At 41.0% G+C, this 62,408-nt stretch overlaps 1 long non-coding RNA gene across 1 annotated transcript; it reads left to right on the forward strand.

Moving 5' to 3' along the window:
- The first annotated feature begins 47,098 nt into the window (after window positions 1-47,098).
- LOC116643828 lies at window positions 47,099-57,817 on the forward strand. The gene is made up of 4 exons (XR_004301634.1): window positions 47,099-47,193; window positions 51,449-51,646; window positions 53,529-53,663; window positions 57,616-57,817. It is a non-coding gene; the product is annotated as an uncharacterized LOC116643828 (long non-coding RNA).
- Window positions 57,818-62,408: the final 4,591 nt, after the last annotated feature.

Here is a 62,408-nt window from a genome sequence, read left to right on the forward strand (position 1 = left end):
ACAGAACCCAGAAAGGCTGTGCTGCCTCATTGTAGGTAACAGCCAGGAAGTGGTGAAGCAGATCTTTTATGGGTTTCTCTCACTTCAAAGTCTGTTTTATTTTTTAATTAAAAATATATTTTTTAGAGATTTATTTATTTATTTTAGAGAAAGAGAGCACACAAGCAGGAGGAGGGGTGAGGGAGAGGGAGAGCCTCTCAAGCAGACTCCTAGTTGAGCGTGGAGCCTGATGAGGGGCTCGATCTCAGGACCGAGCCTAAAGCAAGAGTTGGGTGCTCAACTGACTGAGCCACCCAGGTGCCCCTATAGTCTGTGTTTTAAGATAATATTCTCATGCTGCTTTTCTGTGGAGCTCTGAGTCCTCCAGTTTCTAGCTACGAGAAGAAGATGTGCATGGTTTCTAAATTCATCATTCATCATTCATTCATTCTTCATGTGTTGAGATGTGCCTTTGAAAGTCAATGATTCAAGGCACCACCCCCAGCGACCACTCCCCCAGAGACCTGGGAGTCATATTTGATTCCTCTCTCTCCTCACATCCAGTCCATACCAAAACCAAGCAAGGGCTATTACTTACTTTGACAGACTGGGCTAATGATGGATGGTTGGCTTCCCACGCTTCCTAAAGTTAAATTTCGGCTTTGTAAGTGAGACCATCCCAGGGGTGAAGTCAGTGCTCTTCTGGTCATGGGTGGGAGGAAGCAGTCCCCCTCCTCACCCTCCGTCAAGCCCCCAGCCCTCTTCTGACCTGTCTGGCATTTTTCTGACCACCAAGCTTGCTGGCCTTTGGGAGAATGGATCAGCCTTCTAGTTACTGTCCTTGCAATGAGTGAAGGCAATTTGCTTGGCCCCTTGTACATGAGCAATAACAGACATGGTGGCTCATTACCTTTCCCTTTTATTTCCTGAAGATTTCTTCCATTAAGCATTCTGTTCTCCTGTCAAAATTCAAAGTATGCTCCAGCAGCCCTTGTGTAGCCAAATATACTCTGGGTCCATTCATTTAGCATATTGTCGTTTTCAGACTTTATGTCCTATCAGAGAAAGACACTCACAGAAATAAAACAAAAGAACAGAAGTCTCCAAATGAATGGGCTTACTTCATGGAGGAGAAAGTTGAAGTATTAAAATCGCTCATCAGATGTTCTGAAAAATCATTTCAGCTGCTCAAAAAAAAAAAAAAAAGAAACAAAATTTTATTTTGAAGGATGTGTTCCAAGAACTTCCCCTTTGATTTTTTTTTAAAACCATCTGTCATGTTTGTTTCATTCCAGCCTTGAAGTAAATAGATTTAGAGAGTATACGGCGGCCATTGAAACCTTCCGCAGAAGAACAGAAACAGCCTGCTCTGTCAGTGCCCTTCTGGTATACTTTAATCAAAAGGCTTTGAAATTAGAAAAAAAAAATCCATAGACATTTTGCTTGAGTTGGAATATGGTGTGCAGAACACAGAATGTTATTTTGACCTATTATGGAATGTCTTGAAAATTTTTCTTTTACTTTGGGGTAGCAAGGAGACTCTAACACAGAGTGACTTCTTATTGGCACCAGGGAATTTGTTTTCCCCTTTTATACTCTGGTTGAGCCTTTTAATGTGAGACTTCGTTTTCCAATAGAGGTGAACCTTCACCTTCCAATTGAGGTGAACCTTAGGAGTGCAGTTCTTCACTCAGAATGAAAAAGCTTGGCTTTTCAATTCATCTTGTCTACTTAACCTCATGATACAATTTTTACTTTCTTACTGATTCCACCATGAGGAGCTTGTTCTCCTCTATAAGAATCCCCAAGGTATTGGGATGCTTTTCTTGATGATTTCTTTTGACCTCGACACTTTCGTTCCTTAAATGCCACCTGGAAAGAAGACCCATGAACTGGGCATCGCTCCCTCCTATAAGATGGAATAATTATTCCCTGGAATGAAGGGGCTTTCATAGATCAATGCCTCAGAGCAGGAAAGACAACAAGAATGTGAGAAACTCATTATAATATAAAAATATTCTAAATAAATAAATGGCAAGTACTAACATGCTCAAAATAATAGTGTGGAAGTGACTGACAAAGTGCGAGCTTGTAAACTCAGATACATAGCTGTGCAAAAGCTCCATGATGATTAAAAATGATGATGCTTATAGACTATTTCCATGATAATTTGTTTAAAATAGATGGGCCAATTCTACCACTTATATGTGTTGATAGAATGAAAATTAGCATACGTTGTAAGATGTGAAGTCACCTGATTAATACTTAAAAATATCAGGGACTCATTAAAATGTAAATAAAATGTAAAACTTAATGTGACAACACTGAAATATTTACTGAAGAAATGATACGATGTTTGGGATTAGCCCCCAAATAATCTAGCCTGTGTGCTGGGGAGATGCTGAAGAGGATTCAGAAGAAACAAGATAGACTAAGCATGGCTAGTCATTGGGAATGGGTGAAAGGTACACAGGAGTGCAGTATATACTCACCCTACTTTGTATATATTTGGAATGTTCCAGAAGAAAATAAAAACATAAGGATTGGGGAAGAAATCAATGTGACAAATTGAGGGGTTTTTAGGTATTGGAGTGTTTCATCAGAGAGCTTGAGGTAGAAAAGCATAGTGTTTAGGCAGTTATAATTTATTTTACAACTTTCCCTTAAATATTGATAAATGACAAGGTCGAGACATTCAGGATGACGATGAGTGATTCTGATGCCTGGCTCAGATCGACAAACTCAGGAAGAAAAGAGAAAGATGCCGCAAGCAATTTTTTTTAAAAGGAATAATGTCTTGTAATTCAGATATTTTAATGATTGGTTTTCTCTAATAGAGGGGTAACCTCATTTCATGAATAACTTTAAACCTGTCCCAGGATCATGCACAGAGTGTAGTCTGCAATCAGCCTTAGTAACTGTCTGGGTATGGGGTGAATTATAACTTTAAAAATGTATACCTGATTGAACATTTCAGATTCATAGTTGTGCCTGGATGCCTTATGAACAAATAAATGTACCCAAACAGTGTGAAAAGCTGGAATACATGTCATTGTTTTTATTGATGAGTAAGAAGAGATGAATGAAAAAATAGATCTTTTTTTGCTACCCTCACTCCCCCACCCTTTTATTGTCTCTTGGAATGCCCTGTGCTTTGTTTACATCAGCAAATATATATAATTTAGAGATGCTTGACACAGCAAGTTCTCATTTTCAAGCTAAACTGAAGGGGATGGCTTATGTCACTGACAGATCCATGAGAGTTGGTTTTTCTAAAACAGTATTCTGTGAAGCCTTCAGATTTTTCAAAATGCTTTCAATTTGGTGATGTTGTTGGAAAAATATTTGCTTCCAAATCAGTGTGCAGCGTAAAACAGAAGGGCTCAGGCCTCACTGCTTTGCATTAGCAGGAATGAGGAATATTATTACTGTCTCAATGCCATAGTAATTCCTGCTGCTTTGGAAGCTGAGCTGTTCCCTGAGAAACTATTGCTAATGTTCTTACAGCACTTGAAAACACCAAACCTGTGTTGTCGTAGTGGACAGATTGATACTTCAAACTGCGACTTGTAATACTTTGGTGAATATCTTGATATTTTTGCATCACGTCTGAGGAAAGATTTGAAAACAGAAATTTGCATGTTTGTAATAATTCTGTTATGATCACAGCACAAGGGACCCTCACCCCACAGCCAGGCACATGTTACTGTTTCTGTAGGACCTCAGGGACCAGCCTATGTCCTTGGAAGTCTTTGCTATTTGGCACCAAACTGAAGCCAACTACAGTCTGTTTTCTTTTCTGAGAAGGAATATTTTGGAAGGATCAGATAAGAAGAACTTCTATGAGTAGTCTTCTGAACGACTCTCAGGACAAGGGTTAAAATCAGGTATTTTTACTTCAGATTGTATCACCCTTCCATGCTGAGCATCCTTGGAGAGGCTACCTGATTCTCAACCCCGGAGCAGGACCCTCAGGGTGGAATCAGTGGGAAGGGGATAGAACAGAGCATGGCCGCTCTCGGTCTGCATCAGTCTTCAGCAGTCAGCATGGGCTTCTTGAGGGCAACTGTTTTCAAAGGAAATATTTATATGACCTTAAAAATAAAACACTAAGACAAGAGAGAAATGACTCAGGGAGTTTTACTTAAGTTATATTTTAAAAGGATCCAATAGAATCTTTACTTTCTGCCTGGAGATAATTGTGGACCTGACTCATTTTCAGCAATTCAGGGAAAGTTGACTTGTGAATCTAAATGCTCAGACTGGACTCAAGATCTTTGGGTCTGGAAAATTTCTCTCAGTAATAAATGTTTGGGAAGAGGAGGTAGAAGATGTTATCCTAGTCTCCTCTGGGAAGTAGGTGAGACTTACCACTTGTACCTCCCCAGTTTCCTCTTTCTAGAACCCATGGCATCTCTTTCCCCTCCTTCCAACTGCTCCCAGGCTCTTTTCTTTTTCCTTCTTCTTTCCCTCCCTCCCCTTTTCTCACTCCCTCTTCCTGACTCCCTTTCTCATACCCAGTCACATTCTCTGTCTTCTTTTCAAAACCTGTTTCCTGATAAGGGTCTGAGAAAACTTCACACATAAACAAAAATGTTACCCCTCCTGGAAACAAATATATTTGAGTTATTTGAAAAGAAATCAAAAGTTCAAAAAAGGAAAAAAGAAATGAGGCCTTAGAGTTTGAGGCATCAGAAGTAACAGGTGTGGGAGGTATATTCTGGGGTAGAAGAATTGTCCAGGAGGCAACTGCCTCCCCATGAGACCGTAGGGTCTTAAACTGCTGTTGTCCATGGCTCCAACCTGGGAGATGCTTGTCAACGTGGCTCAGGAGGAAGGGCAGGCTAAAGGGAAAGTAGAAAACCAAAAAACCAGACTTGAGAAAATGTCCTCATATGCCTGGAAAGCCCTAATGTTTAATGTATCTTGTGTGTTGTTGTTGTTGTTGTTTTAATGAAGCAATTTACAACTAGATAGTGAAGAACAGGTGAAGTTTGAGTCCAAGTAGCTGCACAGCCCTTCCAAGTTTGCTTGGTCACGCCCTTTGGGATTTCCTACAGAAAAGCCCAGTGCTTAGAGTTTTAAACCTGTTGACAAATGCACCTCAGGGCCTGGTTAACACATCTGCCCAGCCTGTAATTTGGAAGGCAAAATTAGTCTTATTTACAAAGAGCCAAGAGCACATTTGGTATTCTGCAAAACACAGATGTAAAACCTGGAGTTTTCTCCCCAGCAAATTGGGGTATGACAACTCCTGATCCTCTGGTTGCCAGCACCGTGCCTTTGATCTGGTTTCTAAATCTGAAAAGGCTCCTTAACCAATTTGAGGCAGGCAACACTGTTAATTGAGAGCCACATCCATGCTCATGCTTGGGAAAGGCTTTAGAGGCAACTAATTTCAGAGAAAACTCAGAATTTGGAAATTGAAAAAGAGGGAGTTGGGTGGTTTCCATAGCAACTTTGCCATCTGCCTAGAGCATCATGGGGTGGCCTTTCCACACTTTTACAAGAAGAAACTTAGGTGTTCTTGTGGAAATTCCCAGGCTTTAGCTTTAATTCAGGCAAGACCCCAAATTCGGGTCTGGGTAGAGAAGGTAAAGTGGGAAGAGAGAAGGATGGGGCAAAGAGAAGGCAGACACGTGATCCACTGAGAATGAGAGGGCAGAAGAGCTTTATTTAGACTGAGAAAGTACCAGGTTGAAGCAGGAATGGAGATCTACAAAATTCCGCATTTAAATAGTGCCTTCCTTTAAAAGCTCAGAGTTCCAGTACCTGATTCACTATGACCTAAGGCAGAGTGGGAGTGTGCCAAGAGCATTGGACTTTTATCCTGAACATTCTCTATTTCTGATTCTGAAGGCTTCAGAAATGGCAAAAATGATGCTCAGGGGGAAAAGGAGGATTAGGAGGAGGATCAGGAGGAGGAACAGGACTTTGTCACTTACTAAAGTTTTCCTGGTGGCAGCAAGCTCTGCGCTAAGAACATGAAAATTCTGAAACCGGAGGACTGGGTGTGAGCAGGTGTTTCAGAAATTCCACCAAACTTGTTCTGTGGGTAAAGGGCAATTCTTATAAGTTTTGGGGTTTCTCTTCTCTGATTGTATTACCACTCATTTTGGAGCAATGTTTAGCCTAAGGGTTTGTGATGTGCAAACTTTGCAATTAAAATATATTTCTGCTTTTATTTTTCCTTCCATTTACCATGTGTTGAGATGCCTACAATCAGCATCTAGAAGTGTCTATTATGCTTACCTTAGACTCTCCAATATATTTTTCTTAAAAGACAGTGCAGGGTCATTAATGGGCTTGCTGGTTACCAGGCAGAAAACAAGCTCAAGCATTAGAATCAATTAATAAAGACTTCAAAACTTGTTTCTTTACACAGGCTAAGGGAAGGGAAGCTTTAGATTCTCCTTCCAAGAACTCCAAAAAGAATAAATCCCAAACTCTTATTACAAAAGAGATTATAATCAAAAAATAGTTACAAAAGAATTTATAATCAAAAGTCACATGTCAATCTTTCTCATTTACTTTCATCTTGATGAACCCTGTTCTGTTACAGGTGGTTAGTGTGATCCTCAGACATGGCGTGGGGCATTTCCCTCTTTAATCCCAAGCTTACCTCCTCCTATTATAATGGGCCCCTCCATGTCATAAGGTGATATTTCACAAGGGAAAACCACAGAAACTGTATGAAACAGGTGAGAACGTAAAACAGCATGGTGCTTGAAATCACCTACTTAAATTGTGGGATGGTAGTTATTGCAAACATCATCAATTTTTCTTCAAGGCAGAATGCTCTATAGTGAAGAAAAAAAAAAAGAGATTGCTCAACCACATTCCCACCTAGAGATTTTTTTGCATGAACCTGTGCTGGGATCCTGGGGACCCCCAAATGGAGTAAAGGAGTTTGAACCCCTGTTAATGTAAGTCAAAAAGCCTAATGGATATTGTATGCTTAGCAGAAATGAGATTGAATGAAAGTTATATACATACATTCATACATTCAGTGTCCTTGTTATTGTGATATGATCTAGTTCTTATTGATGGTTTTCTGGGCCTGTAATAACTAAAATATTGGAAAACAAGTTAATTTTTTTGCTTAAGAATTTTTTTGGAAGACTGTAACTTTAAAAACACAGGGTCAATAGAATAAAACATAACTAAAAAGGAAAATGTGAGTTTCTGTACTCTCATAGATCACTTTTTCATTCAAATTTTTGGCTGTGTAGTGCCCCAGCATTTATAGTTCTTTGATTTTATGTCAAAATATAAACACAAATATCAGATTAGATTCCCTAATTAAAGAGTTAAGATGGTTATCCAGTGACATTTGGAAGACAACTCAACCAACGAGCAGAGCCGGCAAACCAGCATGATTGCATAGCATGCAAATTTTAATCATCCAAATTTGCAATAGCATTATATAAAATATGAATGACTTTATGCACAGAAATAAAAATAATATGAATTCCAAAAAAGTTAAAAGCCTTAAGAAATGATTCTATAATTTCAAAGCTGGGGGAGCTGAGTGATTTATAAACTGTGTGATGTTATTGCCACCTGGTAACCTCACTTGAACTTGGGATACAGAGTCATTGACTCTTCCTTGTCATCTTATGTTTTTTACCTTCTTAGCAAGCTCTGTGAGTGATTCTGATGACGACAGATAGGGGGATTTTAACATTCACCATTATTATAATTTAAAATCTCCTGCCTAGAGCATGTCTGATTCATAGCTGGTGCTCAATAAATACTGTAAATGAATGAATAAGTTAACATTTTTCTTTAACTCTTATATGAGCATCAACTGAGCATTCATTAAATGGTGGTGGTAGATGCTAGTCTCAAAAAGTGCTGAAAAAAATAATATGGTAGTGAATTTAGATGTGATAAATACTATTATTGTGTATCTATGATTTTGATTGCATATGTATGAGGGGGGAGAGGGGAAAGGGGGATGTTTTAAAATTCGGTCTCAAAGCAAAAAGAAGCCACAAGGGTTGAATATTTTTGTATCTTTTATACTTATTCATACGAAAGCTCAATCTTGACAAGTGTGAGTTTTGATTCCGTGAGGTCTTCAGCCACACATTCTTTTCATAAAATGTATTTGGCATATAAAGTTGTTTAGAAGAGTCTAACTCCCCCAGGAGAGGATGTTTGGAACAGATGTTCGCTCTGTTGAACTTAAGGCAGTCATCCTTCCCTTTGTGTACCTTTGAACTGATGTGGAGTTTTGATCAAATTGCTGACTTGTACCCCAATTTCATGTGTGGGGTATTTGGTGATCTTTCATCATCACTTCTTCCTTGATATTGTTATGTAAGATACAACCATGTTGGCAAAGTAGGACTGCAAATTTGGCAGTTTCTAAAATCCAAGATTCTGTTTTTTAAGTGTATGGAGTAAATAGAAGAAAGAGGTCAGGCTTAAATGAAAAGCTTTTTCTTACATTGTTATTGAGCTCCCTGAGGATGCAGAAACAGACTCTGGTACTATTTTAAAACTAAACACTGAAACTTGGGTAGATGCATTTGGAAGACAAACATCATTATTAGAGATAGCAAGGCAGAGCATGGATCTCTCTTTACAGTTTAAATGGAAATTCAACTAGTTCCATTTTTCAAGAGCTATTTCTCAAGGAGGAGTGTGCAACCCATCTGCCATTTGTCTACCCTATTTTCTCTTACTCCTCTTTGGGTTGAGGTTTATAGGGTTTAAGGCCAGACTTGCAGACTTTCAAGATAACATTCAAGTTGGGAATTTGAGTCCCATGGAGATGGTATAGGAGGCCATTTAATCACCCATTTTGGGGGTGAAAATTGGGCAAAATGATTGATCCTAATTAGACCAAACTTTAGATTACTCATCTATGGGAACAGCTCTATTCAGTGTTTATAGAATGGTTTGAGATCTCTTCTGTGAGGCTGATTTAACTTATTAAGATAGTGTGTCTTCACAATGTGATAATTTTAAGTAATTTATTTAGGAATTTTAGTATTTAATTAGCAAACTATTAAGCTTAAAGGTGTCCTGTAAAAGGAGAGAGTATCCATAGCTCAGATTTTTCTTAATTCAACTACTTCAGGAGTCCAAGAAATATGTACTTACAAATCTGTTTAGCAAACAATATATGTGTGTATTTATTTAAATAGAACTTAGATTATAATAGTAAAACTCTTAAATATCACAGTCACATTAGAATTTTTGCAATGGGAACAGTGGTCAATTTTCATAATCCTCAATTCAGATGATTAGTTATCCACTTTCTGTGCTTGGCTATTTAGATTTTGTTTCATGCTGACTTTGTTGTCATCAGTGTGTTTGGATGATCATCAATTTTGCAGAGCTTAACCCTTCAAGATAAAAATCCTCTTGCCTCTCCCCTGGGTGGTTAAATGGGAAAATCTGCCAGGACTGATGAACAGCCCATCAACTATACATGGTGAGCCACAAAAAGACTATAGAAAAGATTATAAACATCTATAGTATTAGTTACAGGGACATTATCCATAAAGCATGTAATCCTATCCAAACCTTCCTATGACAGTTTCACAGTGTGCCAGAATTTTTAGGATATTTTCTATTTTCAATCCATGATCCCGTGTAATACATAGTCTTGGCATTTCTTATCACTGCCAACCATGCATTTCTCATTTTTAAAAAATGTTTGTTCCAAATTTCAATACTGTGCATCCTTTTTGCCTTAGACCAAATGCCTATCACACATTCTCATCATTTTAATTAAACTCGGGCCAATACAGGGCAAATGTTTGATTTTGACTCAGAAGGTGCATGCAAATCATAAATTCTATACGATTCAGAATGGAAATACTTCCTGTAGCCTTCTTGCAGTTTGTGGAATGAAACAGCCTGCCAGATTTGTGATTGCACATCCTCGGAGAAGACCTGCTGATTCAAAAATAGAAAAATAAACCCATGTCCTCCTGATAAGTAAGCATCATGTGTCTGTAGTTGTAAGATCATCAGTCTAAAGAAGGAAAAGGCTGGGCCTGGAATGAGGCAGTCCTCAATTTTAACCCAGCATCAGGTGAGCAAAAAGCTAACTGGCCACACACGTGAGAACCACTGGGCCCTGGGAAATCATATATGAGATCGGCAATCAGAAGCTCCGGAGTTCCTTTGACTTCCAGCACTCTCTACGTGGACTAGGACAAGGAAATTATTCCTTTTCCTGGCTTATAAAGTGGAGGAAACACTAAGCAACCATGCCTATTACACATTTTTTCACAGCTTGTATGGTCAATTAGAGCCTTCAAAAAGGCAGTTCTATAATCACTGAATTCATTTTCATGAATCACGATTTTATGTAAACATTGATAACTGGAAGCTCAACAAAGAGAAACCCATTAATAAAGAGTGTCATCAAAATAGGTGCCTTAAAATCCCTTTTGGTCTGTTTGTTGCCACAGTGAGTTACAGCAGTAATATAAAAGTAGTCTTTTTTTTGTGGGGAAAAAGTTTCTGCACACATGAATTTGGGATATACTTGTCTGTTAGGCACATCCTAAAATTCAGATCCTTACAAGCAAAGTGATTGGGCTTTCTAGACTTTATCATTATGCCTTGGAGGAGGGGTGTGTAAGATCTGTGGGGACCTGAGTTTGTAGCATGGGCTATAAATGTTAGAGCAAGGAAGAGGTAGGTGCTGCTAGTGTTCATGGAGTAAACCCTTAGGGTGATTACAGGTTAAACAGAAATGAGGAGAAGACTCGCCCTTGAGTTTACTTGAGCTTCCTTCTCACCCCATCACCTCCATCAGAGGTACTCTGACCAGTACTTCTGAATAAGTGTCTGTATGCCCTGAATGAAGTACCAACGTCAACCCCATTTCTATAAATTATTTGGCAACTTGTAATTAACTGGCTCAACCTTCCACCTAGTGCAACAGTCAGTTCAATAATATATTGTATCTGCTTTGTCTCATGACTATTCCTAACAGATCTATGATGTAGGTGCTATTATTGTCTCTGATTTCTAGATGAGAAAACCAAGGCTTAGAAAATTTAGGTCGCTTACTCAAGAGGTCACACAGTAAGAAGCAAAACCAGAATTTGAACTCGAGTCTTCTTTACTCCACATTCAGACTTATAATCACTCTGATAACCATCTTCATCTTCATTTTCCTAATTGAGATGATTGTTCCATTATTAGGTAACTAATATTAGAACTAATATTAGAATATTAAGCTAAAATCTTTCTTCTTGGCCTTATTTTGTACTTTAAAGTAACAGAGGATTAAGCTAATCCTCTAACAGAAGATAAAGACTACTCCCATGCTTTCAATGCTTCAACAACACATCTTGGGCCTCTGCTATGTTCTGGGCCCACTGAAAATTTAACTTCCTAAAACTATTGTTACTCAGTTTGTTTTTAAAAGAATTTTTTTGAGGGATAGCTGACAAAGAATAAACTGCACATATTTAAAGTGTATGATAATTTTTGTTTATATCTGTGAAATCATCACCCAAATCAAGATAACAAACATACCTACCACCCCCCAAAGCTTTCTTGTTCTCCTTATAATTACTCCCCCAATTTGAACTGTTTTGAGATTTATCTGTGTTGTAGAGACTATTGATAGCTCATTCTTTTTTATTGCTGAGTAGTAATTCAATGTATGGATAGATCATACCTTATTTATGGACATTTGGGTTGTTTCCAGTTTTTGCCTATTACAAATAAAGTTCTATGAACATTAATGTTCAAGTCTTGGGATGGACATATGCTCTCATGTCCCTTTGATACATATGTAGGAATAGAATTGTTGGATTATATGGTAGGTGTATGTTTAACTTTTGAAAAAACTGCCAATCTGTCTTCCAAAGCAATGCTACCATTTTGCATTCTCACCACCAATGTGTCAGTATTCTAGCTGCTCCACATCCTTGCCAACATTTGATATAATCTTTTTAGTTTTATTTTTCTTTTAAAAAATCTTTAATTTCTCTCAGAAGTATTTTTTAGTTTTCAGTGTACAAGTCATTCATATTTTTGTGAAGATTTTTCCTATTTATTTTATATTTTTGATGCTATTATAGTTGATATTTATTTTTAAATGTCAATTTGCCATTGTTCCTACTATGTAGAAGTACAATTAGTTTTATATGTGAATTTTGTAAGATACAACCTTGCCAAATTTATTTATTAGGTCTAAATTCTCTTGGATTTTCTACATAAACTATCATGTCATCAGTAAACAAATATAATTTTACTTTTATCCTTACGACCTAAATTCCTTTTATTTCTTTTCCTTGCCTTATTGCACTGGCTGGCAACTCCAGTACAACATTGAAGAGAATATGTGAAAGAAGATGTCCTTGTCTTCCTCCTAATATTTGCATCTGTCTTTCTTGTTTTACATTCTACCAGGTCAGTCTAAGTCTTTTGTCTTTATATTCCTTTTTCTAAGTGCAATATTTAGGACATAGCAGATACTTAGCAAAGGGTGATTAACAATGAAAGAAAAGTAGGATCCACTTCCTGCCCACAGCTTAATGGGTGAGAGAAGAGAGAGAGACATTGGGATGCAAAATTTTAATGTAACATGAAAGCGTTTTTCTGGCTCATGATAGGGTGCAGAGAGGAAGACTTTTTAGCCCTCTGCTTGTGGCAGGAAGAGAAAGGGAAAAGGGACTCCTGGAAGATTATCTGGAGAAGGTGATGCTGAGTGGGATCTGGAGGAATCAATAGTCAGGAGACGGAGGAAGAACATTTTAAGTAGAAGATATATAGATAGCTCAGAGTGTACTTGGGAAAATAGAAAAAATGCAAAATGAAAAACTTTAAAAATTTGAAAATTTGGCCTTCATATTTCCTCCCTTCCCTATTCTTTTTTTCCCCCCAGATTTATAGTCCCAGTCCCCCCAACTCTGCTTCTCATAAAAGAATTCCTGAATCACCACTCTGGAGCCTTTCTGGTTTATGTACATGTTCTCCCTCAAAATGTAGCCTCCAGAACTGAACCTAGTTCCAGGTGTGACTAACCAACCAAAGTGCAGGTACATATTGCTCTCTTGGTCTGAACATTGTAATTATAGGATCCAAATGCATGTGACCCATTTACCTACACCTGCTTTCTCCCAATATAATTTTGATGTTTTATAGGAACTAAACCTGGCAGCAAACTCTATGCTACTTTCATAATATTTGATTCAAAAACCCAAGGGGTCTTGTTTGTCTTCTTAATATTTCTTATTATGCAATCTATCCTGGGCCTAAGTATATATTTCTTCTCTCATTTAAAATAAGCTGTTTTGTCTTTTTGGGATGAAGTAGACTTTTACTTCAGGGGGAATTTCTAGGAGATATTTGCATTCATGCAAATGATCATCCTGCTGTTTTTAGGGAACCTTGATGGAGTCTGGTGGAATTCCATATAATTGTTTTACTCCATATAATGAGAAACCGATATTAAATCCTTCTGACAGAAAATAATTACAAGAGATCAGCATCTAGCATTTGTCTCAATAATATAGTGTCTGAAGGACTGAATATCTCCCCTGTAAATTATTCTTGGCAAAACATGCTTTCAAATTTTTCTCAGAGCTTGGCAGGATGGATGATAAGGTCCTATTTCAACACATTTCATTACTATTCATTATTTCTTATTTACTTTTTTCTCTATGAAGCTTGCAACCCAGCAGGTAGTCCTTTAAATAAATAACCCCCACATACCTTCCCACATACACTCAAACACACATGTGCACATACATATGCATATGCACTACACACACACACAGAGGGCCCATTTTACCCATTAGTGTAAGCTAACGTGTCTTTTTAAAAAAGATTTGTTTATTTATGTTAGAGAGAGAGAGCATGAGCGGGAGGGGCAGAGGGAGAGTGAGAGAGAATCTCAAGCAGACTCCCAGCTGAGCCTGAGGTGGGGCTCAATTTCAGGACCCTGAGGTCACGACCTGAGTTAAAACCAAGAGCTGGATGCTAAACCAACTGCACCACCCAGGCACCCCTAAGCTAATGTGTCTTAAGAGAGGGGGTGCCCTCTTGCCTTTTCCTTCTCAGACACCAGGGTAGATGGTGGGAGGAGTTTCTCATAAGGACCTCTGGAATAACATCTCAGTGGAGCTGCTTTGTTTTGTTTGAAGTGAGGTAAATTCCCAAACATCAGATCTTCACTGACATAAAGTCATGGAAACACATTTCAAATTTCATTGCAATGGAGAAAAATAGAGAAAAGTCAGTAGCTGACTAGTTGTGTGATGATGGGTGGTGACCTCTATAATCCGTTCCAATGTTTAATTTATATAGCATATTTAAAATGATCAACTGTGTTTATGTATCCTGGCCTGTCAGGACATAGAAAGGAAGAAAGGGGACTGAGCACAGCCAGACTGACCTTCAAATCAGGATCAGATAGGGGAGACCCCATTAGGTGGCAAAGCATTGGCAAAGCTTTTAGTAACCATATCACTCTATAGAGCAATGAGCTGTTCAGCCTTGAATGTTCTTACTTTCCTCTTCCCATTATTCTCTAACCCTAAAAATTGAATCGAACTGAACCAAATCAAGTTGAGTTGAAGGCACCGTCAGCTAGTCTTGAACTAGCCTTCCTTTGTTTCCTCATGCTGTAAGTTTCGTGGGCCATGCGGAACCAGAGCTTTTTTGGTCAACTCTCAGCCATTGATTAGGCCTTGTATTTCCTCTAGAATAGTGACTTCTCTGTCTTTTGGGGGCATCTCAGGAATGGATTTCCCTTATGTAGCTGGAGACTTATGGACCAAAGTCAAGGAGGAGATGTTCCTTAGTTATAAGCTAGCTGGTGTTGGGCTATCCCAAACCGATTGCATTTTTCACACTTGTGCTGTACTGTTGCCTTCTTCAGCCAGGCCTTGACCCTGCTTTTTAGAGCTGCAGAAACGCCTGGATACAACCACTTTCCTTCTGGTATACTTAAGATTCTTTTGTGTTCTCTGGGAACATATTTTCTCTAGCCAGCTATGTCTAAGAAGACAATGTCCCAGGCTGCTACACTATGGGCTTTTCTCTGACTCTAATGGAACAAGAGTGGATTAATTCAAGAAAGAACTGTAAGTCTCTCACCTCCTGAGCTGTCTACTAAGTTGCTACAGAGTCTTTGCTGAACATGCATGGGATGCCTTGCCCACATTATTCCCATTCTCATTCCAGTTAACAAGAAGTGAAGGGGTATTATGGGTCTAGGGATATTGTTTCTAACTCTAGCAAAGAAAAGCCCTAAATTCACTAGGGCAGTGATACAAACAAATGACAAGTGGTGACTTTCATGAACTTCAACCAACCACAGCTGCATTAAACTAATGACCCAAGAAGTCTGGTATTTTGTTATCATATAGGATACAGCCCAATATCAACAGTCTGAAGGAAAAACATGTGTGAGAGAAGCAACCCAGTTTCTGCCAAACATTGGGATAAAGGCTAAACAAGCAGCTGGTGATTTAAAACAGAGATACTGAAAACACAAGTTTGATGATTCCTGACCATGCCTCTCTTTCCAATAGGCAGAGCGAACTCAGAGACAATTCCTCATCATACAGAACTCTATCACCCCCTTCATTAAATTAGAGAGCTATTTATTTCACAATCAGCTGAGAGTTAAAAGATCCTGATTGGCGGCACATAGTTTAATTTGGGGGATCATATGTTTCTCTTAGTCTAGTTTGGTTCAATTCAGTTCAGTTCAATACAAAAAAAAAAAAAAGAAAAAGAAAAAAAAGAAAAAAAAAACATTTATGGAACCTCTACCAGGGACTAGACTATGTATTATGAAGAAAGTGGAGATGACTAAATTTCTGCTTTCAAAGAATTTAGCATATCTTAGGGAAGCAAGAGATAGAAACATCTAATTATGAAAGGAGGGCTGTGTTATAGACCCTCTGATGGAGAGACAAATTGTTGTGGATCCAGCAGAGAAAACTGTAGTATCTTAGTGGAGAAGGAGACAATTGAATTGGGGCTTGAGCACTGAGTAGAATTTAACACAGTGCAAGTGGGAGGAGGTGTGGGGGCATGGAAAGGAAGAATGTTTGGGAATTAATTAACAGTCTAATAAAAAGCACTGGGTCATGATATTCGTTGCGTGTTTAAGAAACAGTGACTAGTCTGAAATGGCTTGTATGTAGTGTATTGGGAGATAGACTACCGTAACAGGTTAGAGCCAGTTGTGAAGGACTTTGAATGGCATGCAATGAGTTTGGCTTTCTTATTGATTGAGAAACTCATTCTTTCAATGAGTATTTATTGAACATCTACCACATAAAGATTTACATTGTTGATACAGTGGTGTATGAGAGAGAAGCTCTCTTCTCCTATGGGGCTCCTATTCTAGTAGGGGGCCTAAGCTATTGAAAAGTAGACAAATCAAGAAGATAATTTTAAAGAGATATAGTTTCTGGGAAGGAAATAAGGCAGGGTGATGAGAGAGAGACAGAATGGTGGTGGTCCAGGGTAACCTCTCTAAGGACATGATATTTGTGTTGAGACCTAACTGATGAGAAGACATCAGTCATGCAAAGATGAGGGAGAGGAGAGAGTTCCATGCAGAGAAGCAGAAAAGAACAAGATCCAGGAGAGGAATATGCTTGGCATGTTTGGGGAACAAAAGATGAGAGAGTCAAGATCATAGAAAGCGAGGGGATGTGGCAAGAGATGGGTTAGAGATGGGGGCAGAGCTTGTTCATGTAGGGCCTTGCAGGCCATGGTAGAATGTGGGCTCTATTCTGGGTGGAACGAGAAGCCTGTGTGGGGTTGAGCAGGGGAGTATCATATGCTGGCTTATGATTTGCTCTGTAGTGAACTGATTATAGTGGATCAAGAGTGGAAATGAAGAGAAATGCATGGAGAGGCTCCTGAATTTTGGATGAGGTGTGATGATGCCTGGGACGAGAATGGTGCCAGTGGAAAAGAGGCTACCAACTTGGCATATATTTTAAAGTTAGTTCCAACAGGACTTGGTGTTGAATTAGATGTTGGAGAGAGGGGCAGAACAATAAAAATGGCCCTGAGGGTTTTAGTTGGAGCAGGTGGTTTTGTCATTTGCTGAGATGAAAGACTAGAGAAGAGATTGATCTGAGGTATTTTTTGATACATCTTAGGTATTTTTTGAATAGATTATTAAGTTTGAGTTGCCTATCAATCATCCAAGTGGTGATGTCAAGTGGGTGGCTATCATGGGAGTCATTATTCTGATACCAGGGCAAAGGTCATGGTTGGAAATAATAAACTTAGGCACGTACTTAGCATAGAGGACTATATAATGTGGATTGATTTCTAAAACCTGTGTGTTTTTTAGGTGGCTTACTAATAATATCAAAAGTTCTACAAATATTGATATCTCTGTGAAAAGACTATTTAACCATCAACCAAATTTCCAGGCTTAAAAACACCATTATGTCAGTAAGAAAAACATTAACAAAAATGAACGTATTGACTAATTTGTAAATTTTCAAGGCCTTGTGTATTGTAAATGCCTGCATTTGCTACTATGGATTCACTTTATTACAATGAAATATAAGAAGGTGTCTGGTGGGTATTTTTTGGGTCAGTAAGATCTTATAAACTTGGACATTGAAGAAAGTCTTGTTGCTTATTCATGAAATATTTTAAGCTCATTAGAAAAAGCCAGATTATAAACATATTAGCCTAATCATGGCACTGTTTAAAAAATTTAGAATTGAAGTTTCCTTTTAACAGTCTCTAATTCCTAATTATTGGGCCACTGGATTCACGTAGAGAAAATGATTGAGGAATACCCCCAGGATGCCTTAGGAGAGAAGACAATACCACATAAAGGTTCTTTAGAGCTGAGGGTATCATAGGAATACTTCATCCATGCTAAATAATAATTACATCAACAATAATAAACTTTCTCAACAGAAATTTATTAGATCTTCCATCTCCATGTGAAACCTTTCAAAAGATTCTTTATTCAGCTGCAATGTTCTCTTGCATGATGGGCAAATGAGGATGAAATAAAGCCTGAGAATGTGGTCAGGGAGGCTGAGATGGGATAAACAGACCAAAAAATATTGAACCAAAAAGTAATGCATGAGCTGAGGTACATCTGGTGAGTATGCATACCGTTGCTCTATGCTAGAAACCATTACAAACCATTTGGAGTGATCAAAAAAAATTGCTGCCCAGGTGCAGCAGTTTATATTTTGAAAATGAAATAAATCTAGTGGATACCGTGAACGAAGAACTTGCAAAATCTTATTAGAAAAATAAATCTGTTTTGAGTTAGAAGAGTGAAAAAATCCCAACAAATTACTGGAGAAGAAGTGTTGCAAAACTCAATACATTCATGTTTATTCAATAATCACACACATGTTCCATTAAGAAATGCAGAAAAAAAGTGCAATAAATATTGACTTTCACAGCAAATTGTAGAAGTATATGTGCGAGGAATAATGAATCTTTTTCATGACAGTTTGAGAAAAATAGAAACATTGAAGCATTTACTCAGGTTGAAGAATAAGAAAGCTGTCCTCTTTAGGAGCAGGGAGAAAAAAGTATTTCAAGTTAGTTGTAGAGAGATGATTCATTTGACTCGATTCTTTATATAAAGCAGAACAAATTTGTGTTTGGTTGTTTCTTGAATGTAGGAAACCATGGGGCAAGCCCTGGTCTCGGAGCCCCTTTTGTTTGGGAGTGGAGCAAAATCATGGGTGGACTCTCCATCCCATACTGTTGATTTTCCCAAAGTTCCCTAAATAAAAACTCAAATTCAGTGTTGCTTGCCTTAAAGGGCTTGGGGCTTTGGTGGAAATTGCACTGTGTTCTAAATATCTCTTACCACCCCCTGGCCATATTTCTATCCAGAAAAAAATCACCTTAAAAGGAATTTAAGAGCAAACTTGAGTGTGTGTGTGTGTGTGGGGGGAGATGACAATAGAACATTTTGGGAACACTTATGCTTTGCTAATCACAGCGTAATGGGGTACAGTCTTTTAAAAGGGGTGGTGACACACTAAGTAATGTGTATCAAAGACTTTAAAAATGTTCATGGCCTTTAATCCATTAATTCAATGGGATCCAAAGAAAACAATCAGAGATATATGTGTATAACAACTTTCATGCAAAAGTATTTAGCTGCATTATTTATAATAATGAAAACTTGGAATTGACCTAAATTTCAATGGTGAAATGATTTGTAAATTAAGTTATGATTCATGGTAACTACTGTGAAACTTTTGGAAATCATGTGGTAAAGAATATTTATTTACCTGCAAAATTATTCATGATGTATTGTTAAATGCAAAAGCCAAAACAATGTATATCACACATATGGTATAGCTTCTGTTCCGTTACGTGTGTTACATTATTTATATGTAAACTATATAGAAAAAAGACTGGAAGAAAATACTTAAAGAATGTTAACTGCTTACTTTTGGGGGCTGGAATTACAGATGATTTAAATGTTCCTATCTTTGTGCTTTTGCCTATTTTCAAGATTTCTGTGCTGATAATTGTTTTTATACTTAGAAAACATCGTGTTATTAAAGAGAAAGCAACCAAAAGGTTAGAGGCAGAGTTCTGCCTTAGTTATTGTGAGAAGGAGGCAGAATCTCAAGTTTTGTCTTACTGAATCAGTGGGTGAAATCAATCCTGCTCTCCTTGTCTCTACCTGACCAACAGTAGAGTGGAGTCTTAGAATGGGTAGGATCTCAGTCAACAGCTCCAAAATGTGAACTATTGGTTGGACCTAAAAGAATATCCATTTATTCAACTGCAAGGAGCTAATATCTGGAAGTAACAAATCTGCTGTGTGATTCCTGGTGGGACAACTGAATGGCAGTCTCCACCTCCAGAAAATCGCTTAACCCCTAACCCCCTACAGTGCAGAGCTTCCATTGGCCCCCTGCTGATTTCTCAAGAGTTCCCAGGGTTATCATCAGCTTGGTGGGGCATAACGCAATAAGAGAAATGGGCCCTGAGTTTCACAGCTCCATGTGCAAATGTGGACACAATCACTTGCCCTCAACATTATAAGATCATATAATGATCCTTGGTAAATTGTTGTGAGATCCACAGGCAAGACTGTAAAATTCCATTACCAGTCTTTAATCAGTATTTGTATTCACTCATGTAAGAACCATTGAAAATCATTGATCCTGAACTTTATATAGTCATCAGCAAGTGAATCTGGAAAAGTTTTAGGTGCCAAGATCTCAGCAAACTAACAGGATAAGCAACTATAATAGCATTAAGCAGCTAAAGCCAATGTAAACCAATATTAATATGAAGATAGAGGAAATTATTAAGGAAATAAATCTGCTGAAAACCAATGCTCTATGAGAACAAATCAAGATGAATGGGAATTGGGAATAACTACTACTGATTTGGACTGTCATTTTGTTTCTCCTTCTATTGGAATGATACTTGAGAGTTGATTTTATCATCAAGAACACTAATTTCCCATTTTGAAAGTTTTTTTTTTTTTTAAAGATTTTATTTATTTATTTGACAGAAAGAGAGACACAGTGAGAGAGGGAACACAAGCAGGGGGAGTGGGAGAAGGAGAAGCAGGCTTCCCGCCAAGCAGGGAGCCCGATGTGGGGCTCGATCCCAGGACCCTGGGATCATGACCTGAGCCGAAGGCAGACGCTTAATGACTGAGCCACCCAGGCGCCCCCCATTTTGAAAGTTTTTGACCAATATTCTATACAGCAGTGTGATCATTTTAGCTATTTAGCAATAAGAGTTAAGAGGAATTCTTTCAATACTTTTTTTTCTATGTCATATTAACATTTATGTAAGGGTGGTTTGTACTATGGATTTCATTGGCTCTACCTTGTTCATCAAAATGTCAAAGTAAAAAAAAAATGTCAAAGTCAGCCATCTGTAGTGCTATTGGAGCTCTACTGTGAGGGAATGGTGATGCATTCTATCAAGGATTTCTGTTGGTTTTATGTGTAACTGTTGATTTTTGAGAATTTTTCACTACTGCTATGTGCCTTGTTTATCTACTAATAGAGCACTGGATCTAGTTTTGTAGAGATCCATTCATCCATCCATCCATCCATCCATTTACCTTTCTTATGCCTTGTGGCAGAGACAATTTCAGATGCCTTAAAAATATAAAATAAAATTAAGAAGTAATGGTTAAGGAAAATAGGACAAAGGCAGACGAGTAAGAAAGATTAAATAAAGCCAAGAGTGAATTTAGTAAGTCATGAGTCCTCTGTATTTTCTAGAAGTGGGCCAGAATTCTAGTGGCCAATGCAGAGAGAGAAGGAGAGAGTCAGACTCATCAACCCTTGTTTCACACAGCCCTTGGCTTCCCAGGAAGTAACCAGTGGCAGGTACAAGAGGTGAGACCAAGGCAACAGTGAAGCTCCCTCCAGTGAAGGGGGGAGACCAAGGCAACAGTGAAACTAAGCTCTGCTTAGCCAGAGGAATTCTGAGTTGGTTTTATATGGTATGGGTTCTGTGAAAGATTTAAGATTAAAAAAATCTTCCTCCACTAAAAGACATGCTTAACACCCACACAATTCATAGTGGTCCAGAGTAAAGCTGAAGGTAATGTACAGGTAATGCATATCCTTTCTTGGTACCAAAGCTGAAGATGTATCTCCCATGGGAACTCATGGACAAGATGCTGATGTTACACTGAGCAAGGTACTCAACAACAGCCTCAAAGAGAATTGTGGAAGGCAAGTATATGTTCCTAGCTAAAGGTTTAAGCATAACATTTATCCATTCACACCTACTATGTGAATTGCATGCAGCCTGGAGGTAGGAGGTAGGTAGGTGGTATATGGTAAACTACAGAGTATAAAGTATATTTTCTGATTTTGAGAAATATTCTTTTTTTTTTTTTCCATTTAAATTCAATTAGCCAACATATAGTACATCATTAGTTTTTGGTGTAGTGTTCAATGATTCATTAGTTGCGTATAAGAAATATTCTTTTTGATATTAGCCATTCATGAAAAGTTAAACAATAATATAGATAATAAGATTAGAACCATCAAATTGAGACAATGAGAGTTTTGCGATCAGAGAATAGAGTATGAATTTTGCCACAGTTATCATAGGATCTCCTTGGAATGAGGTCAGCCTGACATCCTTTAAGGAATGTCCAGGGTTTGCATAAACAGAAATGAGAAAGGCGTGCAGGTATGTTGGGGTGCTGTACATGTAGCTCACTAGAGAGAAAATAAAATAAACCATTAAGAAAAAGTGCTGAGCAAGAGTTTTTGATTGGAGAGGGAAAATGAAGGAAGTGAAGAAAGTTTATAACTTCTGTGTAAAAACCCAGAGGTTTACTGACATTCTGCAGTGGATGATATTGGTATCTGCCAATGTGAAGGATTGTATTTTCCCCCATGGCATAGACAGTTACATCTATTGTTACATCTTTGGCTAGAGAAGGAAAGAAGACATTTTGGAGGGAAGCGAGGGTGAGAGAAAGAGCACAGTGGCTTTTGAGATCAAGGCTATCCTTACCAATGAGCCTTGGCCAGTCATTACTCTTTTTTCAAGAACTCCAGCATGATTCCATGTTTCATTAGATACGTGATTTTTAAAAAGTCACCCTTTTGGAGTTGGTGTACTATGTAGAAGAGTAGGGATTGGAATTCTAGCTATTAACTGTGTGACCTTGGGTAAATAACTTGGCTTTCTTGAGTCTCTCTCAGTTCCTTCATTTCCAAAGTGGTGATGATAACCGGTCATCTCCTTATTCATAGAGCTGTAATGAAGGTTAAATCAGGGTTGTATTTGTGAAAACTTACAAGATTTACATAGCTTTAGAATATCACTGAAGGATAAGGGTTGCTTTTGAGCTAGCTACAAAGTTACAATGGCAGAGACAGTATAGCTCCCAGAGCCTAAAATATTTACAATCTGGCCCTTTGCAGAAACAGTTTGCTGATTCCTAGTCTAGATGTATACAATGCTGTGTAGTGTAAAGGTATCTTTTTCTCCTTTTTGAAAAGTTATCCTTTACTTTCTCTCTTTCTTTCCAATTTAAGAGGGACTGTAACTGTACCTTTTACTACATCCTTAGCACATAACAGTTCCATTTTGTTGACTCTGAAAAGGTCAGAGGACTCTGAAAAGGACAGTTTGATGGGGGCATTGCAATCAGCATGTGGAAAATCAAGAGATACCTATGTTCTGCTGAAAGACTGGTGCCAAAGTATAATTAAAATGAGCACCATTTAGGCACAATATGGGTTGAGCCAAATGGTAAGAAGGGGAACAAGTGGGAGTATTTATTTTTCAAAGGTAATTCCCAGGTTTTAAAGTGATGTTATTGGAGATTTTCCAAAGGTTTGTGGCTTTTACTTTTAACCCCTTCCTTCAGATTACAAATAATGTCTTAGACAAAAAGGGATTGCTATTAAGATTTAATCTGTCCCAAATGGCTAAAATTAACAAGTCAGGAAATGACAGATGTTGATGAGGATGCGGGGAAAGGGGAACCCTCCTACACTGTTGGTAGGAATGCAGGCTGGTGCAGCCACTCTGGAAAACAGTATGGAGGTTCCTCAAAAAGTTGAAAATAGAGCTACCCTATGACCCAGCAATTGCACTACTGGGTATTTACCCCAAAGATACAAATGTAGTGATCTGAAGGGGTACATGCACCCCAATGTTTATAACAGCAATGTCCACAATAGTCAAACTATGGAAAGAGCCAAGATGTCCATCAACAGACGAATGGATAAAGAAGATGAGGTATATATAGAGACAATGGAATATTATGCAGACATCAAAAAACTGAAGTCTTGCCATTTGCAATGACGTGGATGGAACTAGAGGGTATTATGTTAAGTGAAATAAGTCAATCAGAGAAAGACAAGTATCATATGATCTCACTGATATGAGGAAATCTTAATCTCAGGAAACAAACTGAGGGTTGCTGGAGTGGTGGGGGGTGGGAGGGATGGGGGGGCTGGGTGATGGACATTGGGGAGGGTGTGTGCTATGGTGAGTGCTGTGAATTGTGTAAGACTGATGAATCACAGACCTGTACCTCTGAAACAAATAATACATTATATATTTAAAAAAAAAATGGGAGGAAGGGAAAAATGAAGGGGGGGAAATCGGAGGGGGAGACGAACCATGAGAGACTATGGACTCTGAGAAAGAAATTGAGGGTTTTAGATGGGAGGGGGGTGGGGAGATGGGTTAGCCTGGTGATGGGTATTAAGGGGCGGCACGTATTGAATGGAGCACTGGGTGTTATATGCAAACAATGAATCATGGAACACTACATCAAAAACTAAAAAAAAAAAAAAAAAATTAATATGTCCCTTTTGCCCTGGCACCAAAAGGAGTTAGAAAAAGGACACACAAAACCCAAAACCAGTAGGAGGAAGACAATAATAAAGATTAGAGAAGAAATAAATGAAATAGAAAATAAAAAAACCCAATAGAATGGATCAATGAAACCAAAAACTGGTTCTTTAAAAAGATCAAGAAAACTGATAAACCTTTAGCCAGATTCATTAAAAGAGAGAGAGAGAGGACTGAAATAAACAAAATCAGAAATGAAAGAGTAGAAATAACAACTGACACTATAGGAATACAAAAGATTATAAGAAAATATTATGAAAACTTATATGCCAACAAATTGGACAATGTAGAAGAAATGGATAAATTCCTAGAAACATATAACCTTCCAAAACTGAATCAGGAAGAAATAGAAAATTTGAACAGACTGATACCAGCAATGAAATTGAACCAGTAATAAAAAAAACTCCCAGTAAACAAAAGTCCAGGACCAGATGGCTTCATAGGTGAATGCTACCAAACACTCAAAGAAGAGTTAATACCTCTTCTTCTCAAACTATTCCAAAAAATAGAAGAGGAAGAAAAGCTTCCAAATTAATTCTGTGAGGCCAGCATTACCCTGATACCAAAGCCAGATAAAGACACTACAAAAAAGAGAACTACAGTTCAATGTCTCCAATGAACATAGATGCAAAAATCCTCAACAAATATTAGTAAACAAAATCCAACAATACAATAAAAAGTCATTCACCACAATCAAGTGAGATCTATTTCTGGAATGCAAGGGTAGTTCAATATTTGCAAATCAATGAATGTGATACATCACATCAACAAGAGAAAGGATAAAACCCATGATCATTTCAATAGAGGCAGAAAAAGCATTTGATAAAATACAGTGATGATAAAAACCCTCAACAAAGTAGAGTTAGAGGGAACATAACTCACCATAATAAAGACTACATATGAAAAAGTCACAACTAGCATCATACTCAATGGTGAAAAATTGAGAACTTTTTTCCTAAGATCAGGAACAAGATAAGAATGTCCAATCTCATCACTTTATTCAACATAGTACTGGAAGTCTTAGCCACAGGAATCAGACAACAAAAAGCAATAAAAGGCATCCAAATAGGCAGGGAAGAAGTAAAACTTTCACTATTTGCAGATGACATGGTACTCTATATAGAAACCCTAAAGACTCCACCAAAAAACTACTAGAACTGATAAATGAATTCAGTAAGGTTGCAGGATACAAAATCAATACACAGAAATCCATTGCCTTTCTATACACTAATAATAAAGTAGCAGAAAGAGAATTTAAGAAAACAGTCCCATTTACAATTGCACCATAAATCACGAAATACTTAAGAATGAGCTTAACCAAGGATGTGAAAGACATGTACTCTGAAAACTATAAAACACTGATGAAAGAAACTGAAGATGACACAAATAAATGGAAAAATATTCCATGCTCATCGCTTGGGAGAACAAATATTGTTAAAATGTCTATATGACCCAAAGCAATCTACAGATTTAATGCGATCCTTATGAAAATACCAATACCATTTTTCACAGGACCAAAACAATCCTAAAATTTGTAGGGAACCACAAAAGACCTTGAATAGCTAAAGCAGTCTTAAAAAAGAAGAATAAAACTGGAAGTATCACAATCCAGGGTTTCAAGATATGCTATAAACCTGTAGTAATCAAAACAGTATGGCACTGACACAAAAATAGACACAGATCAATGGCACAGAATAGACAGAGCCCAGAAATAAATGCATGATTATATGGTCAATTAATACATGTCAAAAGAACAAGAATATACAATGAGGAAAAGACAAGTCTCTTTGATAAATAGTGCTGGGAAAACTGGACAGCTACATGCAGAAAAATGAAATTGGGCCATTTTCTTACACCATACACAAAAATAAGTCCAAAATGGGTTAAAGACCTAAATGTGAGACCTGAAACCATAAAAATCCTAGAAGAGAGTACAGGCCGTAATGTCTCTGACATCAGCCATAGCAACATTTTTCTAGATATGTCTCCTGAGGCAAGGGAAACAAAAGCAAAAATAAACTATTGGACTACATCAAAATAAAAAGTTTCTACACAGCAAAGGAAACAATCAACAAAACTAAAAGACAACCTACTCAATGGGAGAAGATGTTTGCAAGTGACATATCTGATAAAGGGTTAGTATCCAAAATATAAAAAAATTTGTACAACTCAACACCCAAAAAACAACCCAATTTAAAAATGGGCAGAAGACATGAACAGACATTTCTCCAAAGACAACACACAGATGGCCAGCAGACACATGAAAATATGCTCAACAGCATTCACCATCAGGGAAATACAAATCAAACCACAATGGGTATCACCTCACACCTGTCAGAATGGCTTAAATAAAAAACACAAGAAACAACAAATGTTGGTGAGGATGTGGAGAAAAAGGAACCCTCTTGCACTGTTGGTGGGAATGCAAACTGGTGAAGCCACTGTGGAAAACGGTATGAAGCTTCCTCCAAAAATTAAAAATAGAATTACCATATGACCCAGTAATTCTACTACTGGGTATTTACCCAAAGAATATGAAAATGCTAGCTCAAAAAAGGTATATGCACCATATGTTTATTGTAGCATTATTTACAATAGCCAAATTATTAAAGCAACCCAGTTGTCTGTCAATAGATGAATGGATAAAGAAGATGTGGTATATATGCACAATAGAATATTAGTTAGCCATAAAAAGAATGAAATCTTGCCATTTGCAACAATGTGGATGGATCTAGAGTGTATAATGCTAAGTAAAATAACTCCTCAGAGAAAGAAAAATACCATATGATTTCACTCAGATATGGAATTTAAGAAACAAAACAAAGAAAAAAAGAGACAACCAAAAAACAGACTCTTAACACTAGAGAACAAACTGATGGCTGCCAGAGGGGAGGCGTGTGGGCGGATGGGTGAAGTAGGTGAAGGCAATTAAGTGTTCACTGATGATGAGCACTGAGTAATGCATAGAATTGTTAAATCACTATATTGTACACCTGAAACTAATATAACACTCTTAACTATACTGGAATTGAAATTAAAAAAAAAAAGAAATTTAAACTGTCCCTTTTGTCCCTTGCCTACAAATTAGAGATAATAATATTTCCTGTTGCTGTATACCACTTGGGGACTGGGGAAAATGTTCTATTTCTCATTGCCGTCATCAGCATCATGATGAGCAGCAGCAACAAAACGTATTAATTACTGAATGCTTGTATCAGGCATAATCATAAAGAGTCATCCAGAAAATAGTCATCCTTCCCTCCCTATCCTTCCCTTTCTCTCTCTCTTTTTAAAAAAAAAATCACTAAAAATCACTCCATCCCTAGTGTTTTTGCTGGCTGTTATTTTGTTTGAGGCACATTTCCTTAATGCTTCAGTAATGCCTGACCTGCAGGAGTGCTTAGTACATGGTGGGTATTATGTTTTTAACAACTTAGATGAATGGGATATGATAGTATATCCCCACTCAAATAAGGAGTCCACCTTCCAGTGTAGAATTTTTAGGCTGTCATTACAGTAACCTAAGTCAGTGTGTTAAAGAAAATTCAGCTAATTACATTTCCAGTGTCATTGCATGAGGAAAATCAGAATACCAAATATAATGTTTATTATTTGTTCATACAAAAGGGAAAAACACAAATTCTTTTTATTGTATTTTTAATAATAAAAAGGAACATATTCATTCCTGGCAGAAGATGTATTACTTTCATGGGACTTTGCACACCAGCATTTTGTCCTGTTCTCTATGATAGTCACAGCATTAATTATTGGGGCCTAATTAAGCAAAATTACATGATAGTCCCTAATGAAGTCGCTAGATTCTTTAAAAAAAAAAAAAAACAGCTATCTTTCTACATAATTTTGAAGTTTGCATTAGTAATATAAGTCAGCCCAGCCCACTTTTTCTGCTCAGCTTATCTTTGAAATACTTGTCCTTTTTTTGGTTTACTGGTCAAAGTTTGGGATTTGTTTTGTTTCTAAATCTACCTCAGGGGCACCTGGGTGGCTCAGTCGGTTAAGTGTCTGTCTTCAGCTCAGGTCATGATCCCAGGGTGCTGGCATAGAGCCCCATGTCAGGCTCCCTGCTCAGTGGGGAGCCTGCTTCTCCCTCTCTCTGCAGTTCCCCCTGCTTGTGCTCTCTCTCTGTCAAATAAATAAATAAAATCTTAAAAAAAAAATCTACCTCAGTACTTTTGAAGAACTATCCACTAAAAATGATTCTGAAGCAGAAACTAAAGGAGTAGGGTGCTAGAGAGGGGACTCAGAAGTTGTGTGTGTCTTGTTTTGTTTTTTAAATGAGAAGTCATTTGAGAAGCTGAAAGTAGAAAGATGCCAATAGACATCAAATATGGTGCATCCTTTCCTTTCCAAGCAGGAATGGTGGCACGTGTGATGGAGACACATCATTATTCTCTTCTTTGTTCTCTTATCTACTGGCCTTTAGACTTCTGTGTATTTGTCTGTTCATTCAGTTTTTCAACAGTCTTTGGCTGGGGTGCCCCATGGGTCAGGCCTGCTGGGGTTTGTCTCCACCTACCTCCACGCACAGGCTCAGGGTAGGCTGCTCCACACTCTTTTAGCTCATTCTGTGGGGCCTTATGGCCCTTTCCTCTAGAGAGGTTCTTTGATAAAAGCAGGTACAAATTTCTTCTCCTCTGGGAGGTACCAGTCCTGGATCAAAACCTTTTCTAGTCATCTTGTAAGCCTAAAATATTCTTATCTCCAATGCAGACATTTGCTTGTCTCCTTTTCTGAATTCTGAATTCCTTTTCTTTTCCCACACTTCCCAAAAGGGGAAATTTGCTCAGGCTCATCCTTGATTGTGTGTCTCTCTTGGCACTCTTTCTCTTGGAGAATACAGCACCTCTGTCCATTGGTCCTACACTGACAGTTCCCGACCTGATCTCCTTCTGGAGGGCTCTGCTTGCCTACAGGGCATCTCTTCTTGGAAGTAGCTCCACAAGGCAGAGATTTTATCTGCTTTATTTACTGGTGTATGCCCAGCTCCTTCTCTTCCTTCCTCTCTTCCTTTTCTGTTCTGTCATCTCTATCCCAGTCTAATGCATGCCCTCCTTACTGCACCTCAACTGATCTAGCCAAGGGCCCAATGAGCTCCATCTTGTAAAGTCTCTAACCTGACCCCTCCCCTGCTAGAGCCTTTCATAATACCTTGCACCTTTTCTTCAGAACAGAACACTTTGTAACATACGGCATAAATTGCTCAATGTCTCTTTCCACATTAGATCATAAACTCCATGAAGGTCAGGACCAGATCTGCTTTGCTCACCAGTGCTGGACAAATAATAGGTACCCAACAAATATTTATTGAGTAAATAAATGGATAAACTCACTATGTAACTGTTAATTGAGTATGTTTTTAACTATTTATTTATTCTTGGTATTGTAATCCAATGTCACAATTTTTGCAAGCCATCACATTCTTCACATAGCTTCTCTACTGAAAAAACTCCAATCACCTCATTTTACTGGTAAAATTAATGCATTAAATTATTACTCTTTGTTTGTGAGGCACCCAACCCAGAATAATCCTTTAAGAGTTTCATCCACAGGGCCGTCTATACTGTTGTACAAGGGAAATCTCAACTGACCCATTCCAAAGTTTGTTCCTATTCTCTGGGCTATCAAGCTGACTTCAGGTTTCATCTTAAGTGATCATCTTGTCCCACCCCCTGGCTTAGTGCCCATCCATGTCTCTGGGTTTGGACCTCAGCTGCCCTCTGACTAAGGCTTTATATTGTTTTAAAACCAAGCTCTCACAGTGGTCACTATCCAAGCCATCCCATGGTGGCCATTCAGCTGAGCTTGTCCAATCTCTTTGGTACTAATGCCTCCAGGGTGGGGACTGCATACCTAACTCACCATTACTTTTGACCTATTTTTCTGTGCTAATCAGAATATAGAAGAATCCACGTTCATTTCTGCACTTTTGTTCATTTTGACTCTCTCTCCTCTCCCAACACAGACTCCTATCTTTTTTTTTTTTTTTTTTTTGCCTACCTGAATCCTCTTTGTTCCAGTTTCTTCATATAAATATAGACCCAGCTTCCCAGGTCCTCCCAAAGGCTGTGCTTGACCTGTATGATCCATGCTGGTCTCCTGTTCAGGGGTCTGTGCTTTTATTTAGGCACATGCTGATGTCAGTGTGTGTACTTACAATCTAAATGTCAAGTTAGGATCCTAACAATTCTCATGTGTAAAGTTATGAACAACCCCTTCCTCCCACCCCACCCCCACACCTTGGAGATGACCATTTGTTGGGGATATGCTCTGATGAAACTGTGTGAGGCGTGTGAACCTTCAGAACCTAGATGTCATGTCTGGGTTTGGAAAAGTGGAGTTGAGGGAACCTGCAGTAGGAGACCGAGGGAGAACTGATCTGCTCTGGGACAGACGTGGGGAGAAGAGAAACTGCCTTGTGGAGAAGGAATTTGAACCAGAGAAATGAAAAGTAAGAAATTTCTTTGTGAAAGACTGTTGGCTTCTTTATACACAATCTTTAATTAAGATTATTTTAAAAAATCCCACAATACTTAGTGTCATGACTTTCATGTGGTCTGAGTGCCATATAATGTGATACCTATAAAGAGTTATTTTAACTAAACACAGAGTTACTCCGTACATGTATGAGAGGTACCTGGTAAAACAGAAGGGAAGTGGAGCATGGGAGCAAGTTGCATGGCCCATGTTCCATCCTGATGTGCTGGCTAAGATCATTAAAAATGAAGGCACAAAACCTGTTCAACTCACACACAGAATTTTTAGGGAGAAAAAGATGGAATTTAGTTTATTGTCTCTCATCATGCCATTTATACATATAGATTATATTGTCAAACCAAGCCTTTTATGAGAAGAAATAAAAGCATTATTTTAAATAATGCTATTTGCCTTCTGGCATGCCATCTATGTCTAGCGAGAATGACAACAGAGAGCATGCATCCCAACACATGCCTGGTGTTCACAGTCTTCACATCTTGTTCCACTTAACCATTCCACTCTTGGCTTCTTCACTGAGACATCATTGTTTCTTATCATTATGTCCTGGTCTCACCTAGGCAACTACATGTATGATCCGGTCTCTTCTTGCTACTTTGGATTCCTACCTTTACATCTCCTTGGCTCAGGACCCACTTAATTGCTCATGACACAACACCCTTCCTGTCTTGACTGGTTCCTGGGAACTTCCATTCTTACATGCTGCATCTGTGGGCAGCCCTCTACCTGGTCTATTGTTCTACAGACCCCATATCTTACATGAGATGGTGTTAACTGTATCTGAAGGAGGATAACTGGAGTGGCAAGTCAGCCATGATGGTGTGGTAATGACTTTGATGCAGGGACCATGACATTGGTAGTAAAGGAATTGGCAACCTCTTGAAAAAGTTTGTCACTGCTCATGGAACAGAGCAGTTTGAATCAAAGGGAGAAATATGAAAAAAAAAAAATGTATGTGTCATCCCTAAGTGAAGTGGAAGAGGAAAGTTTTCTGGCTAGTGTGGGCAAAAGTGCTTTTGTTTTTCATTAATAGGGGGTCGCCACATTGCCAGAGATAGTCTCTCAACATTTGCTTTTTAATTAAAATCTTCTCAGTTATTATTATGGTTTTTTTCCTGCTTGGATTGCTAATAGCCCTAAATAATCGCCTATATTGGGTTCATCTTATCTTTTTTGGAGGCCCGTGTAAGCTCAGATACCTAGAGATTTAATTACAGAGCTCACCCCTTCTCTGTTATTTTCATAGACTGGCCCCTGTAATCAAGCCAATCCTTGGCAACTCTTCACTGGAAACTCCTTTGACACCCATCAAGTCATTCTCTTCATTAATGCCTTAATAAGTCTTCAGAATCAAAGAATAACTGAAAAATAAACATAATTTCAGAGACTAGAGAAAAATGAGCCTTAAGTGACAGGGTGTTTGATATGCCATGAATGGGAACAAGAAAAGGATTGATTAGGGGAACAGGGAGGGAAGTAAACCTCAAGGGATATTAGACAGAGTGGTGGTGACCTCCTCATTTTGGAACTTCTAATCCCATGAAAATTTGGAATTTGGGAGAATCTACTTCTATTATTTCCACTCTCCATATCTGCAAGTGAACTCACCTTCCATTCCAAAAGAAAGAAGCCATTTTAAAGGAGTTCCCCTACACACATGAACACACCAACTTTTTCCTATCAGACCTACAATCTACTGGCATCTGAATCCATCCTTTCCTCTCAACCTCCTGTTGGAATAAGGAGCTATTCTTCCTCTTATCTAAAGCTACCTTCTCTTCTTGTGTTCTAGATCCCATCCACTCTTGCTTTTTCAGTAACTTTACCTATATAATTTCTCTTCTCTGTCATCATGATTTACCTTTCCATCAGCATTTCACTACTGTAAAGTCTCATCCATCTTAAAATCACCCTCCCTCTACTATACCTTATCTTTTAGCTCCTGTTCAATCTTGCCTATTCTCTTATAGTTAAATTTCTCATTATTCACTCATTTCTCAACCCATTCCAATCTGCATTTAATTCCCCTAAAACTTTATTGAAACGACTCATTTAAGGCCACTCATGACCTTCATGTCACTAAATATAATGAACATTCTTCACATTTCATCATACTGTACCTTTCATAAATGTTGACAACTATCACTTTGAAACATTTGCATATGTCTTCCCTCTTCATTTCCATTTTGTATCTTTGACTAGTCCTTGCCATCCTCCCTTATTGAGTCATCCTCCTTTACCTGCTGATTGGATATTGAGGTCCCTTAAGTTTTGGTTCTGCTCTTCCCACTCTACATTTTTTCCCTAGATGGTGTCTATCACATCTGAGTCTTCAGTTGCCACTTATGGGTCAAAGACTTCCAGATGTTCAAAAATCTCTTCTGACCTCCAAAGTATATATACAACTACTATTTTGTCACCTCCAATGGGAGGTCCCAAAGGCATCTCAACCTTTGGGCATCTCAACCACCTTTGAAGCCTGACTCTCCCCTAGTGTTTTCCTGTTCAATGAAAGTCACTGTCATCCACTCAGTTGTCCAGCTAGACACCAAGGAGCTCTCCTTCTTCCTAACTTCCCCTGCTGAATCCACCATTAAATATTGTCAGAACTTCTAAGTATCTCTGAAATCTGTCCATCTCTCTCCATCTCCATTTTCTCCAGCCTCATCAAAACTATTGTGATTTCTTGCCTGATATCCTCCTACCAGCTCTCCTGCTGCCCTCTAAACCCTAGCCAGAGTGAAATTTTCAGAATCCAAATGGAATCATAGCTTAAAACTCTTCAATGGCCAGTTGGAAGGACCTTCCTAATCTCCGTTTGACATTTCCCCAGACTCCTTTTCCACCATCCTTCCCTTACTCTTTACCCATCAAGCATATTGCTTTCTTCCATGGTTTTCTGTTCAACTCCTAGACATCCTTTAGATCACTGCTCAAATATCACTTCCTCAATGGTGTCTTCCCTATACTAGAGTTTATCTCCCATTCTATGCTTCCTTTAAAGGAATTGTTGCAGTTGGTAATGATGTATATGTTTTCATACTTATCAGTAAATGTCTCTTCTCCAGAGAATCTGTTCAATTAATATCTGTTGAATAAAGGGTATTGAAACATGCTTAGCAAACTGTGTGTGCGGATGGGAAATGCTCTTTCCATTCATAGGTAGTGAGGGAAGTAGAAGGCCGGAGAAAGTACAGCCTGGCCTCTGTAGCTTAGGACAGGAATGAGCCAAGTTCTAGTCTTAGCTTAAGGTTGGAGGTTACACAGAAAAAGTCAATAGTTACACAGTCTGGGAATGTTCCAGAACCCTTGGTTGGGAAGTCTCTGAGAGAATGCAGCAGTTAAATTTGTATGTGAGGTGGGACACTGAAGGGCTGGTCACTCCACTGTAGCTGAACTCCTCCCCCCCAACCAACTGACTCTGCAGCCAGTATATCATCCTTTGTAGCCCCCGCAGATCCATTTTGCAATCAGTTTATATCTCATAGCTGGGACTGTTCTCTTGACATTCATCCTGAACTGACTGATTGCAAATTACAAGCCCCCAAACGCTTTTCAAATTTGGGCCAAAACAATTGAGCATAATTTAAGACAATTGAATGGTAAGGAAAGTATGTTCCATAGACTGTTAGAGCTGAAAGAGAGTATTTAGTCCAATGTTATCATTTTGCAGATGAGGAAACTAAGGCCAGGAATAATTAAGTAATTAGTTCACGGTCTCATGCAACAAGTTTTTGGAACTGGTAAATCCAGAATGCAAGTATACACTGGCTTTGCCCGCTACTCTTGCTAACCTTCAGACTCATTTTCATAAGTGCTTAGGGGAAGAGCTTCAGGTTTCAATTCAAGAAATATGGCCAAAGTCTGGAATCTGGTCTGTAACGAAGAAAAAAACAAATAAGGTCTGAGAAAATTTATTAAATCAGATCTATTTAATGTCTATTTTCAGTTATAATTACTTGTTAGCTTGAAAGATACTATGTTGTGTCTTTAGTTATTGTCAATGGTAATGTATGTGAGTTGTACAAGAATGTGATCTTCATGCACCTACATCTTGCATTTAAAAGAAGGAATCAGGCTTGGTAAATATCTCCATTTTTTTTTCTAATGAATGCATAGATTTTTACTTAAGCTCGGAGATATTTATCCTTCATAGTGTAAGAGAATTGCCCTTAATTAATGAAATTGCTAATTGTTTGATTCTCCTTGTAGGTGAGGCCATACTGAACAAGTGATAACCTATTTGGAGACACATGTGCAGTGTCATGGCAATTAGTTTCTACTACACCAGCAGTTTAAGATCTTCTGCTTCAAATGTAGAAGGCATCTGCCAGTGACTAATTGCTTATTTTTTTCTTTTTGTAGTAGACAGACTCTATGATGGTCCCTGATAATCCCCTCCTCCTGGTATTCATGTTCTTGTGTATCCCCATCACTTGAGTGTGGTTGGGGCTTCTAACTGAAATATTATAGCAAAGGTGATGAGATTTCACTTCCATGAACAAGTTACATGAGATTGTAATTTCCATCTTGCCAGCAGATTCTTTCTTTTGCTGGCTTTGATGAAACATACTGCCATATTGTGAGCTACCCTATGGAGAATCCCAGTGGCAGGAACTGTGGGGGCCTCTGGTCAAAAGCCAGCAAGTTAACAGTGCTGTGAACAGTCACATGAGCTTGAAGCAGATTCTTCTCCAGTCGAGCTTTCAGAGGGGACTCCAGCCCTAGCTGGCATCTTGAATGCAAGCTTATGAGACACCCCGGAGCAGAGCAGGCAGGTAAGCTGTGCTGGACTCTTGACCCACAGAAGCCGTGATGTAATGTGTGCTGCTTTAACAGCTAAATTTGCAGGAATATTATATGCCGCAATAGAAAAGGAATATGATTTTCTTTTCTTTTGGCTATAATTGCTATATCCTAATTTTTTTAACCACATAATAATAATAATTAGAACAATTTAAGTCTTTCACACACATAAAGGACCTTTGTGACTGCCAGATCCCTATAATATCACATCAAAGCTTCTTAGTTTAGCATATAAAGCCCTTCACCATTAGTTATTGACTAATTTTTTCAGCTTCTTCTTCTGTTATGATCCTATCCTTTCTCCACTCTCTCTGCACACACCTCCACACAACTTCTCCTTCCTTCTCATTGTTCCCAGGACACCCCCAAATGCGGGGCCTTTGCACAAGCTTCTGCTTCTCCCTGGGATGCTTTCCTTTTGCATACCCTTCCTTATCTTTTAAGATTCAGCTCACTGATTGCCTCCTCTCTAGATTACTGTGTCCTCACTTTAGCACATTTAATGGCACTTTATTAATGTACATGATACCACTTACCACCTTATATTATAGTTTATACAGGTGGCAGGGTGATCTTTTATGTTAATTTGGATTTTGCTTTCCAAACTTTCCCCTTCATTCTCTTTTCAGATGGGTAGACACAGTATTGGCATTACTTTGCTTTGGGGATTTTTTGCAAGGTAGAAAGCAGATCTTTGAAGTTTTGTGATTTTTTTCTGTTTGTTTTTCTTCAAAACCAAATGTGTTGAATAGATTGTACTGGATATTTAGAAGAGAGAGGAGAAGAGGGAGAAGGGCCTCTGAAATACTGAAGGGGAGAGTGCCTTGGAGTGGACAGAGGCATGACTCTATTGTGGTCCTCCAGGGGAGAGGAGCAGACCTTGGGAGGTAGGAGAAAATAATAGACCTGGGGAGATAGGTCCTATCCTAGAGATAGGCGCTCAGGCACAGGGTTCTGACTGGCTGAAGTGTCCCATGTGCCAGGCACAGATTGAAAGTAGCATTGGCTGTGAATGAGAACGCTGGGTGTCACCATGGCAACCAGGGCATGCCAATGACCCAAGGCTGGAGAAGCCTCCCCATCTGTGTACCACCCAGAGAACATCCCCTCTCCAATGGGGGGAGGAAAAATAATGACCATGACTGCATTTCACCACAATGTGTTGGGGAAGGGTTGACTCTGAGTTAAATTTAACTTGAGTTAAAAAAACAAAACAAAACACCAAATTTGATATTTCTTGCACACCTATTTGTAGATTAGGATTCATACCAGTATGAATGAGCCCTCAGCACGAGAGACATGCAGAAAACTATACCGAGGCATATCATAATCAATTTGTTCAAAACCAGTGATAAAGGGAAAAATCTTAAAAGCAGCCAGAGAAAAAAAAACAAGCATTACACACAGGAGCAAGGATAAGGATGACTGTAGATTTCTTGTCAGAAACAAGGCAAGTGAGAAGGCAGCAGAGTCACATCTTTAAGGTGCTGGACGAACAAAACTATCAGCCTAAGATTTTCACGGGGGGGAGCAAATCTCTTTCAAAAATGAAGGAAGAATAAAGCTTTTTTTCCGCCCCCCTTAGAAATACAAAAGCTGAAAGAATTTATCAGCTGCAAATCCGCAGTATACAAAATGTTAAAGGAAGTCTTTCAAGAAGCTAGAAATGACACCAGATGGAAATGTGGATCTGCACCAATGGTTCTCAACTGGAGGTGGGTTTGCCCCTCCCCCACTCTGGGATGTTAGGCCATATCTGGAGACATTTTTGGTTGTCACAGCATAAGGGAAAGGAGGGTGGAAGGCTACTAGCATCCAGAGAGGAGAGGCAAGGAATTCTACTAAACATTTTACAATGCACGAAACTGCTCCCACCTCACCTCCCCACCCCCAGCAAAGAATGTCAGTTGTAATGAGGTTGAAAAAGCCCTTATCTAAACAATGGATTTACATGGGTATGTGTGACTATTTTTCTTACTATTTTAATCTCTTTAAAAGATTATTGGACGTTTAAGCAAAAATAATAGCAATGTAATGCGGGTTTTATAACAAAAGTAAAAGTAAAATATGTGGCCAGAGCACAGAGGGCTGACGGTTGGGAAAATCAACTGTACTATTTCATACTATGCATCTTACACTCTATGGGAAGTGGTACGCCCTCCATTGGAGGTAGATGGGTAAGTTAAATGTGTAAGTATAGGGACACCTGGGTGGCTCAGTTGGTTAAGTGTCTGCCTTCGGCTCAGGTCATGATCCCAGGGTCCTGGGATTGAGCCCCGCGTCGGGCTCCCTGCTCCGCGGGGAGCCTGCTTCTCCCTCTCCCTCTCCCCCTGCTTGTGTTCCTTCTCTCGCTGTGTCTCTTTCCATCAAATAAATAAATAAAATCTTTAAAAAATAAATAAATAAAACATGGGTGCCTGGGTGGCTCAGTTGGTTGGGCGACTGCCTTCGGCTCAGGTCATGATCCTGGAGTCCCTGGATCGAGTCCCGCTTTGGGCTCCCTGCTCAGTGGGGAGTCTGCTTCTCCCTCTGCCTGCAGCTCGCTCTGCTTGTGCTCTCTCTCTCTCTTCGATAAGTAAATAAATAAAGTCTTAAAAAAATGTTAAATGTGTAACTGTAAACCCTAGAGTAACCACTCACGTGACAAAAAATGAGATAGCTAGTAAGCTACTGAAGGAGAGAAAATGAATCACAAAAAAACAATCAGTTAATCCAAAAGAAAGCAGAGAAAGAAAAGGGGGGAGAGAATGACAAAGAACAAATGAGAAAAATTAAAAACAAAAACAAAAATGGCATGATAGACTCAAACCCAAATCATACCAATAATGATTTTAAATTTAAGGTCCAAACACACCAACTAAAAGTTGATATTATCAGATTGGATTACAAAAAGACCCAGCTACACACTACCTTCAAGAGACTTCCTTTAAATAAAGGCACAAGTAGAATGAAAGGTAATTGAAGCAGACAAAAAATGCCAACACAAATCAAAAAAGGGTTGAGATAACTATATTAATATCAGAGAAAGTAGATGTCATAGCAAAGAATATTATCAGATATAAAGAAGGTTCCTTCATAAAGGTATAGTGTCGATTCCTCAGCAGGACTTAACAGTCCAAAATGTTCACACTACTAATAATAGAACTTTCAAATGCATGAGGCAAAAACTGGTATTGTTTCAAGGAGAAATAAAGTCACAATTATAGTCAGATTTTTGATACTGTACTCTTAATAACAGATGGAGCAAGTAAGCTGAAAATCAGTAAGGATATAGAAAACTTGGACACTTGCTCAACTGATGTGACCCAACTGACATTAGTCAATTAAAGAACACTCTACCCCCAGATTCAGAATACAAATTGTTCTCAAGTGCACACAGAACATTTATCATATCCTAGGCCATAATACAAGTTTCTAAACATTTAAAAAGTGTGCAAGTCATTCAAAGTGTGTTCTCTGACCGTGATGGAATTAAATTAGAAATCAATAATAGGAAGATTTCTGGAAACTCCCCAGATATTTTGAAATAAAATAGTGCACCCTGCCTGCCTTTGGGTCTAGTGGGAAGTATTAGGTCACATTACTCTTCTGCTTGGGATTTGAATAGATAAACCATAAAGACATCAGGATGATTTAGATTCAGTCTTGCCTTCCCAGGAACAGTGGAAAGAACAATTTGATCCCCAATGGTCTTTGTAGTCCTAGGTCTTTATGCACAGACAATAAAATCACATAAACTCTTAGGAAAAAGCTGATTTAAATTTCTAAAACGCACTGTAATATGATAAAGACAAATACAATTTTATTGCCTTCAAACCTAATATATGGTTATTTAGCCAACTGTTTCAGGTAGCACACTTTGAGAGGTTGTTTTTAAAAACATATAAAATATAAATATACAAATATTTTTAATGCTTTATAATTAGTATGGTCTTCCTACGTTTGCTTTAGGGATGCTTTACAACTGATATGGTGTTCATAAGTTTGCTTTAGAGAATAGATAAGAATGTTTAAAGGTAAATGGATGCCTCCAATCTGTTCATATAGTATATGAAGATTTATAGTATAAGTAATTTGCTCTTTTAAATACGATAAACATAAATAAATATTTTATTTTTCAAAAATGGCCCCAATGATATTTCCAGTCCCATTTATTTTTCCCCAGGACTTTGACATTCCTACCAACAGGAGGTGGGGTTTGATTCTCCTCCTCTCGAATATGGACTGGCTTTAAGTGATTTGCCTCTGTTGAATCAATAGGGGTGGAAATAATTCTGGGAGCCTTCCAAGGCAAGGTCAAAAAAGGTGATACAGCTCTCACCTGGCTTTCTCTCTCTCGGGTTCCTTGCTCCTAGAACTCAACCACCATACCGAAAGAAATCTGTGGAGATTCCCCACCCCATGGAGATGCTCACATGGAGAGGACCCGAGGCCCCAGCTCACAAACCCAGACATGGAGATGAGGGAGCTTTCAGGTGATTTCAGCCATCAGCCTCAAGTCTTCTAGCTGAGGGCCCAGACATCATAGATCAAGGACACATTGTTCCCACTGTGCTCTCTAATTTTGGACCCAAGAATTCATGGGTCATAAGTGGTTGTTTTATGCCACTAAGTTTCAGGGTAATATATTCCACAACCATAGTACCATCTTATTTACAGTCCAGTTTGTTTAATAAACCCATTTTAATTTCATGTTCTTCATAAGTAATCACAAATTTTGAGTCTAGATTCTTAAGGTTTTAGTACACACTGTTTCTATATAGAATGTAAATACAGTAACTGCTTGTATGGTTATACTTGTATAATTTGCTACATTTCTGAATATCTTATTGAATGGAGAAATAGTACACATGGATCTCAGAAAAGGTCACAATCTCCTATGGACTAGTGTGTGAGCAGATCACCTATCTCAGGAATAAGGCCAGATACACTGTGGAGTTTCCCCACCAGGGTCCTGGAGCCAGATGGGACTGGGTTTGAATCTCAGTTCTATTGCATAGCAACTGTGTATACAAGAATGAGTTCTACAACATCTCTACGCCTTAATTTCCTCACTTGATTTTTGGGAATAATAGTAGCACTGATCTTACAGGATAGCTACAATGAATAAATGATATAATGCACATGGGAAGTGTTCATTAAATGTTGGTTACTAGGGTTATACATATGAAATCTGTCCGTTTGAATGCATGCCTTTTCATACTACCTTAACTTCCAAATCTGGAAAATTTCCTCTAATGACCCACTGCTGGGCAGAGCTTGTAAAATGGACCTCTACAGGAACTCACTGTGCTGTTAATTGGGGTGACTTTCCAGGGACTGATCACTACTGTTGCCCCCTCAGAACACCCCTAGAGAAGTGCAAAGTGTCCCCTAGGGCCCTGGGCTAATGCCCACCGGCTTCCGGGTAAGCTGATTTGTGTCTTTGTGAACATCAAGTTTGGTCCAGAGATTCCCTTCTCCTGCCTTTTCTCACTGAGAGAAACACAGGAACAATTTTGCAGGATGATAATTTCCTGCAGACTTTTTGAGAAGTTCCACTGTTTGTTTTGGAAAACAGTGAGGGTAAAATGAAACCAAAAGATTTGCTTTTCCCCTCTGACAGTCTGGCTGGGTTGACTTAGTGGCACTCACTTTGGGGACATGTCCCCGTCTCTCTCCCTCAGCCCTTCCAGGGAGAACAGTCTTGTGTGATTTTAATATGATCATGTCTTTACCATGTGGTCTATCAGCTGTCAGTGACAGTGTGTTTCAGAGTGTCTAGAAGGGGTTTTAATTGGCAAGATCTTTAGTAAATTTGCAAATTAGTGATCTGCCGGCTGATGTTATGACAATGTCTAAACACTATCAGTACCATTTTAAAATAATCTTTCATCGATACAACATTCATCTTAATTAGCCAGAAAATGTTGGTCCCAAAGGAAGCTCTTTACAGTTTTGTGAATTCGGCGTAGGGTTGTGGGATGGCTTGCTGAACTTACTTGGAAAAAAGAGATTTATTGAAGTTATTTGTATCTTATTCGACTTATGAAGTGCTGGTCAGTATCCTGAATTATTGGAATGTAGACCCAGGGATACAAGTGGACAATACCCTTCTCTTTGGTGATGTGGCATGGGATGGATATCAGCCTGACAGTCCTTGATACCTGGGTTTTAATCCTGGCTCAACCAGAATTTGTATGACCCTGGGAAAGACCAAGAACATGTGATTGAACACTTACTCTATCCCAGGTACTCTGCATCCCTTGTTTTGTTCCTTGCAAAAGAACAGGAGGTGAAAATCATTATCATATCCATTTTAGAGGTAAGGAAACAAGTGGAGATGCAGGGAGTGGAATTAACTTGTCATGGGTCATGGCCATCCAACTAGTAAGTGGTAAGAGACCCAGGTCTCTCTGCCCTAAAGCCTGAGGTCTACACAATCACAAGCTAACCTCTCACTGAAAAGTCCCTTAATATTCAAGAGCCTAGATTTTCTCATGTGTATAATGAAGCAGTTAGACTAGATGATCTTTTGCTTATAGTTTAGAGAGAGTATGATTCTATGTAGCTTACACATCTGGATTTCTGGGTTGTTGAGTTCCTTCTATTGTGGCTTATATTCTCATGAAACCTGGCAGGTCCTTGTAGTACTCTTGGGAGGGTACCAAATTATTGCTCTGGTACTGATTAAGTGGATTAGTATCCTCACAAGGACCACTTTTCTTCAGGTTAACACCAAACAGGACATGACAACTTTTCTCATTAGGTTAAAGATGGGATTCACGCCAGCCAAAAGGGCCCCCATTTTCTTTCCTTCCAGTGATATCAGCAAGTTCCTGGTAGTGCTCAGCACCCTCTGGGTGCCCTATCAGTATTTACTAAGTCTACCTGATTAATATCCTTTGTAGTATCAGCATAGGGGTCATTTAATTTAAATTGGAACAAATTCTTGGCTCTATTCAGCTGCACAAAAATGCATTAGGGAATATTTTTCTGGTATGGGTTTCTGCCCCAAAGCATGAAATTCAGTACAAACTCAGCCCAGGTTACAGGCTAGAGATGCCAGATGGTTGTTAAAATGGACCCTTGCTTGGCCTTTTCTCTTATAAAAAGAATTTATGGCCTGCCACTCTGAACTTCCGATCGTGGGCTTTGTAGGCACCCTGAAAGTTTTTTCCCACATTGGTAACTACCCTACACTGCCTCTAGGACAAAATTGTTCTTGGTAGCAACCTTAAAATATCACGAAATGGGATCATCGAGATCACTTGGCATTCCAGCCTCCTCATTTTACATGGTGTTGTTATTATTTAGAGACAACTCCGGGAGACGGACTGTCAGAACTCAGGACTTCCGGTTTCTTTAAGATTCAAGGCATGAGTTGAAGTTTCTCTACTCTCCAGGCCTTATTTGTTTTTTGTTTGTTTGTTTGTTTTGTTTTGTTTTGTTTTTTTCAGGCTTTATTTGTAAGGTGGGAATGGTCGTGCCTGCTTTTCAGATACTCGGTGAATTACCTGAAATGGGTTTTCTGGCTGTATTAATTTCCTAAGGGCTCTGTAACAAATTACCACAAATTTGATAGCTTTATTGGCTCATAATCTGAAGGCTAGAAGTCCAAAATCAAGGTGCTGGCAGAGATATGTTCCCTCTGAAGGCTCGAGGGAAGAATTCTTCCCTGCATCTTGGCATCCCTTGGCTTGTGGCTACATAACTATCTCCGCCTCTGTTATCACGTGGCCTCTTCCCTGTAAGTCTATGTCCAAGTCTCCCTCTCTTCTCTCTCATAAGGATTGCGGTCATTAGACTTAGGTCCCGTTCTAAATCCAGGATGATTTCATTTTAAGATCCTTAACTGATTATATAGCTGCAAAGAACCTATCTCCAAGTAAGGTCACATTCTGAGGCTCTGGATGGATATGGATTTGGGGGCCGGGGGACACTGGTAAAGCCACAATACTGGTTTCTGCTTGGGAAATCTTGGAGTTTCCCAAACACAGCAAGAATGCTAAAAATGTGCTGGGCACCCAAAAAGCATGATAAATAGACAAGTTAAGGGAAGAGAGGGTGATGCAAGGGGGTGGGTGGTGGTTCGTCTCCCCTAGCGTCTGGGTCAGAAGGCTTCTCTGCAGAGGTAATACGTGGGAAAATTTTGGACACAGTGGAGGAGTGAGCAATGCGAAATGTTTTGAAAAGAGTTTTCCAGGTGGACAGAGCCACAAATACCAAGATGCTGAGGAAGGAACCAGGTGATATGTTTTGAAGAACAGCCAGGAGGCCAGAGTAGTTGGAATTGGCATGAGATGGGAGGAGATGAGGTTGGAACAGTAAATGGTGGTCTGGCCATTTGTAGGCCATTGTAAGGCCTTGGGCTTCATTTTAAGGGTGTGAAACACCAGTGGGAGTTTTTGAGCATGAAAGCAGGCCAGCAAGATGTCTTGAGGGCCTATGCCCCTGCTGGTAATACTTACAGTCCACTCTACTTCAACTCCTCATTACTGCTTATCTTTGCAAGATTCCTCTTCGTGGGTCCTGATAGTTTCAGTGTCTTGGTTTTGAGATCAGCTACCTGGCCAAAAACACATTGGTTGTCTTTTTCCTATATTTCTGAAGGCTTTGGAGCAAGAAGCAGGTTCCTTCTGGAAAGTCCCATCTGCTATGTTCTTGTTCTCTACTTGTGGATTTGCTCTGTGTACCTGGAGACAAATGAGGCATGGCTGGCTGAACGGGCCTGTCTTCTCTGATTCACAGTCTCGTTCCTCCTCCTGCATCCCGTGTCTGCTCAGGACATATGGCTGGAGCATCCACCACACCTGCGTGAGCACTTGCTTTCACAGATCCAGCTGTCTGGGGCTCACCTGAGCACACCTGTTACCCTTTCCTTTGAAAAGCTGGCCATTGATTTCTGACTTCAAAGCTTCAGATTGTATTGAGGGTATTTATCTGCCTCCAAGTGCCCACATTCCAAATGGCCTTAGTTGGCCTGGATTTTATCTTTTGCTTTTGGATGATTTGCAATTTGGTGACATGAGAGAGTCTGGGAAGCAGGCGCGCCGGGGTGGGGGGGTGGGGTGGGCGGTGCTGAGATGCCGGACTCCACCAACCACCGACTCTGCTACTACCACCTGACCTGGTTTATGGGAACTGAAACCAGACCTATTGAAAGTCTTGATGGATGCGGCATGCTGGGCAGGTGGGACTTGGTTAGAAAAAAAGGAAAAGGGGAACAATGCACATTCAAGTGTGACCCACAACACATTTAGTGTTGCAAATGCTTCAGCAGAGTCCTCTTATCTGTTTATGGAAAACCTGGCCCATTCCCCATTGTAGCAAAGATGTATGTTTCTCTTGGACACACATACACACACACATGCACGCACACGCTCATGAGTACACACACACACACACACACCGCCTTGCTTCATACCAGGCCTTTGCCAACAATGACTTCTTATTAAGTACTTCAGGTTTAGTTCTTTTACAGAAAAGAATATGTAAGAACAGGAATATGTAAGAACAGGAACATTTTTTTCCCCTGAGCATGAAAGAACTTTGTGCCTGTAGAATATGTACTGGCTTGCGTTCAAACATAAATATGTACCACAACACAATTCCCTCCAGCTCAGAGCCGGGTTGCAAGAGAGCCTTGGATCTGAATGAGCAGTGCCTGAATTTTTATCCCATTACCCAATGAAATCCCGTCCCAACTCAGTCTTATTCCCTGTATAAAACAGCTTAGATGACTCTTGAGCTTCCCTCTGAAGCAGTAGATTTTGGCAGATAACTAACTAATTCCTCGGGTTTTGTTATCAAAGCTGTCCCCCCACCCCCATCTCTTACTCATTCTCCAACAGCTAACCTTTCTCTGTAAACTGCCATTTCTCACTTTTTAATCTGCCTGTTCCTTCCTCTCCATGTTTAAAATGCAAAGGCCTGTTGTATCTGGACTATAATAACCTCCTTTCTGCTCCCCCCACTCCTCCCTTCCCCTGCCATGCGTACAACAAGCTCTATGTTTCTTTTGTCCGCCTTGTGCTATTGTCAGCTATTGGCAGTGGACTTGAGCTATCCCAAGAGTAGAGGAAATCCAGCCCCAGTCCAGAGTGCTGGGGACCCAGGTTGTGACTAGAGATTTATAGTCATTGCCTCTAGGGAGACACCTCAAGAGGCCAAAGAAGATGCTCCCCGTAGTAGGCACCTCAAGTCCCTGAGACTCAGTGCCTGTGTCTTTGGCTGTGTATCTCCCCCTCAGCCCCCCTGTGCCAACTCCACTGAGCCATCGTGGGGGTCCTCAGCAGGCCCTTCTGTGTGTTCCTACAGCCCCACACTAATTCCCCCCTTGCAGTACTTATCATACGTGGGTCTGGGAATCATCTGTTTTTTCCCTGGACCCTCTGTCAGGCTGGGGCTCATTGAGCCACTGCTGCATTCTAGCGTCTAGAACAAAGACTTGCACATTCAGGCACTTAGCCTATATTTGCTAAATTCATTCATTTATTTGGTCAGTCATTTGTAAATATTTTTTCCTATGCCAGACACTGTTCTAGGTGTAGAATCAATGAACAAATGAGCAAAAGTGGGTAGAATTCCCACTGTCCCCTCAGGCTGCTGCCCCTTTGTGTTCCTCTTGAAGTTTATTTTAAAGTTATTTCACTTGGTTCATTAACAAACTAATGCACTGTAGCAGGGTGTTGCACTGGTGAGTGGTGAGAATTGTCTGTGTCAGGATGGGGTGTCCAGTGGCTTCCTTCCCCATGACTGTGCTCCATGTCCATTTCGAGATCTGTCTTCCCTGAACCTGTTCAGTTGTTGTTTCTGTTGGAAGAAGAATGTGCGCTGTATTCATGATAAGGAGACAGACATACTGGCATGTCTGGTGAACCAGCAGGGTAGGAATGGGAAGGGACAGAAACCAAAATACATCAAGACATCAGGGAGTCCTGGAGAGAATGGATCCCTATGAGAAGACTTGAGGCCATCTCCATAGGGGGATCCAAGGATGTGGGGGGATTAGGGAGGTCTCTCTAAGCTCTGTACCCATTGAAATCTGCAGCTCAGCTAAGGGATCGAACAGAGTGTTATGGTCTGAATGTTTGTATTCCCCCAAAATCCATGTGTTGAATCCTAACCTCCAAGGTGATGATGTTAGGAGGTGGGTCCTTTGGGAGGTGATTAGGTCATGAGGGTGGAGCCCTCGGGAATGGGATTGGTGCCCTCTTAAAAGAGGCCTCAGAGAACTCTCTTGATCCTTCTGCTATGTGAGGACACAGGAGGAGAAAATGTAGCCATCTATGAATGAGAAAGTTCACCCTCACCAGACACTAAATTTGCTGCACTTTTCATCTTGGGCTTTCAGCTTCCAGAACTGTAAGAAGTAAATTTCTGTTGTCCATGAGCCACCAACCTGTGTGGTATTCTGTTACAGCAGCCCCAAGGGACTCAGACACAGAAGTAACTTTTATTTATTTATTTTTATCTCAGAATAACTTATGGGGCTGTTGGACCACAAGGACAAGAGCATCCACGTGCGGGACGATGGACCCAAGAGTGGGGCAAGAGGTAGCCTGGCCCCTCAGGAGACTTCGGGTAGGTCCCGGGGCCTCTTGGAACATCTAAGATGGAGAAAGTCCTCAGAGAGATGGAGGCTCTGGAGCCACACTGGCAGGGATTAGTGGGTAGGACAAATCATTATTAGTGTGACCGTGACCTTTTGCATCCACGAAGGCAGATGAACACGCAGGACATTCTTGTTTTTAGCCTTTTAGATCGATTCTGCTTATATAAGCCCTCACTCCTTGGAAAAGCCCCAGGGGGAACCACAGCCTCTATCTCCAGCCCTGGCCCTCCAGCCCTGGCCCTCCAGCCCTGGCCCCTCCAGCCCTGGCCCTCCAGCCCTGCCCCTCTAGCCCTGGCCCTCTAGCCCTGGCCCTCCAGCCCTGGCCCCTCCAGCCCTGGCCCCTCCAGCCCTGGCCTCTCCAGCCCTGGTCCTCTAGCCCTGGTCCCTCCAGCCCTGCCCCTCCAGCCCTGGCCCCTCCAGCCCTGGCCTTTCCAGCCCTGGTCCTCTAGCCCTGGTCCCTCCAGCCCTGCCCCTCTAGCCCTGGCCCTGTTTGCTCTCCCGCTTGCCCATGTCAGCCTGCCTGGTCTCACTTTTATTCTCACGGCCTCCTGGACTTGATTCTCTGGCTCTTGGGCCCTCCTGGATGTGGCTAGCTATTTGGGAAGATCATTTTTTAACTGTTGAAAGTCTGCCACTGTAGGGACTCTGTCTCCCACATCTGGATCCAGATAGCACAGGGCAGGCAGCAAGAAGCCTCCCCCCTCTTAGCCTGGCCTGCCATCCTCAAACCAGGAGACTCCTGTTTGTACCCTGTCCTGGAGTGCAAAGCATCAGCTCGTTCTCTTCTACACTTTGCAAAAGAGCAGATGAGTTCATTCGGGCATCTCCGTACTAGCAGCTGATTTGCCTTAATAAATTGTTCCTTTTGGGTGAATTTGCCGTTTAAAGGTGAAAGAAGCATGGGTTACCCCAATGGTTCTCTACAATGAGCATTTCAGGCAGAAGTGACAGATTGGTGGGAGAAGGCTTTTTGGGGGATGGAGAGAGCTCTCATAGGATGCTTATGATCAATATTAATGTGTGTATGAATCTCTGGGGATCCTGTTAAAATGGAGATCCTGATTCGGGGGATCTGTCGTGGAAATGGAGACTCTCCTTTTCCAGCTCCCAGTTGATACTCCGAGGCCACAATCTAAGTAACAAGGCCTTAAATCACAGACACCACCCAGGCAAAGTTTACTCTTCTACACCTGTGATGTCTTCTTACGATCCAGGCAATGACCTCCCTACTCAAAATGTTGAATGAGCTTTTTCGGTTGGCTACTAGAAAGAGGAAGGGAAGTTTCTTATAACCAAAAAAGAACTCATTCCAAACTGGAATTCAGTTACATAAACAGTTCTGTGAATGATGTTCTTGTTTTCCTACAACTGGTATTAATACTGTTTCAGAAATGCTGCAAAGAGGGCCAGGGAAGGCGCCGTGTGTGCGGAGGGGCTGGGTGACGATCATTAAGGCCATCGATACACTGGGCAGAAATGATCCCTTTAATCAGAGAAGCTTTAAAACAGGTTGGGGTCTCTAATGTGGAGCCAGGTTAGGAGACTCGACAGATATAAAAAAGTAAGTCCTTTGCAGAATCAGAGCGGGGATAATCTGCTGCCTGTCTCCTCTTCCACCTCTCTGTCCTGAACACTCACAGGGGAATGTGCCACCTTGCCAGTGAGCCTCCTGGGGTGGGGGGTGCTACCCCACCTCCTACAGATGGCTCTCCTTCAGGGCAGGAGTGGGAAGGGGGTGGAAGGACTTTGGGTTTCTTTTTTTCCATCTGCGTTTGTTGCCTAGGGTGTCCTCTGGGTGATGCTAGAAGATAAGTTCTTGTCATTACTGGAGCACTGTGATTATCCCCCAGCAGGGAGCCCAGCCACAGCCCCCCCCCCCCCCCCCCCCCCCCCCCCCCCCCCCCCCCCCCCCCCCCGGCACCGAGCTAGGCCCAAGAGGGGAGGCAGACAGCAAAAAAGAGCTGCTTCTTGCCACTGCGGATCTTATAAGGTAGCTGGGAATGGAAGAGCCACATTTTAAAGATCACTAACCACATCCAGCAGGAAATCGTAAGTTCCAAACGAGTGATACGCACAATAAGGATGTGGGCTGATGAGGGCATGGGGAAAGTTTTAAATGAGGTGATCAGAAAGGCTTCATCGAGAAGGTAGTAATTGACTGAGTCCTGGAAGGAAAGGAGGAATTGAATAGTGCCTGGGAGGTCTGAGATGGTGCAGTTTCCAAAAACATCCTCTTGCCCAAATCCCTTTGTGGGAATGGCTTGGGGAGAAGCAGAAAGCTGTGCATTGGTAGATTTGGATGACAGAAGGTGCCAGGGGCCCTCACTGTGGCCCACCTGAGTGTTGTCAGCCAGGGAATGCACAGCACACCTTGCTAGGTCTCTTTCCTGCTGGACGCTACAGAGAATCAGGGGCAGATTAGGATACAGTTCAATTCTACCATCTTCGTTATTGTCTTCAAAACATGCTTTATGGGGAGATGCTCTAATCGGGCAGCCCAAATTTCTCTCTGTATTTCAGGAAACCCCTTAGCACCTGATTTTCAGCTTTAAAAATTGTTATTTATATTTTAAACCCCAAAGCATTCCGTTTTTTAAACATTGGCAGATATAGATTAATAATGGCAGGGCTAGAAAAAGTCTATAATAATCTTAAAAAAAACCCCAGCAACATTAAAGCTATTTTTTTTTTATTTTAAACTTTAGGCTTCACATTTCAAAGTTTTATCAAACTGCTCCCCTCTCCAATAATTTAAACCATTGTTTTCCAAGGGAAATTTAATAATAAGAGCCGCCATGTGTTTTTGCTTAATTTTGGAAGCCTGTGTTATGCAGTCAAAGATTCTCATTTGAAAATAATTCCTGTCCTTATTCTAAAACTGCCAGGAGAATAAAATTTAAAAAACATGTTGCAGCTCTCAAGTTTATGTTTTGCCTAAAGCCAAGTAGTGCTGGAAGATCAAAGTTTGGAGTGCCGTTCTAAAGTTAGAACCACAGCCTTGCAAGGCGCTCGCAAACCGAGAGCCGGGGCCCAGCAGCTGCCTGTCTAGGGCCTCCAGTAATTAGCTCTGGTGCAAACAGACGCCCCTGCTCCTCCCCCCCGGGCGGGGCCCTGGCCTCAGGGCCCCGGTGGCCTGGGAAGTGGATCCCCAGAGAGATGGGACAGGCAGGGTATTTTTAGACCACATGTGTGCACCATGCAGGCCTCCTGCATTCCACAATTTGCCTTGGTGAGAAACAGGAGCGACCACTCTGCCCGTGCTTGCTGCCTGCTGGGTCTGCCCTTAGTGGGGGCTATTTGTCAACATGACAGATTCATCTAGTCATATTTAAGGATGGGCAAACTGGGGCATGTTTGCTATTCTCAAGCCGTCTCTTGTTTGCTCTTAAAAAATGAACATAGGTGTATGTGTGTGTGCATGTGGGCATATGCATGAGTGTGTGTGTAGCTGTGTTTTTTCTCCCTAAGCCCCAAAACTCTGCTTCCTCACTCCCTTATCAAAGCCCTAACTTGACACTTTTCAGCCTCTGTAGAAATGAGGGTCAAGTAGGATTTCTTAAAGCCCCAGGATGACACTCAGGGGCAACTGGAGAACTTCCAAAGGCTGTCCACGTGTCTCCATTCACCTCCTTTGGGAAGTTGTACTTGTGAGTGCTGAGTCAGGCTGAAGGACCCACCATCCACTTCAAGTGTTATGGTCCAGAAATTGTAGGTGTCCAAGCAGATATGTGAATCAGCCATAAATGCGTCTCCTTACCGAAGAGGTACCTGGCCTTGTCCCTCCTGAAAATGAACTTGACCCCCAGACGCACCTTGGGCTAGCTAGAAACCACGGTGAACTTTGGAAGACTGTCAAGAGACCATGGGAAGCCCAAGCCTTTCCCCTTCGCATGCCATCTGTGGCCAGCGTTCTCCGGTGCCTTCCCCGACCTGCTCCTCGTGCCACCGACTGCCATTCCCCCAGCAGCTGCTCGAGGAGAAGCATGCGAAGCAGCTCTTTCCAACCCAAGCGAGCTCCCCAGCACTTCTCAATTTCAGATAGACGGTTTTCCCACAGAGCCTTGATTTTACAACGGCTTCTAACCCGGCAGCCCTTGATACATTCCCGTGTGCAGTTGATAATAGGAAAAACAGGTGAAGTGCTAAGTCTCACTCAAGCTGTCCACTTAGCTATTTTTACCCTCAGTGAGCTGAATCAGCTCTCTCTCTGTGTTCCTTTCCTAGAACAGAGGAAATCAGCACCTTTTGAACAAGAGGCCAGAGGAGCTGAGTTCTCCTTCCGCACAGACGCTCACCCAGTTCATCCTTGAAATTTTGTGCCGTGGTCTTGGAAGAAACACACTTCCTTCTCCCAGTGGCATTGCTCTGAGCTGTGGAGGCCCGCAGGAGAGTCTCACGCCTCTCCTGACAGAAGGGACCCAGGTAGCCAAAGCTCTCTGTGGTCTGTACAGTGGGCCTGGGGGAGAATGACAGGTTATTTTAATCCCTCTTTGCCTCTTCGAATTCCTGCCCTAAAAGCTGCTCGAGGTCGAGGCCTCAGCATTGACGGTGGAAGGGTTATGACATTTGGGGCTGTTGGGATGGAGAGAATGTATTTTGCATGGAGGAAGACACGGATTTGGTAGGGAGGGTGTTATGGGCTGAATTTGACCGAATGAACCCCGGAACCTCAGAATCTGACTGTATTGGGAGATGGGGTCTTTAAAGGGATAATTAAAAGAAGGTCATTAGGAGGGGTCTGGATCCAACATGACCAGTGTCCTTATAAAAAGGGAAAATTTGGACACAAAGATGGGCAGAGGGAAGATGATGTGTAAAGACACAGGGAGGAGACGGTGGCTGTCTACAAGGCTGGGAGAGAGGCCTTAGAAGAAACCAGCCCTGCTGACACCTTGATCTTGGGCTTTAAGTCTCTGGAACTCTGAGACAATAAATGTCTGTTCTTTAAGCCACCTGGTCTGTGGTACTTTGTTACAGTAGCCCTAGCCAACTAAAACAGGTTTTGGTTTAGCACAAGTGTGGTACAAGATCACACCAGAGAGAGCTATTGGACAAATCCACTCTCTAAAAATGTACCTGGACAGGTGTTCCTACAATGATAGGGAATAAATAGAGTCCATTTTGTTGGGTGTATTTTATACACCTAACTCTTCAGGGGATTCATTAAAGAAGAAGAAAAGGGGAGTGATGTACTCTAAGGACATGACACTGTGCAGTTTTTATTGTGGGGGAAAAAAGCACGACACCACCAAACTGGCAATTTCTCACAATACCAGGTGTGTTACAGATTGGTGTGTGGGCTTTTGTGAATTGGTTGCATATAAATGAGGAACATTTAAATAAAAAGGAGATCTAGAAACTTTCACTAGTTTGGGGCTTTTATTTATAGCTACTTCTGCACAGTGCTTATTTCCCTTAGCCCGTGAGTTTTGTGTCATGGCAATCTAAGAGGCTTTTACATGAAGTGCTATTGGTTTCAGTGTTCAGATAGAGCTCTGCTAGCCCCTCCTTTGCATGGAAAACAGAGAGAATGGCAGGAGAAAATGGGAATGCTGAGAAACCTGATTTGCAGAGGGTGTGATTTAGTGGAAAGAGAATGGAGCGAGCATGAATCTTAGCCCAAGTAGGACTATCAGGGTGATGTTGGCACATTCTTTAACTTTCCAGAACCACTGAGTCCTTGGCTCCAAAATGAAGGGCTGGACTAGGAGAAGGCTAAGGTCGCTTCTCACTCTGATTCTAGGGGCTCAGGAAGGTCAAGAGCCAGTGCTAGCCGTGGCTTTTGGAGTGGGAGAACAGAGCCCCAAATTACCCTACCTGACCTCCCTGTTTGACCAAGCAACATTGTCTTCTCCTTAAATAGTCCCAGGGGAGGGGCGCCTGGGTGGCTCAGTCGTTAGGCGTCTGCCTTCGGCTCAGGTCATGATCCCAGGGTCCTGGGATCGAGCCCCGCATCGGGCTCCCTGCTCAGCGGGAAGCCTGCTTCTCCCTCTCCCACTCCCCCTGCTTGTGTTCCCTCTCTCGCTGTGTCTCTGTCAAATAAATGAATAAAATCTTTAAAAAAAAAAAAAAATAGTCCCAGGGGACATCTCTCTCAGGGCACTTTCCAGCCTGGTGCCATCTGCACGCAGTTCCCAAGCCCACCATCCCCCTTCTGTGCCACACCATTCCTTCTTTGCCTTCTTCACTGCTCTGCTCAAATATTTGCTGCTCAGTGTCATCTTTTTAGCTCTGGAAACTACTCACAAGGGGAAGCGTTTAATCCTGCAGTTTGGTTTTAGGGTCTTTTCCTCCCCTGTTCTAGGAAGACCTGACTGAGAGTGTGTACCACCATCTTGCGTTAACTCACTTCTCTCATCTCTGAATGGCCCCGTGATATGAAGATCAAGCTGCTGGATTGTGTAAAGGAGATGACGTCTGGGAGTGCAGTGAGCACATAGTAAGCACTCATGTGTTATGTGTCTTTCTCTTTTGCAAAACTTCTGTACTTTTTATCTGTTCCACATATTAGCAGGCATAGCCTTATGTTGCCAATGCATGTCTAACAACTTGATAGTAAACTCCAGGTTGGGCCCATGTCAGACTTGTTTATACTGTGACTCCACTCCAAGTTACTATTTTGCATAGCACATAGTAGGTCCTGATGGATTAATTCTTGGTTTGTGATCTTCATCAAAGGACTATTCCCTCAATGAATCCCTGGTTACAGGGATAGTCAAGATCCAGACACTCATCATTCATTCTCAGTGTTGGTTCAAATTGGCCTCTCAGCCTTCTGAGCACCTCCCTTTGCCATGGAAATTTTAGACTCACTTCTAAGATGTTCACACATATTAATGGGTATTTACTTATTTTTAAATAGATGTGACAGTGTTTAACATGCATAAGAAATCAAACGCCAAGTGTTAATTGTAGACAAAATCATCCCATTTCTAAACAACCCATTGTTAATGATGTTAAGAAGGAAACCAGGCTCCCTGGGATGCCAAGGCGAACCCCCTGTGGTTGTCACAGGGATGCAGGGATTTTCTAGGAGGTATAGACCCAAGCAAATAGAATCATAGGAGCACAAGCAAATTTGTATTTTTCCAAAGGTACATAAAAAGTAAGCCATAAAAAGTACTGCTCTTCAATGGAAATTTACAGAACACATGGATTTGGGGATATTTGTATTCAGTGAAATTGCTTTTATTTCCGGGGGCTTATATGGAGAAGAATGGTCAGACCCATGAGCTGATTTGGACCCACGCTCCTTGATTTAAGGCTGAGGGAACTGGGGATGTTTAGCATGGGGAAGAGAAAATTCTGGGTTACAAGGTAGTAGTCTTAAAATATCTGAGAGCATGTCTTGTGAAAGAGGAAATGTGTTTGTTCTGCATCCCCATGACAATCACAGGGGGTTCACTTTGCCATCCCAAGGAGCCCGGTTTCCTTTCTAACATCATTAACAATGGGTTGTTTTGATATGGACCTATTTTGTCTACAATTAACCTTCAGCACCCACTGGCAGAACTATAACCTGTGGGTGAAACAGGCAAGAAGAAAGATTTTTTGTTCCAATGTTAGGCAGAGCTTTCTAACAACAAGCTGTGGGTGTGCTGAGACATAGATGAAGTCACTGGACAGGATTAATGTCGGAGAGGAGGTTGAAGCTCCTTCTAGTCCTGGGATCATGATTCTTTATATCTGAGTCCTTAATTTTATTTATTTTTTAATTTTTTTTGTTTTTGTTTTTTAAAGGTTTTATTTATTTATTTGACAGAGAGAGACACAGCGAGAGAGGGAACACAAGCAGGGGGAGCGGGAGAGGGAGAAGCAGGCTTCCCGAGGAGCAGGGAGCCCTATGCGGGGCTCGATCCCAGAACCCTGGGATCATGGCCTGAGCCGATGGCAGATGCTTAATGACTGAGCCACCCAGGTGCCCCCTGAGTCCTTAATTTTAAAGACATGACTCAATTATAAGACAGTTCAAAAATCACAAGAACAGGAGTCTGAGATGATTTGAAAACGAAACTAGGACCATAAGCTGGGTTGGTTGTAAAGTTTTTTTGGTTTCTCTTTAGTTCTTGGACTAGAAAAATGTCCAAGAATCAATCACAGCCCAAAGGCAAGCTGAGTCTGTTTAAGATCTCAGAGTTCTCTATGTGGAAGGCTGTGGACTGAGAGTATTGATAATGACTCCCCAAATGACATAAGGAGGTCTCTACAAACACACCGGCAGGAGGGCAAGAGGCAATTATTTGAGCAATGAGGCCAAGAAGTGGTAGCTTTGGCTTGAGGGAGCCAGTCATTGTTCTTCATATGGCACTGAATGAAGTAAGCTGCACCTTGTATGGTCTGAGGAAATTCATTTACCATCTTCTGTTCCATCTATGACGTGAGGACAGTGAAATCTTTTACAAAACCACGAGGAGGATTGTTGTGAGGGTTTATCAGTTGGTAATTGTATACCTTGTGGCAGGAAAATGGCTATGGAAGTAATATCCGGGAACAATAATATCTTAACTGTTAGCGTATCCACGCAGCTAGTGAGGTCGAACTGTTTGCCCTAGTAATGGGAAACAAACAAACAAGCAAAAAACAGTATGGTAGGGCCAGGGATATGGATCTCCTCTGTTTGCACAAGGACAGCTTGGTATTTTTATAAGATTCCTTTTCCTGGGAAAATATCAATGATTGGGTCCCTTGGAAATTTAGCCCAAAATAAAATAAATGCAAGTGAGGTGGGTGCAGCCTTCATTTGTTATGAAACAGATCCCTCAAAGCACCCACTGGAATTAATTCAGCTGAATCTACTTAGCTACTCACGGTCCCTTCGTGAGAAACCACACTTTGTCTCACTGCTTGCAACTTCAGACTTCTTGGTTTAGCTAATACGGTGTTCTAGCTCCAGCCCTCATCACCAACTACCCGGGGACGTGGGTGGAGAAACGAAACCTCTCTGACTCTTCACGTACAAGACGGATCTCTCAGGATGTGTTTTGCTGCAAGTGACAAGAACTCTGACTCAAGGCATCATAAACATTAAGGTCATTTGTTGTCTCACATAACGAGAAGCCTTGAGATAGAGCGTTCGCTCTGTAGCCCCGTGATATCATAGGAACCCTTTCTGTCTGTTGGTTTGGCGTCCTCACGAGGTGGCCTCATGCCCGTGGGATGGCTGTAGCAGTTCCAGGCTTCATACCCGGTTATTCCTTCTTGTGAGCAAATAAGCCTTTCCCATAAGCCACTAGGAGAACTTCCCTTTTACCTGACTGGTCAGACTGACACCATCTTTAAACCAATCACTGACAAGGTGAACAGGATGAAGAAGATTGATGAAGAACAGATATTGGCAAACTTTTCCTTAAAGGGCCAGACGGTAAATATTTTAGGTTTTGCTGGTCATGAGGCAAAATCGAGGACATTACATCGGTGGTTAGATAACCATTTAAAATATAAACATTTTAAAATTTAAAAACCACTGTGTATTAGATAGGGTTTTCCAGAGGAACAGAATCAATAGGAAGGAGTGTGTATGTATATGTGTGTGTGTATATGTATATATACACACACATATGTTTATCTATGTATCTCTCTATGTATCTATGTATCTATCTATAGAAGGATTTATTTTAAGGAATTAGCTCATATATTTATGGAGGCTGGCAAGTCCCAAATCTGCAGGGTGGGCCAGCAGCCCAGCAACCCAGGGAAGAGCTGATGTAGCAGTTCAGTGCTAAAGGCCATCTGCTGGCATAATTCCTTCTTGCTCAGGGGAGGCCAGTTTTTTTTATTTTATTCAGGTCTTCAACTGATTAGATGAGACCCACCCACATTATGGAGGGCAATCTGCTGTAATCAAAGTCTACAAATTTAAATATAAATCCCATCTAAAAACACCCTCACAGAAACATCTGCAATGATATCTGGGCCCTGCAGCCTTGCCAAACTGACACATAAAATTAGCCATCGCACATTCTTAGCTCCAGGCCATGCAAACACAGGTGGCAGGGTGGATTTGGTCCTGGGCTATCCTTTGCCAAACTCTGGCTTCAACTGATACCTGAGATGGGAAGAGGATCATTTTTCTGACGAGTGGGTACCTGAACAAAACAGTCAGTCAACAAAGAACAAAGCCGATGGATAGACAACCAACCCTGCTATGCCAGTCCTACCGATTCAACAGAGGTTTGGGTAGCATAAGAGATAAATGCGTTGAGAAACTCGAAAACACTGCATTAGAATGTAAAGCAGAAATCCCTATCTGGCACTTCCCCGCCTCAACTGTTGTGTTGTGTTTTTGTTTTTTGTTTTTGTTTTTGTTTTGTTTTTGGTTTTGTTTTTTAATGAATGACTCAATATTTCTATTTGTCAGCACATGTGTTGCCCTCTTCTTCCTTCCTGTGCAGGAGGCAGGCCATCCTGTTCTCCAGGCATAAGAGAAAGGCAACCTGTGACTGTTTGTGGAGGGAGTGGGATGGGCTGTGAACATTGCTTCTGTAGGTGGTGAGTACACCAATTTGGTGCAAGCAGATGCCCTCCATGAAAGAGGAGCACTTGAAGGACCAGGTGCTGTGAGTTTTGGCAGAGGTGAGTTGCATGGGTTCTCTCCCAGCAGGCGAGGTGGGGGCGCTCTCCAGTTGCCCTTTGTGCAAGTGTGCATCCTAATGTGCTCCCTGTCCTGCCCAGTCTCGCAGGGTTATTTTTCAATTCAGATCAGATGACAGGTATTCTAGTGCCAAGTACTGGGCTGGGTACTGTGCTGGGCATTGGGAATGTAGATTTGTATAAGATAGGGTGCCGGCCTTCCTGAAGAGGGAAATTTGGAGGTGGAAACAGATATAAACTGACTATCATATGATCCTTGACTGTGATGGGTGGGGGGACACTAGCATCTGAGTGCACATTTGGAAATATGGGAGGGATGTTTTTGGTTTCCACAACAACTGGGGGATATCTGTGACATTTGGTGCTTGGTTGCTGGAGTGTCAAGTGTCCCACAATGCATGGGACGATCACGTACAACAAAGAATTGACTCCCTTAAAATACCACTAGTCCATGGAAATGAGCTAAGGGATTGGACAATGATCTTTCAGTTGAGGGAAGTAGAAGGAAGCTATAACATCAGCCCCCTTCCTCCTTCCTACCTGAGGGGTGTGACACGCACAGGGCAAGAAAGCTGGAATCCACTGGGCTTCTTACTTTAGATAAAGCTCATGTTTCTGCTGAAATCCAGGAAAGAACGAGGAATAGCTTTGGTGAAACAGGGACTCCACTTACAGCTTTGTCAATTGTAAATTGCACAAGTCCAGGGGGAACCACGCATGTCTCAATGACTATTGATTTATGTAGCTATTACCACCCTTTCCTGGCAGCTGACAATAAAGTACCTTGAGAAAGGGATCCTTACTAATTCTCACTGAGCCCGAGGCAGGGCTGGGCTATAGGGTGGCAAGAGAGAGTGACATGTAGGTGGCATCCAGTGTGGAGAAGGCTGGGTGGTGGGACTCAGGCAGCCAACCATGGTAGTGACTGGTCTAGTCTCTGGTCAACCTGTTGTAGGAGTGGCAAAGTGACGGGCCTTCAGGAGGCTTCAACCTGACAGGGGACATATTCAAGTTTCCACTCAGAGTGAGGGAGATGCCCAGGGGCCTTTGCTCTCCTTCACTGACTGGTATGGGAGGGATTGGATTGTAGTCTCTGGTGGGAGGAAAACACACTGTTCTGACCACATGCAGAGGCAGATGGACCCTCACCCAAATCTGGTGCCCCGTGTGCACCAAAAGGAGATGAAAAGGTCTGTTACTCCTCCAGGCACTCCAGCTTACATATATAACTCTCCCCAGAGTCCCATTCACCTATGCTCAGGATTTATCTGCCACCAAAATGGGTTTAACCTTTTGAGCTTCAGTTTGGCACCTAATGGTTTTCCAAGTATCAGGGAGAGAGCAGGGCAGGCCACTCAGGCAGGTCCCTAATAACCTCCCATGACTTGGGGAAGGGGCATGCCGTGGTGGGAGTCCCCAGGCACGAGACTTGCAGGATTTGACTCTCTCACAGTGCCAAATGAGAGAGTACTCAGTGCTCAGTATTTCCTTACCAGCTTGCCCAGATGTGGGGCACCACTGGAAGAGGGAGGGGTGAGACTTACTAGATGTCAGCAGTCACACAAAACAGTGGACTCAGACCCCTCATTACGTACATCCTGTCTTTTTAGGACACAGCCCTGGTTATTCTCAGGCATTTGGGATAATGGCCAGGGAGGAGGGGAACAGGGCTTTAAGAGCCCTTTGTTTTGCACAGCTCTACTTCTACCAGCTCAGGGAAAAACGCCAACAAGGTGGGAAACTGAGGCTGGCTTAGTTCAGGGAGGCATGGGGTCCAGTGGCTCTCGCGTCGTTGGGTAACACAGGACTCCCTAGGGCGTGTTTGAGCCAGAATCATTGAAACTGATAGACGTAAGCTCTGCTTTAGCTCTTGCGTCCTAGAAATTTCCCTGGGCTCAATTCCTGAGGCACATCCATTAATGAGTGCTGAACATTTTCTGGAGACAGGATCAGGGTGGTGCACTTAACCAGGGTCCATATTAAGAAGTGATGTGCTGAGACTTGGTTTCCACACCTCCCAGAATGAAAAGTGGCACCGCTCTTAGCTTTCCTCCAGAGGCTGAAAAATAAAATGATGAATTGAACGCTAAATGCATTGCAAGCTAAATACACTTGGGGATATAAGCGAACAAGAAAAGAAAGGAGGCAGAGTTATTGAGGCAACAATTCAGATTTAATTGCATTTGATATAGACCACCCTTTAAAAATAGTTTGGTCGGTTAAAGGCTGTAGTAATTTATGGAACTATCTTATTGCTTCCAGGGAAGTTGACAAGTCTGGACTGAATCAGGAGAATCAGCATAAATCTCAGCCGATGCCTAATTTTAGAGATGTCTGGTCCTTGAAGGAGTCTTGCCACAGCCAGATGGGGTGGGAGACAACATTTGAGGATGGAAAAGCATGAGGTGCCAAACTGAAGCTCAAAAGGTTAAACCCATTTTTGTGGCTGATAAATCCTGAGCAAAAATAAATCGGATTTTGGGGGAGCGTTGTGTGTGTAAGCTGGAGTGCCTGGGGGAGGCTGCAGGAGTCTTGAAGAATCATAGGGAATTTTAAAAATTCTTCCAAGCCTGGATGTTGTTCATCTTGAAAAAGCTGAGCTCCTTCTCCCCGAGAGCTGCCCCAAACAAGGTAGCAGGGTGACTACGGGCTCTCCAGGACTTTGCTTCATTACATGTCTACTACAGACATGCCCTTGTCCTCTGTTAGCAAGACTTCGATGTCCTGCTGAGGTCACTCCTGATCACTGAGATGCTTGCCTTATTATGTCCTGGAGAAATGAGGCCCTTCTTCTGGAGCATTCTTCCACCTTTGTGTTCTCTGTTACATGGTGTTCCATGTCAATTTGTTTACATCTCTGCTTCTAAAAGTTTTCAAAGGAAAGCCTGCCGCCCATTCATCTGTGCAGAGGCTTCGGTAACATAGCACTTGGCACTTGGGAAGAGTTATGATAAGAATTCAGCTCAACTCAAAGGATTAGACTGGGGGTCTTAATGGTGAATGATAGCTCTTAGGCTCTGTAATTTTAAATCCAACTCACTGAAGCCCTATGGAGAAGGGCATGTAAGTGCTGACATGGCCTTTGTATGTCTCAGAACATCGGTTCTAGTGCACTTGTTATTCTGATTGTGTTTATTATTATTATCATTATATTCTTCTAGAGGAAGGGACAACAGGAGCAAAGAGACTTTCTGAAAGGGTTGAACAACTGTTTATTCATTTAAGGAACCAAATCACTGAGGATCATGTTATAATACATTTGAAGTTTCAGATTGCGATGGATTTGGGAAGTGTCTTTGAAGACTTTGTTCCCAGACCATCTGCCTCAGAATCTTTTGCTTAATGCATATTCCTGGGCCATGGTCCTAGACCTATGGAATCAGAAGCTCTTTGGGTGTGCCTAGGAATTGGCACTTTAAACAAATTCCCTGGGTGACACCAATGTACACTAAAGTTATTTTATAACTTTGGTGGGCTTGGGGGTGGGGGCATTTAGCCCAAGCAGCACAATCAGGTGTGGATTTGTTGGTGCAAGGGACAGAGCCAAGTCTTTAGAGTCTGAAGTTCCTGCATGGAAATCCTCAGTGGAATGCTTGTTAGTTTCATGGCCACCAGCAAGTTATGTCATCTGTCTCAGCTTCTCTTTCCCCATCTGTAAAATGGGGATACTAATGTCTTCCTTGTTGTAAAGATTAAAGCAAATATATGTAAAGGGGTCTGGATGTAGAAGGTGTTCAATTGGTGGTAGTCACGAGATTACTTTTTGGTAGCATCCATCAGAATAATGTCATCCCAGTTTTAATGGGCATTTACCTATTGGGGAAAGGAAGAGAACTTCCTAGTAAGATCCTTTACAGGACTAAGATGGATGGGGATGAGGTGTGTAGAATAGAGAAGGAGCTAACTTTTTTGGTGACATTCCTAAGACCCTTAGAGAATGTTTCTCAGAGGATGTTTCTGGCACATCCTCACCACAATGATTGCTGTAGTGTTTCTAGTATGTCAAGAAATTAAGGAACATCCATTACTTCTTTTATTTTTATTCATTTTTAAGTTTTTGAAAACAGCTCATCATATAAAACTTAAGGTTTTATATGAAAATAGATGAGTATAACAAACTTCTACATGCCCATCACTCATGTTCAATGATTATCAGCTCTTGGCTAATCTCAACTGTACTCACTACCTCCCCTGACCCTGACGTGGGGCTTGATCTCACAACCCTGAGATCAGACCAGAGCCAAAACCAAGAGTCAGACGTTTAACCGACTGGGCCACCCAGGAGCCTTGATGTCTTTTAAATTTTTAAAAAATACATTAATTAAGTTCCTCCTCCATATTATTTTCTTCCCTTGCAATTTGTTTGTTGATGAGTTTTCCATAGTCTGGATCTTGCTGATCACATCCCTATGGGGTCACTCCTTTGTATTCTGCATTTTCTAGAACTAGTAGTGAGATCTAGAGGCTTGATTGGATTCCAGTTTGATTATTTGGCAAGAATACTTCATAAATAGTAGAATTTCTTCCATTGGTAGGCATAGAATATATATATATATATATATATATATATATATATATATATATATATATATAT

The sequence above is a fragment of the Phoca vitulina genome, unplaced genomic scaffold (assembly GCF_004348235.1).
Source record: "Phoca vitulina isolate PV1807 unplaced genomic scaffold, GSC_HSeal_1.0 scaffold27, whole genome shotgun sequence".
NCBI classification, from domain to species: Eukaryota; Metazoa; Chordata; class Mammalia; order Carnivora; family Phocidae; genus Phoca; species Phoca vitulina.